Raw genomic sequence first — 70,408 nt, 5'->3', positions numbered from 1 at the left:
AGCTCCTGGCGCCCGCAGAAGGTCCGGGTGGCCTCGGCACTCAGCCCCAGGTGGTGGCGGATCTCCTGGTAGAGCCAGGCCAGTTCCTGCCGGCCCGCCTCCAGCTCCCGGAGGCGCTGGAGCACCTGGTGGTTAGCCCTGGCCACAAACTGCTCCCCCAGCTCCTGCAGGTACCGGGCGTGAGCCTTATTTTTGGGGTTCACCAGGTCGCGGCTCCACGGCAGGTGGTGGGCCTTGAGGACTCCCGGCTGCATGTCAGCGATGCGCCCCTTGAGGCTGCTGAGAAGGTTCTGGGCGTCTGTGTCCAGGCAGCCGTCTGCGAGCCGGTCCACCAGCTTCAGGGCACAGTCTTCCAGGATGTGTCTGTTCAGGTCCTGGATCTCCCTCAAGAAGACAGTGGCCCCCTGCTCCCCGTCTGTCAGGCTCAGCAGACCCCGTTCTATCTCCCACTCGATGACTGCGAGAGTAGAGGAGAAGGGAAGAGAGTGTGTGTCATCCGCTGGCCTGGGTGGGGCCACTGGGGAGACACATTTGGGAGGTGGGGATAGTGGTTCTGAAGCTCAACATGCGCCTGAGTGACATGGCATAACCTTAGACAAATGAATGCTCTCCAGTATGTCCCAATAAAACTTCACTTCAAAAAACAAACGGTGGGCTGGATTTGGTCCTCGGGCCATCCTGTGCCAGACCCTTGTCCCAGAGCAGGTAGCAGCCCTGATTCTCTCTCATCATTGATGTTTCTATCTCCCTCTCTCCTTCTCTGTTCCTCTCTGGAATCAATAAAAATATTTTAAAAAAATAGATAAATAAATGAAAAGCAGATACCCAGGCTTGCTCTTTCGCACACTCTCCCCCGACCACCTTGCTTGTGCCCCGTGGTTTGCCTCATCCACTCCAGGGCCAGAAAGTAATAAACTCCTTTTTCTTTAAAATAAAAATAATAAAAAAAGAATACATGGAACCTCTTTCTACTATTTTTTTTTTTTTTGGCAACTTCCTGTGAATTTCAAAATAAAAAGTTTTTAGAAAAGAAAGCTGAGGAAGGTACCTGGAGAGTAACATGCCCGAGACACCATTGCTGACATGCATTATGCTTTCTGCTACTTTCGAGGAGTTCCTATTTGTTCTTTCATGTGGGACTTCTTAACTGGCTACGTTTGACATTGCTGCTTAGAGCTCCAATGAGGTCATGGCTAGGACAAGACCGTTTAAACTCCACAATGACTCCATGACATACTAACTCTGACTGGTTCCATTTTACAGATGAGAAAACTGAGGCGATAAGCCTGCGAGAAGTCAATACAGCTGGAAAGGGGCCAGGCTGAGCTGTAAATCCAGCCCCATTTCAAAGCACAGATCCCAGATACTGAGCATGGCTTTGATGGCAGACGTGTCATGAAGGCAATTAGCATATTTAGCTCCATGCCATGGAGCAAACAATAGCGACATAGTAAGTGTTCAATAAACAGTAGCCATCAACATTAGTCACATCAACCGTGTATTCAAAATGGATATGTCTTTCCTATCTTAGCCAAAGGACCAAGGCTAGCATCGCCTGTGATGTCAGGTGGGCGTCAAGTACCCGATACCCCTGATATGAGGCTTGGGGAGGGAACATCACCTCTGTGATCTTTCTCCCAGAACCTATCACCCCAGTCTCATCACAAGAAAACACCAGACAAGCCCAGAGTGAGGGACATTCTACAAAACACCTACCAGTACTCCTCAAAGTGGTCAAGGTCATGAAAAAAAACAAGGGAAGACAGAAACTGTCACAGACAGAGAAGCCTAAGGACATGCCGACTAAACACAATGTGGGGCCCTGGGTGGGGTCCTGGGACATAGGGGGGATGTTAAGGGAAAACTGAGGAAATCGGAAGGACGTCTGGAGTCTAGTTAATCATCCTGTACTGACGTTAAGTATCCGTGTCCATTTTTCAGTCCCAGAAAATGTACTGCAATCACTTAAGATGTTACCTTATCTGAGCAAAGAACATACGGGAACGCTGCACTATCTTTGTAGCTTTATAACCTTGTACTTTCCTGTTAATCTAAAATGATCCTCCCTTTGCCCAGCCGGCGTGGCTCAGTGGTTGAGCATCAACCTATGAACCAGAAGGTCACAGTTTGATTCACAAGGGAGCAGCTGATCAATGATTCTCTCTCATTCTTGATGTTTCTCTCTCTCTCTCCCTTCCTCTCTAAAATCAATAAAAATACATTTTTAAAAATTTTTAAATGATCCTCTCTCCAAAAAGTTTATTTTTTAAAAGTAAATATGTCATTACTAGAATTAATATATATCTAATAGATAATAATTGATATATTTTAATAAAATTTAAATATTAATATAAATTACTATATTTAGTATCTTTAAATAAATCAATATATTAAATTTGTGCACATATTTAATGTTCATAACATAAATTCATATATTTAATGTTGATAAATACGTACATTAAATTTTAGTAATAGATTATATATAATCAATATATTTTAATAAAATTAAATTCATATATTTATGTTTATAAATAAATTTATATATTTAATATTTTAGTAAAATAATATATAATTAATATATTTAACAAAATTAAGATGCTATTAATATAAATTACTACATTCAATATCTTTAAATAAATCAATATATTTAATGTTTACATATAATATAAACCCACATATGTAATATATATATATTACATATAAACCCTACCAGGTAAATACAGTGGGGCCTTGACTTACGAGTTTAATTCGTTCTGTGACCGAGCTCGTAACTCAAATTACTCGTATGTCAAATCAAGAAGTGAATGAGTGAGACACGTGATGCTGGGCTGATGTTGTGGCGTTCACTGTGACGTTCGCTGGGCCACCTAGCTGTGGGGTATCTGAAGCTGGCTTGTAACCCGAATTTAGCTCGCAACTCAAAGCAAAAAATCGGCCGAGAGACGGCTCGTATCTCGAAAAACTCGTTAGTCGGGACACTCGTAAGTCAAGGCCCCACTGTAGACTGAGCAGCTGAACAACCAAAAAACTGAACAACTGGTCACTATTACGTGCGCTGACCACCAGGGAGCACATGCGGAATATGGCAGGCGTCGGCCGCAGTGTGATGGTGGAGCAGGTGAGCGGGAGTGCCAGACCAAGGCAGGGCACTGGCCGCTGTCATCGGGGTGAGCCTCTGGTGGTTACTGAAAATTCTTTGCTCCTGTGCACCATGGTCCCACCCCGTGCTCACACCTGCTGCCAGCGCCGGCCCCACTCACACCTGCTGCCGATGCCTGGCACCCGCCCCAATCGCTCAGCGCCGTCAGCGGGTGCAAGCGGCGGCTGCCAGCCCCAATAGCCCCCGAGGGCTTCTCCACCTCCCCCTGCTCCTGAGGGGCGAATGGGGCCAGTGCCGGGCACTCGCACCCGCTGACAGTCAGTGGGTGTGAGTGGAGCTGGGCACCGTCAGTGCATGGGAGCGGCAGCGGCGGGAGAGGGGCTGCTGGCAGACAGTGGGTGGGGCTTGGTGGAGGCGTGGAGGATGGGTCAAGATCCACCCCTGTGCCCACAGCAGCCTCTCAGCCCACAGTTCCTTTCAGGTGCACGAATTCATGCACTGGGCCCCTAGTATATTTATAATATAAATTCATATATTGAATATGTAGATAAATGAATTCATATATGTCATAGTTTTAGGAATATAAATTCATATATTTAATAGTTTCAGTAACATAAATTCCTACATGTAATGTTTGGTGATATAAGTTGACATACTAATAACCCACAAACTGATGTATCACTAACCCACAAGCGACAAGAACCTGTTTCTTGCTGGCAGCAAGTGGTAGGGAAAGGAACTGATTATGCTGCATTTGTAGAAAAGTCTTTCTGATATCTGGAGTGGAGGATGACGTGGGTTGGGGGTGGGGGGAGAGGTGAGGGGCCGGGCGGGAGCCGGCGATGGACTCAGCAGTGGCAGGGTCTGATCCCTGCTCTCACCCTGGGCCAGATGAGACTCCTCCTCCCTGGGCCCGTTTCCCCGCTGAGGCAGGCGCAGCGAGGCCAGAGCACTGAGCTCTCCGCACGGTCTAACTTGGGCGTTCAGTTTTCCCAGGATTGTCCTGGGTTTGGCCCTAACAGTCCTGCATCCCTAGAGCCTCTTGGTCCAAGGCAAACAGGGAGGATGGTTGTCTTAGAACATGTGCCCTAAAGCCAGGAGCCTCCCTGGGAGAAGAAATGGAGCCGGAGGAGGAGAGGAGGATCCTAAGAGACCAAGACTTAACTGGAACACGGCTGAACTCTCCAGGGTCATCTGTATAATGAGAACCGGGGAGCTAGGCTGGTTCGGCATTTATAGAAATGCGGACCCGTGGCGTTTGGACAACACTCAATGTGTATTCTGAACACGTGGGCATTGCCCATGGGTCCCGGGGAGTCTCACTACCTCACCTGACCGTTGGTAGCGATGCCACTGCTCCTGGGTGATGAGGCCCAGCCTCCTGGCTTCCTGGGCTCCACAGCGCAGCACAGAGGTCAGGGTGGCCTCCTCCGGCGCACGGGTGTCCCCGGTGCCCAGGGCCTGCAGCACGTAGCTGGGGGGCACAGTGTTCTCGTCCCTCCGGAAGTGGTGAGCCACCAGCTCCAGGTCACCTGGCCTGGCGGTCAGCTGGGCCTTCAGTGCCTCCCACTCCTTCTCCTCGATCAGCGTAGGGACCGGACAGGGGCCGTACTGGTCACCTAGGAGGGCCTGGCAGAGAGAGGGTAAGAGAGACGGGCACGGGTTCAAATCTCGCTCTGGCACTTAGCTCTATGACCCTTGGTGAGGCACGCAGAGCTCCTAAAAATGTGTCTGGCTGTGGTGCGATGGTGAAAATCACATTAAGAAATGCAGGCAAAGATAGCACCTGTGTGGGGAGGTACCTGAGAGCACGGGAGGTACATTTGGAATCTGATTGAGCATCTTTTGCTTGGGAAGCCCTCTGTGGCAGTTGAATAGCAGCCCCCTCCCCCAAAGATATCTGGTTTTAATCCCTGGGCCCTGTGAATGTACCTTTAATCAAACAAGGTTGTGATGTTGATTTTATGTGTCAGTTTGACTGAGTGAAGGGATGCCCAGATAGCTGGTCAAACATGGTTTCCGGGTGTGCCTGTGAGGGTGTCTCTGGAAGAGTAAGCATTGGAAGTGGTGGACTGAGTAAAGTAGATGGTCCCCAGTGCTGGTGGGCCCCATCCAATCCACGAAGGGCCCCACAGAACAAAAAGGAGAAAGGGCAAACTTCCTCTCTGCTTGAGCTGAGATATCTGTCTGCTGTCGTTGGACATCGGTTCTCAGGCATTCAGACTCAGATGGGGATTTACACCATCAGCCCCTCAACTCTCAGGCCTCAACACAGGCTGAATTACACCACCGGCTTTCCTGGGTCTCCTGCTTGCAGGTGACATATGTAGAACTCCTCGGCCTCCATAATCATATGAACCAAATCCTATAACAAATCTCCTCTTATCTATCTATCTATCTATCTATCTATCTATCTATCATCTATCTATCTATCCCATTGGTTCTGTTTCTCTGGAGATCCCTCACTAATACCAGAGTCTTTGCTGATGCAATTAAGTTAGATGGGCCCTAAATGCAATCCTGAGACTCTATCTATACTAATAAAAGGGTAATATGCTAATTAGACCGGGAGACCTTTCGGACATCCTTCCGGACAAAGCCATGGTGGCGGGGCTGAGGTAGAGGCGGTTAGGGGGCGATCAGGCCAGGAGGGCGGGGGGAGTTGGGGGCGAGCAGGCCAGCAGTGGGGGACAGTTGGGGGCAAGCAGGCCAGCAAGGGGAAGCAGTTTGGGGCAATCAGGTCTGCAAGGGGGGGGCAGTTGGAGGCAAGAAGGCCGATTTGGGGGGCAGTTGGGGGCAAGCAGGCTGGCAAGCAGAGTGGTTAGGGGCAATCAGGCAGGCAGGCAGGTGACTGGTTAGGAGCCAGCGGTCCCAGATTGTTAGAGGGATGTCCGACTGCCGGTTTAGGCCCGATCCCATCTTGGGCCTAAACTGGCAGTCAGACATCCCCTGAGGGGTCCCAGATGGGAGAGGGTGCAGGCCGGGCTGAGGGACACACCCCCCCCCCCCGCACAAATTTTGTGCACCGGGCCACTAGTATATACATACAAGCCTAAGCAACTGCCCGACAGTCTGACCATCCATCCGGTAGCTATGACACACAATGACCACCAGGGGGCAGACACTCTGACCAGTAGCTATGATGCACCCTGACCACCAGGGGGCAGGTGCTCAATGCAGGAGCTGCCAAGCTGTGGTGACTTGGCAGCCACAGTTCTCGGGTGACTCACCCAGAACCAGAGAGGAGGGAGCCCGATTCCAGGATGCATCACCCGAGAACCACCCTCTCGAAATCTGGGACCCCTCGGGGGATGTCGGAGAGCAGGTTTCAGCCCGATCCCCGCAGGCCAGGCCGAGGGACCCCACCGGTGCATGAATCCATGCACCAGGCCTCTAGTCCAGCGGTCACCAACCTTTCGGACCATCAGTGAGGTTGGTGACTGCTGCTCTAGTCTTTAATAAGAGACAGGCAGAGGGAGATTTAACACAAACAAAAGTGGAAAAGATGGTATGACAACAAAGCTAGAGATTGGAGTGATGCAACCACAAGCCAAGGATGCCTGGAGCCCCCAGGAGCTGGCAAAAATAAGAAAAAAATTCTCCCTGAGAAATGTACGCAGGCGCACAGCCCTGCTGACACCTTGGTTCCAGACTTCTGGCCTCCAGGCCACAAAAGAATAAATGCGGTTGTTTTAAGCCAACTGGTTTGTGGCCATTTGTTGCAGCAGCCTCAGGACATTCGTGTTCCCTTCTTTGTACATGAGAGAAAATGGCAGCTCCTCATATGTAGGCACTGGGTTGCCCCAGGAATAGGCACTGGGACAAGAGCTACAGGCTCCGTGGGTTCTGCCCAAATCTCATGCCCTGAGGTGGCCCTGGCAGCAGGACTGTCTCCAACAGCAGCCGGGAGCCGGGCCCAGTGAGGATTCACAAGGGCAGGAAGGATCCTGTCTTTATGCAGAATTTTGATATTTTGTTCCTTGGGGATTTTTTTGGATCAATTTTGATTTTTTTAAAAAAGATTGCACTAAATTATTTATCTCAATAGCTACGATTTTGGGCACCCCCTTAAATTTTGCGCTGAAGGCAAGTGCCTCACTCCTCCCAGCTCTAATGCTCCCTGGAAAACCCGAAGTCCTGCTTCCTCCTTGTTAGATGTGGAAACTCGGGCCCCAGAGAAGGTGCCAAATTGGAACTGGTCTGAGGTCATGGGGTTGGGGGGTTGGGGGGGGAGGAACCAAGTCCCAACGTGGAACCTCTGAGTTCTGAACACAGGCATTCCCCAAATATTTGTTGAGCCAAGCCCATGACAGCTGCTCAAGAGACAGCAGTGACCAGAACAGGCTGGGTCGTTGCCTTCCTGGACCTGGGAGTCCTAACAGGTGAGTCAGGCACCAACGTCAAAGTGCAGCTGATGCTAGGAAGAAAAGATAAACATGTGGGCTGTAGAGTCAGGAAAATTCCCCTGAGGAAATGAGGCTTGAGCTGCAGAATAAGATCTGAGAAGGATGCACTGGACAGAAAGCCTGGCAAACAGCGAAAACAGCATGTGCAAAGGCCCTGTGGCAGGAAGTGCAGGCATGTACAAGCAGAGGAAACAGCATGTTCCAGTGCAGGAAAGCACCAATAAGAAGGGAGCAGTGGAGGGAGAAAAGGCCATGCTAAGGGCAAGATTTTGTAGGGTGTGGGGAGGACCAAATATTTTAGTTCTGGTGCTGAGAACACTAGGAAACCCTCTCTCTGCCCCAACAGATTCCGAGAAAGTGCAGACTGGAATGCAAGAGAATTAGGTCTGGGACATAGGGCCCAGAGTCTTGAGTTTCCTCGTGAAATAGAAGCAAGCACCCCTCCCCCTTCATTGGATTGTTCCAGAATATCCCAGGGGTGTGCACCCCGGAAACCTGGATATGGAATCTGAGATGACAGGATGTTGAAGAGGACACGGTTCTCCCAGGGCCTTCCCAATAGCCACAGCCTTGGAGGGACAAAGACACTTGAGAAAGGAGTCACCAGCAAACCACAGACCAGAGATCTTAGGAAGAAGACAGATGGTTAACATATTTTTTAAAATTAAATACTGCTCAGGTCTGTGGGACGGAAGCAAGGGGAGTGGGAAGAGCTGCAAAGAATGAGATCAAGGAGCTATCAGAAGCAACTGTCAGGAGACGCTGGAGCTTCTGGGGCCCCGAGAGACGCAGGGCCTTGAGGAGAAGCGCCCGGGGCGAGGTCCCCTGCCATGCCGCCTAATGACTTATTTACCAGAGAGAAGCCTCTCCAAGGGCCCCCAGCACAGCCCAGCTTTCCATGGAGAGCCCCCCAAACCAGAGCCACTACAGGAGAACGAAGCTGTGACTCTGGGGCGACAGCGGGGAGGTGCCTGTGCAGCAGAAAAGCAGGACGTGGGGAGAGGTGCTCCATCCGGTCGGCCCTCAGAGCTCTTCTGGAAGGATTCGAGAGGTCCCTGGGCCAGTGGGGCCTGGGAGAAGCTCAGAGATCAGCCTCCGGTTCCCCGTGTCACCTGGAAACTGTGTTGTGCTTTTCACTGCCTTCCATTTGGGTTGCAAAATCGGATTCCCCCTGGGGTTCTTTTTCTTCCCACCTCCCCCCCTTTAATAATTTTCCCTTTAATAATTTATTTTTCTTTTTTCTTTGAAACGTAACAAAATGATCAATCATCAGGCTCATTTGGAAAGCTAAATGAGAAGATTGGGAAAATATTATTTATGAAGGAGATACGCAAGCAAGCCTATAGAGCTCTCCAGATGTTAGGTTGTATTTTAAAGCAACAATAACGAAAACAGAGTGGTTCAAAAGGTAACAACATCCAGTCACAAGACACGTAAGTCCTGGGGATGTAAGGAACAGTGTGACGACTGGGGTGAACACTGCCGTATGGGACATCTGAAAGCTGATCCTGAGAGTTCTCATTACAAGGGGAAAAAATCCTTCTCTTTTGCTTTCTTTATTTGCATCTATATGAAATGATGGATGTTAACGAAACTTATTGTAGTAATCACTTCGCTGTATATGTAAGTCAAGTCATTATGCTGTATACCTTAAACATATACAATGCTGTATATCAGTTACCCTACACGATCCTCTATAATAAAGAGCTAATATGCAAATGGTCGTCACGACCTCACACCCTTGCGCCCTTGGGCGGGGGCCGGGGTACCTGAGGCCGGGCTGGGGGACCTGAGGCCACGCCCTCCGCCCTGCAGGGCTTGACGGGGGTGGGGCCAGCTGGGTCTGGGTCTCGCATGATTTTCAGGCACCGCGGGTGGGTGGAGACTTAACGCTGAGTCCCGTGGCGCGCCCCAGACTCCTACCAGAGGGAGATTTTTGTATACATTTTACTAATTTTCTTTCATCTCTGACACTTTTATTATAGAGAAAGGGCAAATAGCAATATTAAAATATTTCCTCTAATTAATTCCCTTTTAATATGCACAGATTTTGCGCACTGGGCCACTAGTATCTCAATAAAGCTTGGCGGGGCGGGGGGGGGGAGAAAAGGGGACAAAAGGTGGTGCCAACACACCCACAAAAGTATAGAGCAAAAGAGTGAACCCAAGTGCCATCCTATACAACGAAAGCGTAGTATGCAATTGTCCCCTGGACCGGGAGTTCGTCCGGGAGCTGACCAGGGGAAGGGCCCGCTGGGGGATGGCAGGGAGGCCCCGGTCCGCAGCCGGCAGCCGCAAGGGACCCCACCAGTGCACGAATTTCATGCACTGGGCCTCTAGTTGTATAGACAAAACAATATATAACAAAGAAAGCTTCTCACACACCTTGTGTCTTGTAGGCAGGCCTGCTCTCTCAGGCAGCACTTCCTGCACCACGGGAAGCGTTCTCATCTGTGCTCTCCAATTACAGTGGCTCCTGCCATCCCAGTGTGGGTAAAAAATTATGAAATTTTACTTCTGCCTGATTTTAAATAATTTAAGTTTAAATCACCACATGTGGTTCATGTCTACCGCACTGGGCAGGCAATTCTAAGGCCAAACACACCTCACCTAGTTCTCTTTATTTCCCTGGAAAAGAGCTTTTAAAATGGGGCCATCCTCTCCTACATTCTGCAATCTTCTCTCCGGGAGCGGTTCAGAGTATTTTTATTTTTGTTGGTAGCTGCTCGAAGCTTCTTTGTGATTAAAGTGTGTTGGGCAAAGATACTTTCTTGGCTTTTCCCCCTTTGCTATTCTTCTTCTTTAATCCTCACTGGAGAACCTTACAGATTCTTTGGGGTTTTTAGTTGGAGTTTATAAATGTTAAGGCATTTGTTTAGAAAAAATATTTTGGTTTTTTGTGGGGTTTTTTTTTTGTCTCTTTTATTCTCTACATTTATAAGATATTTTTTAACTTATTTATTTTTTTAAACTGGTAAGGCGTTTTCAGAGTTGGGATACTTTTCAATAATTATTTTAGTTTTTAGTTTTCTTTTTTAAAAATCCTCACCCTAGGATATGTTTATTAATTTTAGAGCGAGAGAGAGAGAGAGAGAGAGAGAGATTACTGCCTCCCAAATGTGCGCCAACCGGGGAGCAAACCCACAACCTTTTGGTCCATGGGATGATTTTCCAACCCACTGAACCACCCAGACAGGGCAGTTTTGGGCACTTTTTTCAACTAAAGGATGATTATAAGAAGTAGTGTACACTGTTAGTGGGAATGCAGACTGGTGTAGCCACTGTGTAAAACAGGAGTTTCCTCAAAAATTAAAAAACGGAATTCCCTTTTGACCCAGTGATCCCACTTCTAGGAATCTATCCTTAGCCACCAGAAACACCAATCAGAAAGAATGTGTGCACCCCTGTGTTCATAGCAGCACAATGTACAATAGCTAAGACTTGGAAACAGCCTACGTGATCATCAGCAGGTGAGTGGATAAAAAAAGCTGCGGTATATCTACACAATGGAATACTACTCAGCTGTTAAAAAAGAAAGAGCTCTTACCATTTGCAACAGCACGGATGGACCTGGAGAGTATTATGGGAAGTGAAATAAGCCAGGCAGAGAAAGGTAAGTATCATAGGGCCTCACTCATATGTGGAATCTAATGAACAAAATAAACGGATGAACAAAACAGATCCAGAGACACGGAAGCATGGGACAGACTGTGGAATCTCAGAGGGAAGGCGGGGGGCGTGTGGGTGGGTGGGAAGAGATCAACCAAAGAACTTGTATGCATGTATGCATCACCCATGGTCACAGACAATAGGGTGGTGAAGGCCCTGGGTGGGGGAGTGGAGGCGGGTTAGAAGAGGTCAGTGGGGGAGGAAAAGGGGACATGTGGAATACTTTCAACAATAAAGACTTAAAATATAAATAAATAAAGTAGATGGAGTGGGAAAGCTCAAGGAAAATCCAGAGCCAATCCCAAGATCCCTTTGGACTTCAACACTCTGCTCTCTAACTTACGTGCTGCTCCCACTTGACTGTTAGTGTCTGGATCTCAGCTAGCGCTGCAGAAAAAGTGCTGCGAACGATTAGCAATGTCTGCCACAGACAGGCTATGGAGAGAGGGTGTGAGAGCAGAAGTGACGCCTGGATTTGGCTGGGAAGCAGGGCCCACATCCTGGTGCTAGAAGAGCCCTAAGGGTGACCCCATCTCTCCCAAGAGACTCACAACAAAAGCCGGCCCTAGGGATGTCTTCCGACACCGGTCCAGCTCCTCCAAGCAGAGTTCCGTGGTCATGTGGTCAGCGGCCTGTGCGTGCTGTATCCCCCACCTCAGATCGACGACCTGGAGGTGACGAGAGTGGGTGGGTCAGGGACTCGGCAGGCTGGGTGACTTTTCAGTTACCTTTGGCAAAGGCATAAAGTTTCTTTCAATAATTTTTGACAGAAAGGGGGGGTGTCTGGATGAAAAGAACTTGACTGAATTCCCAGAGTAATCGCGAGAAAAGTATCAGGCAGATGCAGGTTGGGGGCATCCTCCCCGAGACTGCCAAGGTCATGAGCAACACGGGAAGGCCAAGGAGTCATCCCAAACTGGAGGAGACTGGGGAGACCTGACAACTAAATGCACCTGGGGTTCCCTGGGTGGGATCTGGGGCTCGGGACCAGAGAGGACGGGTGACATCCGGGTAACATCAGGAGGCTGGTTAATAACAATGAGCCAGCGTCCACTTCTTCGTTGTACAAATGCACCTGATAATGTGACATGTTCACATTCAGGGAAAAACTGGGTGCAAGAAATATGGGAACTCTGTATCATAGACAAGCTTCCTGTAAATCTCAATTCCAAAATACAAGTTTACTTAAAAACATTAAAAAAAAAAAAGTAAGACCCTGAGCATTTTCAAACTGTTTCTTTTAAAGCAAGGACGTGTCCACACTTGTTCGCAGAGCCTTCTCTGCGAAGGAGGGTGTTTCGTTTGGCCAAAATCAGATGCCACCAAGTCGCCTTGGCAACCGCACGCTTGCGGGTCATTTTTGCCTGCTAGCCAGAGGAAGGCCTCCGGCAGAAGGAAGGGCTCCATTCAAGGAGCGAGGCTGACGCCGTGAAAGGCTGGGATGAGGAAGCGGGGAGGATGGGACGCAGAATAGTCCCTACCTCCTTAAATTATTTAGCCCCGAGGGAATAAATATTCCTAATGAACTACAGCACAGGGTGAAAGGACCACAGTACTGACTGTGACTGGAGGAAGGAAGGGAGAAAGAAAAAGCATCAGCCATCAGCCTTGGGGAGAACCTTCCCCCTCTGGGCCACTGTCCCCCGTCTCTGATTGAGGATGTCCGCAGTGCGTGTTGCATAGCTAGCACCCATGTAGACATTAAGGGATGCACATTGGCGTTTCATCAGTTCTCAGCGTGTAGGTTTTCCTTTCCAGAGCCTCTGCCATGGAGCTGTGTCTCGTGCTCAATGGCAGGCAGTGAATTTCCGGCACTGCTTCTTTCTTACTAATGTATCAATGAGCCCTGGCTGGCTTGGCTCAGTGGGTAGAGCATCAGCCTGTGGACTGAAGGGTTCCGAGTTTGATTCCCGTCAAGGGCACGTGCCTGGATTGTGGGCTCGGTCCCCAGTAGGGGGGCGTGCAGGAGGCAGCCGATTGATGATTCTCTCTCATCATTGATGTTTCCATCTCTTTCTCCCTCTCCCTTCCTCTCTGAAATCAATATATATATATATATATATATATATATATATATATATATGACAGTTCATCTTATAATCCAGGGACTGAGGTGCTGAATTGCTGTCATAAATGGCAAGGAGGCAGCGCCCATTAGAGCGGAGACCCCAAAGATGGTTTGTCGGTTTCCACATCAAACAAGCAGGCAGTGACACCCCTTTCCTCCCCCCACCCCCGCAGGTTGGTGTGAGCTGTGGGAGACTCTGTTTGGGGCCAGTAGCGACCGTGTCCAGCACTCCGGAAAAAGGCACATCCCACTCAACATCCACCCTGCATATTCCACAGCCCTCAAGCCGCCCAGTGCGAATAGGGCCAGGAGGGCAGGGAAAACAACACACAAATGACACGTCCGAGGAGCGGGGTCTCATGGCTTCCGCTCCGAGCACTGTCACCCCGCCTGTGCCAACCGCAGTGCCCACAGCACAGCCATCATCCTTCCACCTGCCTTTTCAAAAGACTTTCATCTCCCTGGCCCGTTGCCAGAACCAGCGACAGAATTTTCAGGGTCTGCTGCAAAAAGAAATTGTGAGTCTCTTGTTCAAAAATCATGATGACTTTCAAGACGCAACAGGAAAGCATTCAACGGAGCACAGAGCCCCGCTGGGACTGCCCAGGTGGCACACCCTTGCTGCCTCTTTCCAGGCAGAGGAAACGGAGGCAGGCGGCGTGGGCAGGTGATGATTACCTCAAACATCAGGCCGTGCTTTTGGCAGAAGGTCTGCACTTCGGGGTACGCGGTCGTCTGCAGAGCTTCTCTCTCCGCATCCATATCTGCAGGGAACGACATGGAAGGTGTTCGATGGAAGACCCCAGAACTCTCCCCTGGTCCATGGCTCTGATTTTAGCTTCATTCCCTCCCACCCAGGCTGAGGCCCTTGAGGGGAAATCAAAAGATACAAATACATGAGGTAGACCTAAGAAGACAAACCTCCTGGACTGCCCGGGACTTCCCAGGTATTAGCACGAAAAATCCCACATCCCAGGAAGCCCTTCGCTCCCAGCTAACCAGGGTGGGTAGTTGCCCTGGGTTAGGGCTGCCAGATAAAATTCAGGATGCTCATTAGAATTTGCATTTCAGATAAACAATGCATAACTTGGTAGCATAACTATAGCCCATTCCACACACCATTTGGGTAAATTTGCATTTCTAATAAACCCTGTTCAACTCCCACTTCAGCTAAGCAACAAATAACCTGTCCCTGTAAGTGTGTCCTGTTCCAGGCAATATGTGGATACCTTTGCATAGCTAATAACCCAGTTCAATTTGCATGTGAAATAAACAACAAATCATCTGTTACCATAAGGGATAGACTTATAGAAAACGATTATTCATTGTTTATCTGAGATGAAATTTAATTGAATACCCTGGTTTTGTTGTTGCTTGTTTATTTGTTTGTTTTTGCTAAATCTGGCAGCTCTACCCAGCGTAAACCTGGATCCTAAGACCTTCTCCACCCTGACTTCACCGTGTGGCCTGATGCCAAGTGTCAGGCTAGCCTCAGTTTCCCCCTCCGCTCTTCAGGGCTGCAAGCTCCCAAAGTAGAAAAACCTCTTCTGGTCGCAGCCATTACTGATTTTTCAGCACTCACCCCGGGTACTCAATGAATGCTGGTAGAACCACCGAGTCTACAAGTAAAAGTACCCAGTGCAACATAGGTTTTGAAGAAGCATTTGTCTTTTCCACAGGGCCAGGAGGAGGTCACATTAGTGTCTTTAAAAGGCCTCCCAGCTCTAGCCGGTTTGGCTCAGTGGATAGAGCCTGCGGGCCAAAGGGTCCTGGGTTCGATTCCGGTCAAGGGCATGTACCTTGGTTGCAGGCACCTCCCTGGCCCAGGACCCTGGTTGGCGTGTATGCAAGAGGCAACCAATCAATGTGGTTCTCTCACATCGATGTTTCTCTCTGTTTTCCCTCTCTCTTCCACTCTCTCTAAAACAGTGGTTCTCAACCTTCCTAATGCCGCGACCCTTTCATACAGTTCCTCATGTTGTGGTGACCCCCAACCATAAAATTATTTTCGTTGCTACTTCATAACTGTAATTTTCCTACTGTTATGAATCGTCATGTAAATATCTGATATGCAGGATGTATTTTCATTGTTACAAATTGAACATAATTAAAGCGTAGTTATTAATCACAAAAACAATATGTAATTATATATGTGTTTTCCGATGGTCTTAGGCGACCCCTGTGAAAGGGTCGTTCGACCTCCAAAGGGGTCGCGACCCACAGGTTGAGAACCGCTGCTCTAAAAGATCAATGGAAAAATATCCTCCTGTGAGGATTAACAAAAACTAACAAACTAACTAACTAACCAAATAAATAAATAAATAAAATAAAAGGCTTCTCAAAGCCACTGGTACAAAGAAACTGCCCAGATCCTGCCACAGGAGCTGACCTCAATTCCAATCTGTGGCACCCCCTCCCCTTCCCATGCCTGTTTCATAAATCCCACAGGTTATTTACATTTGTCCATAAAATATCAACTGGGAAGTTTCTTTAGACCTAGACACGGCTTAGGTCAAGGGCACAACAGTAAATGAGACCCATATAAATGATGCCGTGTGCCACAGCTGGCCCCCACTGGCTTGGGAGAGCGGATGGCTAAATCCCCAGCAATTAGTCTGTGAGCCAGTTGTTGGCACAGCCATTATGAAAAATTAAATGATCTGACCGTGCAATGGAATACATTATAGCAAAGGCTATAAGAGATCACAAGGACTCAGAAGTCACCACTTCCGATCCTCTGACCACATTTGGCTGCGAGCTCGGCTCGTGAGTTTGTTTGCGGCTATTGCCTTTGTAACAGGAAAATAGAGGATGGGGGCCACTGCCCAGTTCTTCCCCGCTCCGTGGTTCTGCAGTCACACTGGCAGCTTTGAGACTGACCGTGGCGGAGGACTTACACCACAGAAATTGCAGACAGTGCAAATCAGATGCTTTATGCGGTTGTTGTTGTTTTACTTTAAAATTTTTGAAGAACAGGTTATTAAACTTTTGCCAGAACACCTCTCTCTGCAGTTTTTGCCCTGGTGGAACTCATAGCCTAGTGGGGGAAGCCAGGCATTAAACAAACACATAAATTAAATAACTATAGCTTTGGGGGCCCAGGGCTTCATGGGTTCCAGGATCTGCTGGGAGCCAGTGTGACTACAACGCACGGGTGAGGAGAGGATCCTATGAGATACGGTTGGGGAGGTGAGCAGTGGTGTCACCCAGGGCCGAGGGAAGACCCTGGCACTCAGCCTAGTGCATCGTGCATCCACCACAAATGTAAGTTGCGATATCGGTTGCCACTCATAGCAACTCTATGAAGTCAGGCTCTCAGCCTGGATAATCAAAGCAGAAACAGAGGGTCTGGGATGCTCCCCTTTCCCGGTTCCCACATGGGTCACTGGCAGGGCTGCATTCACATCCGGGTCTCTTAGGGGACACTGTGAGCCATGCCCATTGCCTGGCACCCCCACGAGTGCCCCTGGCTTCTAAAACCCAAGGCCTGCCCTGCCCCTTACCTGAGACCGTGGAGCTGATGAAGATGGCCACACTGTTGGATGGAGGCTCTGGGAGGGGGCCTGCCTGACCCTGGAGAAGCCGCCGGCGGGTGCCTGGGCTGAGGGGGCCTGAGTTCATGCTGTCCACCCACCTGGACGATCTTTCCCCGGGACGGGGACAGGATCTCAGACACCTCACACCAGTGGCCGAGTGGCCTTCCTGGGAGGCCAGCCAGGCAGGGCCATCGGGAGTGGGGTGTGTCTCTCTCACCCTCCAAGGCCCCCTCAGTGACCTGCAGCCCTGTCCCCTGCTCCCCGCTGCTCTGCTTGGTCTGCTAACGCTAATGGCTGGACATTGGATTGTGACCTCTCAGCCAAGGTCCCTGGATGTCGGCTCCTCCAGGCACCAGAGCCTTTTGCCCCTCAACCAACCGGCTTCTCGCCCTAAGAGCTCAGCAGTCGCCACAGCAACTGTGGTTTCTTGGCACTGGGGCCCAGGGACCAGCCAGCCTCTCGAACACCTGGGTCCCCCGGGGCTCCATGAAAGTTGAGCTTGGGCCCAGATGTGCAGAGGGAGGCTGTAGGATGCTGGGAGCTGTGCCAGCCCTGGCAGGGCAAGCCCAAAGGATGAACACTCAGAGGGACTCCCCACCCACCCGGCCCTGCACTCACCATTCCCCCCAACAAACGTCCAAGCACCTCGTGTACTATTTAAACCAGCAGTTCTCAACCGGGGACCATTCTTCTCCCCAGGAGACACTGGCAATGCCTGCAGACACTTTGGTTGTCATGACCGGGGAGGGGAGCTATTGGCATCTAGTGGGCGGAGCCCAGTGATGTTGCTGTGCCTCCTGCAGGGCACAGGGCACAGACAGCACCACCGCAGAGAATCCTCTGTCCCCTAATGTGAGCAGTGCGAGGTGGGAGGGCTGGGGGGAGGAATGAGAAAGCAGCTTTAAATAAACTCATCAGATTTCCTTGCCTGCAGGAGGCCTGGGGCTGAGGTCAGCTGTCTTTAATAAGAAGTAAGATTAGCCCTAGCTGGTTTGTCTCAGTGGATAGAGCATCAGCCTGTGGACTGAAGGGTCCAGGGTTCAATTCTAGTCAAGGACACATGCCCGGGTTGCGGGCTCAATCCCTAATAGAGAGTGTGCAGGAAAAACATCATTGATGTTTCTCTCTTTCTCTCTCCCTCTCCCTTCCTCTCTGAAATAAATAAAAAATATATTTAGTAAAAAAGAAGAAAGGGCCGAAACCGGTTTGGCTCAGTGGATAGAGTGTCAGCCTGCGGACTGAAAGGTCCCAGGTTCAATTCTGGTCAAGGGCATGTACCTGGGTTGCGGGCACATCCCCAGTAGGAGATGTGCAGGAGGCAGCTGATCAATGTTTCTCTCTCATTGATGTTTCTAACTCTCTCTCTCCCTTCCTCTCTGTAAAAAATCAATAAAATATATTTTTAAAAAAAGAAGAAGAAGAAAGGAAATTAGCAAGTCTCCTGGGGCAGTTAGGACCCTGCCCACATCAAACTGATGAGCTCTTAGAAATAAGCAGAAAATTCCACTCCCAGCAACATGGATAGACCCTGAGGGCATTGTGCTAAGTGAAATAAGTCAGACAGAGAAAGACAAATAACTGTGTGATCTCGCTTACATGTAAACGCTAAAAGGGCCGAACTCAGAGACACAGAGTGTAGGGGAGGTGAAGGAAATGGACAGATGTTGGTCGAAGGTTACAAATTTCCAATTATGAGATGAATAAGTTCTATAAAAAAATAAATAAATAAAAAAACACACACACACAAAAAAAGATGAATAAGTTCTGGAGATCTGACGCACAGGATGGCGATCATGATATACTTGAAACTTGCTAAGAAAGTAGATCTTAAATCTCGCCACAAAAAAAAAAAAGAAATAGTAACTATGTGATAAAGGCGTTAGATAACCTACGCTGGTAATCATTTTGTGACATATAAGTGCATCAAGTCCACACGCCGTACACTGCAAACTTAAACATTATATGTTGATTACATCACAATGAATCGAGGAAAAAAATAATAAAAAACACAGGCCTTATGGCCAGGAAGAGACCTTCTCACGATCAGACCTTATTGAAAATGCCCTGATGATCTAAGTCCTGCCCACTCGCCTGTCAACATTAATAAACCGCAGACAGAAGGGAGCTGTACCTCGACGTCCATGGGCCCGGCGGGAATGCCGTCTCCTCCACCGCCTTCCTGGAGGATTCAAGCAAGTGGCCTCTCTCCCAGGACATCAGCCGCATGGTCTGTGGAACGGGAGTGAGGGCCACTCGGGGGCGGGCGAGGTGAGGGCAGTGAGGCGCCCCCTCCGGCCAGCACAGGAGGAACACGATGTGCCTGGAAATCAAGATGAATGCCAAATGCCCGTGATCAACAGGCTGTGCACGGGCCCTTGGGAGACGGTATGTCAAGTCCCCACTTTACCTGCGGGCACTCAAGAAACAGGAGCATCAGTTCAACCGAGTAGTTTGAGCTTTTTCATACCTCTTCCTTCTCTGCCTCAACTTCCCTTCCCTGCCTGGTCCATTCAGGAAAGACCCTGCTGTTCTGGGCCCCCAAGTCCACCCTGGGTTTCAGGGATTCACTAAAAGGACTCACAGGATTCAGAAAAAGCTGTTTTACTCATAATCATGGTTTGTTGCAGTGAAAGGATACAGATTAAGAGAGAGTTTCAAGGCCTGGGTCAGAAGGGAAACTTACTTTTTATTATACAGATGCTCCTGGACTCAACGGTGGGGTTAAATCCCAATAAACCCATTATAAGTGGAAAATATTTTAAGTCAAAAGTGCACTTAACGCCACACTGTAGAGTATCTGTTGTCCACCCTCATGACCACATGGCTGACTGGGAGCTGGGCTCCCGGCCACCGCCCAGCACCATCAGAGAGTGTCGCCCCACATTTCGTTTTCCCAGGAAAAGATCAACATTCAGAATTCGAAGCAGGATGTCTACTGAATGCATATCACTTCCCCACCATCGCAAAGCCAACAATTTCTAAGTCAAACCATCGCAAGTCAGGGACCATCTGCACAAGTTTTTACACAACTTAATGTTGGCCATTTAGAATATCTTGTTTTCATTTAAATGTTAGTAAATAACAGAAAGAATGCGTTCTTGGTCGTCTTTCAGGGCTCCAAAATGCCTCTTCTAAATAAGACAGCTTCACCTGTCTCTGTGATGTCCCCTTTCTTTTTGTGAATGTATGTTTTTTTATTATTATTTGGGTTTTGGGGGGTTTTTTTGTCGCCTTTCTTTTGTAAATGTCTCATTGCTAAAACAAAGTGAGCTGAAAGGAGACCTTACGTGTAAGATTCCGCCAACACTGGTTTCGTGAAAAGATGAGCAGGCAGCTCCTGCCTGGCTCTGGGTGGGGATGAGGGCCTCTTGGAGGAAGCCGCGCACACGCTCAAGGGTACAGAGTGAAATGAGCCGAGGGAAGAGGCGTGTGGGCGGCCTCCGGGGAGGACCGAGCGTGAGCTTCTAATTGTCCCCTCCCAGTGGAGTCGTGTGGACAGGGTTTAATTCTCGTAGCGACGAGTGTGACACCATGCACGGTGAACTGCAAACGGGGGAGCTCACCCAAGCCTCGGTGTCCCGGGTGTTTACTGGGTGTTGGTCATACAGACATGGCGGACCTCGGTCTTCAGCCCCTCCAGAGTCTCTCTCTCTCTCTCTCTCTCTCTCTCTCTCCCCCCCTTCTTTTCTCTAAAATCAATAAAAACATAACCTACAGTAAGATTAAAAAACAGCTGAAACCGGTTTGGCTCAGTGGATAGAGCGTCGGCCTGCGGACTGAAGGGTCCCGGGTTCGATTCCGGTCAAGGGCATGTACCTAGGTTGCGGGCACATCCCTAGTAGGAGATGTGCAGGAGGCAGCTGATCGATGTTTCTAACTCTCTATCTCTCTCCCTTCCTCTCTGTAAAAAATCAATAAAATATATTTAAAAAAAAAAAAAGATTAAAAAACAACAACTATCTCCAGACATTCCTAATGTTACGAGGCTCACTGTAATAACGCCTGGTTAAGATCCCTTGGCCTAACAGCTGATTTGTTTTAACCTCAGGGCCTTTGCACGTGCCATGAACACCCCATTCTTCATCCTTTCATGCCTTTCACATTTCAGCTTAAATGCCACCTCCTGAGAGGCCCTCCCTTACCCTCCCGTTACTCAACGACCTCCCAAGTCGCTCTGACGCCATCACCCTATTTTAATCCTCTGCATGGTACTCACCACCAGCTGGTGTTTCTTCTTTGCTTGTTTGCTGGTCGTCTCTCCTGAGAGAATGTGACTTCCGCAAGTGAAGGGCCTTGTCAGTCAAGATTGGCGTGCCTGGACATAGTAGGTGCTCAGTAAATAATGTTCACATCAGCGGGCTCATCCACAACTCCCCGTCTTTCTCAGCTCCCGTCTGCCCCCGCAGACAACGAAGCAGGACTGGCCTTTCTGGGTAGGACTTGCCACGACTGCCTTCTGGGTTCCCTCGGGGGCTCCCACCTCCCTCTCACTCCTGCTGGTGGTGGAAGGGCCAATTTGCAATCCTCCAGGGAAGGAGGTTGGAAAAGAAAGTTTTTGGGGCTCAGCACTGATTGGAAGGCAAGCCCCTGGCAATCCTAGTCACTTTTGTCTTAGGTATTTCACAGGTCTCTCGCTGCCAATTCCCCCAGCAACTGGGATAATGAAAGAAATTATGTGGTTCTCAGGCCCTGGCTTAGCTGGGCACTGAGCCAGGCTTGGCAGTTAACTGTTGTGTGCCAGGCGAATACAGCCAACACAGCAGATGCTTTTGTTGAGGGTCCATGAGGTGTCAGCCGGTTGGCCTTTGGCATCGGCAGTCCACAGACAATCCGAGAGGCAGACATTGTGGTCCTGTACCACGGACGAAGAAATGAGGTCCAGAGAGAGAGACCCCTTGTGTGGGCCACTCTGAACTCGAGGCTTCTCAGCAACCTCCTGGGTTGGTCAGAGAATGAAATGCACATGTATAGCGAGCCGAGCGCTACTCTTGGGTCATGCAAAAGGCCCAGAAAATGTTGGCCATGATTAACGACTATTATTACCAGACTCACTCAACCAGTGGCAGAGTCCGGGACCAACGCCTCCGGTGTCCACGTTCCAGCAAGTGTTAATAAACTCTAAGTGTCTAGAGCAGGGCTGCCCATCCTTGGCACTGCTGACATTTGGGGCCGGTTCATCCTCTGGGGTGGGGCCGTCCTGTGCCCAGTGGGGTGTTGAGCAGTGCCCCTGGCCTTCTCCTCCACTAGATGCCACCACTCCCAACATTGCTCCCTGTTCCCTGGGGGGCAGAGTCCCCACCTCCATCCCCTGGATGACAACCACTGCTCTGTCATGTTATATATTCATGTTACTATAATCGTGTTGCTACATGTTGGGTAACTTTTTAAGTTCAGGTGCAGCTATACATACTCTCCAATACTGCCATGACCTGGGAACTTCAGTTTGCTATCCTGGCTTACTCGTGATGGAAATCAGCTTCAGAGAAATTCAATAATTTTCCCAGGCTGAATGAGAGTCCAACCTATTTGTCGGCCATCTTGGCATCTATGGGTGTTAAAGAATTCTATGCAAAGCTTTTAAAGTGTGATAATGGTATTGTTAGGCTATAAAAGAATCTTTATCTTTTGGAGGCACATAACAAAAATATTTATACAATAATAAGGTATATAGAACGAATGTGATTTGCTTAGAAATAATCCCAGGTGGCAAGGAGCATGGGGTGAGGTTGGCCAGGGGGTGATGGCGATCAGGGCTGGGACTAGGGGGCTTCTTATATGATTCTGCCTACTTTTGTGTATGAAATTCTCCATAGTCAAAGTGTAGAATATTCTTCCATCTGTGTTCTTAGGGAATGGTCATGATTATTTTGTGCTGAGTAGGTGCAGAGCCCAGGGGATTTCCATGCCTCTGCCACCCACAGATGCCCAAAGTTACCATCCCCACCTTACAGAGGAGAAATCCAGGCTAGGCGATGTTAATAAACGGAATCACAGTCTCAGCCTCCGAGGTGCCAGCGCGTAGCATGAGCAGGGTAGCAGCGCCCCCTGGGGGCCAGCACAGGAACTGTCACGTGAATGGGCAGAAGCTGCTGTAACCCCAGAAGGAGGTAGGAGGGAGAGGCACCTGAGACACTGTCCTGGAACACAACATTGGTGGGGGAGGGAGGGACGCCCCCCCCCCCCCCAAACCCCAGCAATAAAGATAAATAATCTCTTTTCAATTTTTAAATTGTGGTAAAAGGATACGTATTTTAATGCACTTTTTAAAAAATTCAAATCAATGAAGAAAAAATTCACAATAAATGAGATGTCACGATTTTAAATACAGCGAGGCAAGTGAGGGAATATGGAAACCAGGGCTGGAACCTGTTTTTATTTTTATTTTGCTCATCGTGGATTGTTTGGCATTGATTGGATTTTTTAAAATATTACTTTAAAATACTGTTTATCTGCGAATTAAAACCACAATGAGATACTACCACCTCATGCCCACTAGGATGGCTAGAGTAAAAAAAGTGGAAAATAACAAGTGGTGAGGATGTGGAGGAATTGGAACCCTGAACCCTGCTGCTAGAAATGTAAAATGCGACCGTCACTGTGGAAAACAGTCTGTCAGGTCCTTAAAAAGTCAAACACATGCCCGGCCAGTGTGGCTCAGTAGTTGAGCAACGACCCATGACCAGGACGTCACAGTACGATTCCAGTCAGGGCACATGCCCAGGTTTTGAGCTCCATCCCCACCCATTAGGGGGCATGCTGGAGGCCGCCAGTCAAAGATTCTCTCTCATCATTGATATTTCTATTCCTCTCTCCCTCTCCCTTCCTCTCTCTGAACTCAATGAAAACATTAAAGAAAAAAACATCATGCTGAGTGAGAGAAGCCAGATGCAAAAGGCCACATGATGTATGATTCCATCAATATGAAATGTCCAGTAAAGGCAAATCGATCACGACAAAAAGTGGATCCATGGTTGCCAGTGGCTGGGGGAAGGAGTTTGGGGAGTGACTTTAATGCGGATAGGGTCTCCTTTGGGGGTGACGAAATGTTCTGGAACTAGCTAATAGCGGTAGTTGCACAACAGTGTCAATGTACTAAGTGCCACTGTGTTACACACTGAAAATGAATTAATTTTATGCTATGTGAATTTAACCTCAATTCTTAAAAAATGTATTTAAATAGGAAAAAATTAGCTTGATCACTAGTTGTTTTTGGCACCCCTCCCCCCAAATGTCTTGCCGGAGGTGAGTGCCTCTCCCCAGTCCAGGCCCCGATCCCACCTCCCCCTGGGTGTTGCCTCTATGATCATTCACAGTTTGCAGGCGGGGACACCAGGCCCATTGTTGTCTGTATTTTGAATTAACCACTTTAGTGTGGGTTAACTGAAGCCTCGTGCCAGCCCTTGTTGGTGACCACATTTAGCCGCCTGTGTCCCATGTCAGTCTGTGCCCCATCCTGGACATCTCTGGTCCGTTTCCTCTTCCAATGCCTCGCACTGAACCGACCCTGGCAGGGTCCAGAGGACGGTCCTTTGGAAATCAACAGTTGGCCTCATTTTTGCCCGTGGTTCCTAAGGTTTTGGGGTCACAGACCACACGTTAACCTCCACAATAAAAGCTTTGGACCCTTTCCTGGAAAATGGCACGTGCACACAATATGCCTCTAATTCCTGTCCTTGGATTCGAACGGGGCCATTGAAGTCCAGGTTAAGACGCTCCAAATCAGACAAATACTTTGGGATTCAACCCTCTAAGGAACAACTGACAGCATAATTTGTATGTCTTTTTCCCCTCATTCATTTTATCATGTTATTTTATAATTTACATACAATAAAACTGACTTCAGTGTGGGTTTTAGCTGAGTTTTTGGGCATCCACAGATTCATATAACCACCACCACCACATTTAGCTCTATCCTCCCAAAAGGCTCCGTCACGCTGCCTCCTTCATACTCACACCCCTCTCCACCCCCTGGCAACCACCGATGTGTTCTCCGTCACGAAAGATCTGTGTATTGGGGAAAGTCCATGTATGGCATCCTACAGCGTGCAACCTTCTGAGAAAGGCTTATATCACTCAGAATAATGCTTTTCAGATTCCTCCAGATTGCCCCGTGTATTAAAAGTTCTCTCCAGCCCCACCAGTGTGGCTCAGTAATTGAGCATTGATCCCATGAATCAGGAAGTCACAGTTTGATTCCTGGTCAGGGCACATGCCAGAGTTTTGGGCTCAATCCCCAGTAGGGGGCATGCAGGAGGCAGCTGGTCAATGATTCCCTCTCATCATTGATGTTTCTATCTCTCTCTCCCTCCCCCTTCCTCTCTCTGAAACCAATAAAAACATACATATTTTTTAAAGTTCTCTCCATTTCATGTAGCAGTCTGTCCATTCAGGATATTTGGGTGATGGATTAGTTTCCTGGGCATTCCATAACAAAGTACCACAAACGGAGGGGCTTAAAACAACACAGATGTGTTCTGTCATGGTTCTGGAAGACGGAAGTCTGGAAAGGCTATACTTCCTCTGAAGCCTCTAGGAGAGGATCCTTCCTGGCCTCTTCTAGTTTCTGGTGATAGCTGTCAATACTTGGCATGGAAATACATCACCCAGTCTTTGCCTTCATCACCACATGGCCTTCTCCTCTTTATATATGAAGTCAATGTTCCTCTTTTCATAAGGACAGCAGTTGCATTGGATTAGGGCCCATCTCATGGCCTCAACTTAACTTGATGACATCTGCAAAGATTCTATTTCTTAAATAAGGTCACATTCATAGGTGCTGGAGGTTAGGACTTCAACATATCTTTTGGGAAGACACAATTCACCCCATAACTGGTGACTCCATGTCTTTTTTTTTTTTCTGCAGTTTTATAACTTTACTCTCCTGGTACACGAATTCGTGCACATTGAAAGGAGATTAATTAAAAGAAATATTTTAATGTCGCTACTCGCCCTTTCTCTATAATAGAAGTGTCAACCAAATTCATGATTGACAATGACAGATCGAAACACACACCTGCAATTGGCACCAGTGAGAGCTTTATATGTATCGTGCATGCATGAATCAAATTAGCCTTTTATATAGAGAGAATAAACTTGATTAATTAGACCTGCTTTCTGATGTAGCTAAACTTTTTCCAGTCCAGTGAAGCACCCCAACTTCTCTTTCAGGTAATTGTCAGCAACACAGCAGTAAATATTAACACAAAGCAGATTATTATTGTAGGTCTCACAGGGAGAACAAAGGGTGAAATATTTAACTGCAGCAGTGTTTGATTATGTTCTGCGCAGTGATAACACCTGAAGTCATTTTCAAGGTTCACCATTTCTTACTTCTTTTCAGTTGGGCCAAATTTCTATGCTTTCTAAATCTCCATTTTCTGGCTAATGAAAAGCAAATAGGATTCCACTGAGTCTCCTCTCTACCTACTTCAGGACTTCTGTGAGGATCAATTGAGATGAGGCAGGGGAAAACGCTTCACAGACATTTGGTTAAAGTGTAAAATGTTTGCACCTGGCTATAAAGCAAGTCGTGTTCCTGGGCTGAAGAAACTGCAAGCAGGCTAGTCATCGCTAGCGAGAGGAAGCCGGGTGTTGCTACATTACGTCATTACCTGGATGGACACTTAGCATATTAGCCATATATATGTATATATATATTCAACAATCAGCAGTTAGTTCTCATCCATGAACTACTTGTAGATTTTTTTTAAGTTGTGACAGGTATTTGAGTAACCAACGTATAGAGCAGCGGTTCTCAACCTGTGGGTCGTGACTCCTTTGGGGGTCGAACAACCCTTTCATAGGGGTCGCCTAAGACCATTGGAAAACACGTATATAATTACATATTGTTTTGTGATTAATCACTATGCTTTAATTATGTCCAATTTGTAACAATGAAATTGGGGGTCACCACAACATGAGAAAGTGTATTAAAGGGTTGCGGCATTAGGAAGGTTGAGAACCACTGGTATAGAGCTTGTTTGATGAATCTTCATCCTCATTATGAATTGTGGACAACCACACCATGTACCATATGGGACATTCCTTATTCCTTTGGCCCAGACAGCTTTGTTGAGCCTGGTATCAGTGTGCCCATCTTCTTTATGGCAAATGTCCGAATCTCTTTGAGTGCCTGAGGGTCACCCTTCTTGAAACCCACTCCATGAACACGTTTGTGAATGTTGATGGTGTGTTCTCCGGTCACTACCTCGTTGATGGCAAAACGGCCCTTCTTCTCCCCACCCTTCTTTGTGGGAGCCATTCTGCCGGTCCAGGTTGTAGAAAGTCCATGTCTTAATCTTTTTCAATACAAAATTGAAAGTACACATAAAGCCCCCCAACTGAGCCTTAAGCTCAATGAGCGTCTCTAGGGAAAGTACTTGAGAAACGCCGGAGTCCAGCCTGGCCTCTTTTCCAGGGAGCACCGTTTTTCTTGAAATGTCTGACAAACTATGGGTTAGACTGGGCTGTTGGGCAGAAATGTTTTCAAAAATGAATAAAATGAGCCTGTCACTCCAAAACAACTGCTGGTCATTGTTACCAAGAATAAAAGTCAAGCTTTCAAGATAAAAATCAGAATTTTGAAAAACCTATATCTACCACTGTGAGCTTGACTGCTTTCTGAGACTTAAAGGCTTGTCTGATTAGATGGGTAGTTCTACTAAAGAGTGTGACTCTCTGATACTGAATAATGAAATGTGGCAACCTCTGCATAACGCAGTGAACTAGTGACTGATGCATGATGTTACAATCATTGGAGGGGGTCCATTTAGAGTGCAAGAGAGAGCAACAGATTTTTTGTTTGTTTTCAAAGGTCACTTTTTTGCTTTCCTCTCCTTTTCATTGCTTTGTTATTGAATTTATTGGGAGGACATTGGTTAATAAAATTATTCAGGCAGACCAATAGGTTTTAACGGAACCAAGTCTAGTGGGTTGAATGGAGGCTGTTAAAATGATATGTCCATGTCCCAAGCCCCAGAACCAGTGAATGTGACCTTATTTGCAGAAAGTCTTTGCAGATAAGACTTTGTTATTACTTTAGGGTTGTCCACATGAGATCATCCTGGATGACCAAGGTGGGCCCTAAACCCAATGACAAGTGTCCTTAGAAGAGAAGAAGAGAAGTCATGGACATAGAGGAGGAGACGGCTAGGTGACAATGGAGGCAGAGCAATAGGAGTGATGCGACCACCAGCTGGGGACTCCCCTGGAGCCACGAAACCTGAAAGAGGCCCAGAAGGATCCTCCCCTAGAGAGCATGGCATGGCAAATGCCCAGGGATGAATGAGGACACGGCATGTTGTAGGGGCTGCATATTGTTTGTAGAGGCTCCATATTAGATAAAGATATAAAATCTAGATATAAGGTATAAGAAATAACAAAATGAACATCTATACACCCATCACCTAGCAAACTTTTCCCATAAAGAACCAGAAAGTAAATATTTTCAGCTTTTCAAATCAGTGTCTGGCTCAATTATTTAACTCTCTCATTATAGCTCAAAAGCAGCCGTAGAAAATGCATGAAGGAATGGGTGTGAATGTGTGCCAATAACATTATTCCCGAACACTGACATTTTAATTTCACCGAATTTTCTTTTTTAATGTTAAATCTCTCCCTCTCCCTTCCTCTCTTTCTAAAAAGTCAATAAAAACATATTTTAAAAAAGAGAAAATTGAGTTCATTGTTCTTTTAGTTTGTGTGATGCTTTTACTGCATAAATATGTGTTCCAGAACAACATATTGTTAGGTCTGTATGTTTTTGGCTTTTATATAAAGGGGAACAATGCTGTGGGAATCCTGACACAACTTGCTTTTTGTACTCAAGGTTGTCCATGCTGTAGTTTGCTCATTTTCAATGCTGTATGGTATCCTATTGTATGACTACATTCCACGTTCAAAGGCTGTTAAATCGCGTTGTCTACCCATATCTTCAGAAAAAAATCACTTTTACTGTTGTGGTAAATAACCTGCTTCCCTATTTATAATGGTCTGGCCCTCTAGCAACTTCAGCGGGAAATTATAGCTAATTTGCCTACAAACGTCAGGTGGTCATAATAATCTGGCCACTAAGTGTATAGAGCAATTTGTTCATTCTCCGTGTCAATGGGCATCATTGTTTCTAATGTTTGTTTGTTTTTTCATTATGTTAACATAAAAAACCCATTGAAACCTGTAAAGAATTTTTGTGAGTTTATTTGAGCCAAACTGTCGACATATGCCGGGAAGCAGAACCTCAACAAATTGAGATAATGCTCCGGAGAATGGCGGGGTTACATGAAATTCATTGGTGATCGATTAGGGAGGAGGGATAAAGCAAAGCAGGGAAACCCCTGGGATTGGATAAAAAGTAAAATGATGGACACATACTTAGGTGGGTGCCGGATCAATTAACATGATAATGAAGAAATTTGTGACATCTGTCCTGGCGCCCAGCACATTTGGTTGTGCCCCAGGGGCTCCAGAAAAAGGGAAGTTACAAGTTACCCAGACATTTCAAGGGTATGTTATCATAGATGCAAAAAGATAGATAGGCTCAGTTAAGGTAAAGGTTGACCTTGTCAGTGAAGATACCGGCCTAGGACGTAACTGCCCACCATAACTGCTTTAGTTAAAATTTAATTTCAGACCATCCTTTGTGGTTACTTTAGGTCTCTGAGTTTGCAAGACTGCCATGCCTGCCTCCCCTGAGCTTGCCAGGTCAGCATGTGGCCCCTTTCGCCCACAATTAGAAGATGCTGAAACATTCTGGAGGGCTTTGAAGCCAAAGTTGGAGGTGGTCAGACTGATGGATTAGAAGAGGGACCATCCCCAGCTCTTTGTTAGGTTCAGTTATGATGAGAAGCAGTGACTGTGGCTCAGATTGGAGCACAGATGGGGAAACTGAGGCTGGGGGTAGTTAGGTGACACCCACAGCCATACCATACTCATGGGTGTGGAAGGCAGATGGGCCCTAATGGTCTCTGCCTCCTGTCTTCCAAATATTCACACCTCCCAGCTTATGTCCACACTGTGGTCTTCATCTGGAATATTCTCCAAGACATCTTCTAATCCTCCCTGTGTATTTCAAGGCCCTAGACAAATCGCTCTCCTCCAAGAAGCCCTCCTTAACTCTCCACACCCCCTCTGAGCACCCCTGGCACTTCCTTCCCTCTCTCAGGCACCCCTTAACAGCCAAGGATAGGCCTTTGCATCTCTGTCTCCGTGGGGCGCAGCCCCGGGACAGACGCAGTAAGCCTCGGCAAGTGTTTGCTGAATGAATTCATGTCTACTCTGATCTCATAGACTCAATGTTTGTGTCCCCTCAAATTCCTATGTTAAAATCCTAACTCCCAACACGATAGTGTTTGGAGGTGGGCCTTTGGGAAGTGATGAGTGTTCGATTAGATCATGAGTGGGGCCCTCATGATGGGTGCTCTTATAAAATGACGAGGTGATGAAAGATCTCTCTCTGCTCTCCCCCATGTGAGGTTACAAGGAGAACACAGTGATCAGCAAACCAGGAAGAGAACTCTCACCGGATACCGGATCTGCCGGTGCCTTGACCTTGAACTCCCCAACCTCCACAACTATGAGAAATGTCTGGTGTTTCAGCCACCGACCTGTGGTCATTTGTTCCAGCGGCCTGAAGGGACGAAGACACCTGACTGGTGATGGTCTGTTTTTAGAGAGGAAACATGGACACTTGAGGGTGGTGAGATGCCCGTTTGTAACGTGGCACAGCGTCAGATGCCGCTCTCTTGGCTTTACCTAGTTATTTGTCCGGCTCCTTTCTTCTATGAATCATCCTATATTTGAAAATGTGGTAGGCAGTTAGATAAGCACAATCAGAGCAAGGACGCTGGGCCAGGTGCAGAGGCCACCAGTGTGGAAAGCCCCGGGCGCCTAGCAAACGACAATTGTAGGGTAGGGCCTCGTCCTCAGGGTGACATTTCCTCCCCTACGGTATCTCTGGTCATGCGCTTGGACCCCTGACCTTTCCTCCCTAGAAATAACATCTAGGCCTCAGTTGTATTTCAGCTCCTGGCCCAGAAAAGCAGCAAAACCAGACAAGTGACACCACAGCTGACCTCAGGACCAGCTGCACTGAATAATGATCCGATGCCCTGATGCCAACCAATCAATCAGTGGAGACTCCAACCCTAAAAGGACACACCTGGAAAACTGCTGAATAGTCTCCTGAGATCTTCCCCCTGGGACCTCTCCGAAAATCTCCACCCTTCCCCTAGGTGGTTTGGCTCAGTGGATAGAGCGTCAGCCTGTGGACTGAAGGGTCCCGGGTTCGATTCCAGTCAAGGGCACATGCCCAGGTTGTGGGCTCGATCCCCAGTGGGGGCGTGCAGGAAGCAGCCGATCAATGATTCTCATCACTGATGTTTCTATCTCTCTCTCCCTCTTCCTTCCTCTCTGAAATCAATAAACATATATATATTTTTAAAAATCTCTACCCTTAAAACCCTTAGGACCGAGGGCCCAGTACCCTCTCCCTCCTGGGAGCACGCCAGGCTTTTCCCTTCCCCCTCCCACCAGGTGCGTCACTTTACCTTCCTCACTTCTAAGCTCCAAGGGCCCTTCCTTTGACTCTATAACTTGTTTCCTCAGCCCATTTCTTCTACAAAATACTTCTTCTACCTCTGTGATTTTTCTAAATAATGTTCTCTTATAGTTTGAATTCTTTCCTGGCCAGAACTCAAGTACCGAGGCTGCTGAACCCAGGTCCGGTCTGACCCCACTGGTCTAACACCTGGTGCCATTTCCATCGCTGCCAACAAAAAGAACCTTAAAAATCATCCAGTCCGGCTCTGCGGGGCTCAGTGGTTGAGCGTCGACCTATGAACCAGGTTATGGTTCAATTCCGGTCAGGTTACATGCCCGGGTTTCGGGCTCGATCCCCATTGTGGATTGTGCAGGAGGTAGCTGATTGGTGATTCTCTGTCATCATTGATGTTTCTGTCTCTCTCTCCCTCTCCCTTCCTCTCTGAAATCAATAAATTTTTTTAAAAAATCATCCAGTCCAGGGATTGGCAAACTTTTTCTACAAAACGCCACAATTAATATTTTCAGCTGTGCAGGCCAGACAGTCTCTGTTTTGATGACTCAACTCTACTGTTGTAGGTTGAAAGAAGCCACAGACAATATGTAAACAAATGAATATGGCTGTGTGCCAATAAAACTTTATTTACAAACAGAGGTGGTGGGCTGGATTTGGCCCTCAGGCCATCGTTTACCTATCTATCATTGACCTAGTCCAAGATTTTCATTTGACAAGGAGGGGTTCACCCAGAGTCACTTAGCAAGTTAGGAGCAAAACCAGCACTCACTCTCAGGCCTGTCAACATCCTGCCTTTGTGCTTCACTTTGATCTCTCAGTTGGCTTCTATGGGCTCAAATTAGGTGTTAATTTCCTCCACTAATTGAGCTGGGATTTTTCCAGATGCCTCCAGGCAGGCACCAACCAGAAAGTGCAAGGTAAACACAGTTATAACCACCCACATCCGCAGTAACTGTTGGATGGTGGCCTCTCACCTTTGCTGATTACCTGTTCGGCAGCTGAGACTCTGTTAACCTCTGCCCACGTGTGTGTCTTTTGCTTCCCTAAAGAGACTCAGAGAAGTGAAGTGTAAAGGGAAAAACTTGAGCTTTGGAATAAGACTTTGGTTTTTAATTCTGTCCCACTATCAGCTCTCCAAGTTGCTTCTCCACTGAGCCTAATTCCCGCCCCCCCCATAAAATAACCCACCTCAAAGACATACTGTTTGTACAACACATGCTTATGTGCTTGGCATGTTGCAAGCACTTAACAGAAATTTCTATGTTCAGTTGTGGTCTGGATTTGCTTATGAGGCATGGTGGGTACCTTCTAAGGTGGTCCCTGTGAATCCCCATGCCTGGTACCACGCCTTTGTATAACCCCTACCCTTGAGTGTAGGGGACCTTGGATTTGCTCCTAAGGAATAGAATACAACAACAAAAGTGATGGGATGTGGGTCCTCAAAAATGTAAATAAAGAATGAGCATACGATTCAGAAATTTCACTTTTTGGCATATATATATCCCAAAGAACTGTACGGGTCTCAAATAGATACTTGCATACGCCGCAGCATTATTCACAACATCTGAAAGGTAGAAGCAACCCGAGTGTCCACGGACAGGTGACGGGATAAATAAAATGTGTGTATTCACACAATGGAACATTATTCCGCCTTAAACGGAAAGGAAATCTGACGCGTACTACAGCATGGGTGAACCTTGAGGACAGTATGCTGAGTGACATACTCAGCCACAAAAGGACAAATACTGTGTGAGTCCACTTGTATGAAGTTCCTAGAACAGTCAGACTCACAGAGACAGAAGTGGGAGGGTGGGTGCCCGGGCTCGGGGAGGGAACGGGGTTAGTGTGTGGAGTTTCGGTTTTGCAAGAATGAAGAGTTCTGGAGCCGCGCAGTAGGGATGGTTGTGCAACAATGTGAATGTACTTCACACCACTGAACTGTGGACCCGCAGAAACGGTTACGATGGTGAATTTTATGTTGCGTAGTTTACAGTAATAAGAAAAGAACCTTTCTCTCAGCTAATGGCCAAAGAAGCTGCTGAGCGCGCCTCCTGCAGCTAAAATTAGGCTGCACTTGAGAGGCAGCCTTCAGAGTTCTCACACCTGCACGGACCCGCAGGGCCAGCCTGCCCCACCAATCATCCCCAACCAGCCTGCCAGTCGCTTGCCCACCCTCTTCCCAAAATAGGTGGGGAGGCTATTTTGGTACAGCCTGTCCTCTCATAAAATGAGATCTCAGAACATTTGTGCTGGAAGGAAGGAGCTGGCTGGCTGGTCGTCAACACCCACCAGGTGCTAGATGAGGCCAAGCAGAAGCGTCTGGACGCACAGAGCTGGTTTTTGTAATCCGATCCGGACCTCCCTCCGGGCCAAAGGCTTCCCAGCCACTCCTGCTAGTCATCCTCAGAGGAGACTGAGGTGCGGAGAGGGGAGTCACCTGCCCCTGGCCACACACCTCGCAGGTGAAAAGCTAGGAGGATGTGAAGCAGTCTGGGAAGCTTCAAGTGCCTATTCTTCTTTCTTTCTTTCTTTCTTTCTTTCTTTCTTTCTTTCTTTCTTTCTTTCTTTCTTTCTTTCTTTCTTTCTTTCTTTCTTTCCTTCCTTCCTTCCTTCCTTCCTTCCTTCCTTCCTTCCTTCCTTCCTTCCTTCTTCCTCCCTCCCTCCCTCCCTCCTTCCCTCCCTCCCTCCCTCCCTCCTTTCTTTTCTTTCTTTCTTTCTTTCTTTCTTTCTTTCTTTCTTTCTTTCTTTCTTTCTTTCTTTCTTTCTTTCTTTCTTTTTTCCTTCCTTCCTTCCTTCCTTCCTTCCTTCCTTCCTTCCTTCCTTCCTTCCTTCCTTCCTTTCTTTCTTTCTTTTTTATTGTTTAAGGTATTACAAATAGTAGTACATATGTCTCTTTTTTTTCCCCCCACTGACCTCCCCCTGGCCTCTCCTACCCACCGGCACTTGCCCTCATCTCCTCGCCCCCAGTGTCTTGCGTCTGTTGGTTGTGCTTATATGTGGGCATACAAGTCCCCCCAACCCTCCCCCACCTTCCCGCTGTAGTTTGACAGTCTGTTAGATGTTTCTTTGCCTCTATTTTTGTTCAACAGTTTGTAATGTTCTTTATTACTGCAGACTGGTGCAGCCACTGTGGAAAACAGTATGGCGTTTCCTCAAAAAGTTAAAAATGGAACTGCCATTTGACCCAGTAATAGAGTGGTTCTCAACCTGTGGGTTGCAACCCCTTTGGCGGTCGAATGACCCTTTCACAGGGGTCGCCTAAGACCATTCTGCATATCAGATATTTACATTACGATTCATAACAGTAGCAACATTACAGTTATGAAGTAGCAACGAAAATAATTTTATGGTTGGGTCACAAGATGAGGAACTCTATTTAAAGGGCCAGAAGGTTGAGAATCACTGCAGTAATACCACTTCTAGGAATATATTCCAAGAAACCAGAAACACCAATCAGAAAGGATATATGTACCCCTATGTTCATAGCAGCACAATTTACAATAGCTAAGTTTCAAGTGCCTATTCTGCTTTATCCTTTCTGTTTTAGATGGAAATAGAATTCTCAGCCCACGGTTCTATGAGTTTTGATAAAGATATGGTTATGGATTCCCCACCACATCAAGATTCGGAACAGTTCCGTCAGCCTTCCCAAAAGCCCCCGGCCCCTTCCCAGACCATCTCCCCTCCTACCCCTGCCCCTGGCGCCCACTGACCTGCTTTCTGTGCCTCTAACTTTGCCTTCCTCAAGTCCCTAGAATGGGAGTGCCCAGGACACAGGGAACCTGGCTTCTTTCACGTAGCAAATGCACTTGCAATTCTTCCACTTTGTGTGTATCAGACGTTTCTTTTGCATCATGGAGTAGTATTCATTGTATGATGGGGTCATTGTATAATGTCCATCCGCTCACCGGCTGATGGACACCTGGGATGCTTGCAGCTCTCGGTGATGACCATGATCAGCTTGCTTTAAACGTTTCTTGAGTGAACATGAGTTTGCGTTTCGCTTAGGAATGGGATTGCTGTGTTATATGGTAAGTGTTGTTTAATTCCATAGGAAACTGCCCAGCTGTTTTCCACCAGCACCATGTGAGTGTCCCACTGGCTCTATATCTTTAGCAGCACCTGGTATTGTGAGTTATTTTTACTATATCCATTCTGAGCACTATTGTATTCATCTGCTAGGGCTGCCAGAACAAAACCCTGAGTGGCTTAAACCACGGAAATGTGTTTTCTGACTCTTCTGGCCGCTAGAAGCCCGAGATCAAGGTGCTGGCAGGGTTGGTTTCTTCTGAGACCTCTCTCCATGGCCTGCAGACAACCCTCTTCTCTGTGTCCTCCCATGGTCTTCCCTCTGCGTGTGTCTGTGTCCTCGTCTCTTCACCTTATAAGGACACTAATCATACTGAATTAGGGTCCACCCTAAAGACCTCATTGTAACCTAATCACGTCTTTGAAGACCCTCTCTCTAAATATGGTTACAGTTCAAGGTACTAGAGCTTAGGACTTCAACATACTGTATAAATGTTGAGGGTAACATAATTCAGCCCATGATGGATATGCAGTGGCATTTCTTGTGCTTTTAATGTGTATTTCTTGTGATTACCTGCCATCCATGTATTTTCTTTGAATTATCTGTTCAAATATTTTGCCTCATTTTAAGTGTGTGTTTTTCTTACTGAAGATTTTTTTACAGCTTGATTGAGATACCATAGACATACACTAAACTGTTCATATTAATAAGTATACATTTGATAAATTGTGAGGTATATAAACCCGTGAAGCCATTACCACAATCAGGATGGTAAAGACATCTATCGCCCAGACCCCTTGTGCTTTTTTGCCATCCCTCCCACCCACATCTCCCCAAGCAGCCATTAATCAGCTTTCTATTTCTAGAATTTCATATAAAGGGACTCAGACAATATGCATTATCTTTGGGTGACTTTTATTTACCCATCACAATGCATATGAAGCTCATCCATGCTGTTGCATTTCGTTCCTTTTTATTGCTGAGCAGTATTCCATTGGATGCAATTATTTATCCATTCTATTGGGGCAATTATTTATCCATTCACCTTTTTGGGGCATTTGTTTGTCCCCAGTTTGGGGCTATTATTAACAAAACTCTGGTACACTGCTGGTGGGAATGCGGACTGGTGCAGCCACTGTGAAAAACAGTATGGCATTTCCTCAAATTAAAAATGTAACTGCCATTTGACCCAGCGATCCCACTTCTGGGAATATATCCTAAGAAACCCGAAACACCATTCAGAAAGAATATATGCACCCCTGTGTTCATAGCAGTGTTATTTGCAATAGCTAAGAGTGCCCATCAGTAGCTGAGTGGATAAAAAAGCTGTGGTACATTTCCACAAAAGAATACTATGTGGCTATAAAAAAGAAGGATCTTTCACCCTTTGCGACAGCATGGAGGGACCTGGAGAGTATTATGCTAAGTGAAATAAGCCAGTCATAGAAAGGCAAATATCACATGATCTCACTTATATGTGGAATCTAGTGAACAAAATAAACTGATGAACAAGATAGGTCCAGAGACATGGATGCATGGGACAGACTGACAGCTCTCAGAGGGATTGGGGTGGGAGGGATGGGAAGAGATTAACCAAAGAACACACTGGTATGTGCATATATGCATAGCCCATGGACATAAACAATAGTGTGAGGAAGGCCTTGGGTGGGGCAGGGGTTGGGTGGGGGGGGGCAAAGGGAAAAATGGGGGACATCTGTAATACTGTCAACAATTTTTTTAAAAGCTGCTATGAACTTTCATGTACATGTCTTTGTGTGGACACACTTTCATTTCTCTTGGGCAAATACTCAAGAGTGCGATGCTGGGTGATATGATAAGTGCACTTTTAACTTTTTAAGAAACTGCCAAACTGCCTTCCAAAGGGGCTACACCAAGCATGTCAAACTCCCGGCCTGCATGCGGCCCACAGCAAATATTTCTGCAGCCCAGCCAATATAACGGTATGTAAGAAACATTTTAATAAAAATTTCGTAACTTGATTTTTACAATATCCTGTTATACATAATTATGAATAACAAACTACAACGTTCACTGACTGATGACTATAATCGTGTTGCATTCATTTCCCTTACGCGCCTTACGCACAGGCGCACCATTTCTCTCCACTAACACCAGCAGCGAATATTTTAGCAGCCGAATGCCACATCATTAGTCTTGTACTGACTTGTTTGGTGTACGCAACAGGAAATATTTCGCTTTCGGAGAACAAGAAAAATAGGTTTATTTGCATTACGCTTATTAATCTGTGCAGTTATTCAGTGTCTGGTAAGTTAATGTTCAAGAAAACATATTAATTTTTGTTAAAATGTTCTATTTTTATGTTAACGATTACTCATTTATTTCAGCCCTTTGTATTCAGCATGTCTCTATCGAAATAAACCTACATTTCTATGAAAATTGAAGCTTTTGTTTTTTTGCAGCCCACATAAGCTTAAACCTTGTTTATTTGGCCCATGTTAGCCTCTGAGTTTGACATGCTTGGGCTACACGGTCTGCAGTGTATGAGAGTCCCAGTTGCTCCACATCCTCCCCAGCACTTAGCATGGTCGGTCTTTTTATTTGTAGCCATCCTCATGAGTGTGAAGTGGTACCTTCCCACCAATTTTTCTGATGGCCAGGGATGTTGAGTGTCTCTTCGTGTGCTTATTTCTATATTCTTTATGGCAAAATGTCCATTCAAATCTTTTGCTCATTTTAAAATTGGGCTGTTTCCCTATATTTGAGTTTCGAGAATTCTTTATATATTCCGGTTACAATTCTTTATCAGATATATAATTTTCAAAGATTTCCTCCCAGTCTGTGGCTTGTCTTTTTCTATTAACAGAATCTTGCACAGACTCTTAGCTGCAAATTCCAAACACTCCAATGAATCCCACCTACTTTGAAGGACAATGATAATTATCACCCCCTTTTCCCAAGAAGCAAACAGGCTTGAAAAAGGGGAGGCCCCATGACCTGTTGGTGGCAGAGCAAAAATTTGAACCCAGACCTCACCCACGGCCACTACTTCCCACTGGCGGTCAAGGGCTGCCATGAGCCTCCTTCCCCAGGAACCTCTGAGCATCTCTAAGAAAAAAGCAGGGCCCTAGCCGGCTTGGCTTAGTGGACAGAGCATCGGCCTGCGGACTGAAGGGTCATGGATTAGATTCTGGTCAAGGGCATATGCCTGGGTTGTGGGCTTGATCCCCAGTGGGGGGTGTGCAGGAGGCAGCCAATCAATGATTTTCTCTCATCATTGATGTTTTTATCTCTCTCTCCCTCTCCCTCTCTGAAATCAATAAAAATATATTTTTTAAATTTTAAAAAAAGAAAAAAGCAGGAATGAATCAGATAAGCCAACAGGGTTCTCTCACAACAGATTTATTTGCTGAACCTTCGTGCCGAGCCTTGATGGACATGCAAGAGGATGAATTCAGGGCCTTACAGTCTCAGGACCCACCCAGCTCCCAGGTATCACCCGATCAAGGCACTTTCCCAGCAGCTGGGCAACACCTGGGACCCCAATAACTCCAAGACAATCTCGAAGCAGCTGCAGGCTGATGCCCTGAGCACATTCTGAGCACCCATGTGCAGAGGGCAGCCTCTGCTGGCCTGGTCTGGGCCCAAACTCCCACCAGCGACTGGCCATACTCAATCTACCCACCTCTCTCAGGCATCCTGGTGACCTAGGATTAGATGAAGGCAGCTGGGAGGGGCCTTCAGCTACCATCCTCCTTATTCACCCAGAAGCAAGTTCCCAGCCTGCCCCAGAGTAGGCGGAAACATGTTTGTTGAGTGACTAAATGAGCAGCAATGAGCCGGCGTGAGGAAGGCCTGATGCTTCCAGGGCCCAACAGCAAGTGCTTGGAGCCCCCTGGACATAGCTGGACCCTGGAGCCCCCGCTCAGCCAGCTGTCTTTCTTTGGTTTAGGGGTAGCCCGAAGCCAAGGATCAGAACAAGCCTTTCCCACCCTCCCAAGTTCTCAAGTCTGGCCTAGATGTGTCTACTGAAGGCCTCCTTCCTGCCAGGTAACTTGTGGGGGTCTCCAACCCACAGACACAAACGATCTAAAGCACAAAGCAGTTCTCAAGCACAGGGAACACCTGCATGGCTCTCCTGCTGACCGCACGGTGCTTCTGAGCACACGAGGCTGGTTCACGTCCAGCCGCACATCAGCTCTTGTGCAGAGGAGGGCCAGGGGACCCCATTACACAGATGGGGAGCGCAAGGCTCAGAGAAGGAGGCCCCTAGCCCAGGGATGCCCTGGAGTCAGCAAGATTGGAAATCACAGCAGCTGTCTCGCAGGAGGTACTCAGGAATCATCCGTCAAATAAATGTCTCAATAATGCTTGAAATACAGTCAAAACATAACTTTAGAAGGAAATAATAGAGCCAAGAACATAACTGCCGTGTTTCTGGCTGGAGCCACTGCCATGATTCTGTGCCCCCTCCCCCCCAAATCTGGCTCAACAGGGGTCCCACAGAGAGAACCCCCATTCCTACAAACGCCCTGTACCCCATATCTCCTCTAACCCCTCACATCAGCCCCAGAGGGTGGGCTAAAGGCCCGTTTGCAGACAGGGAAGGTAAGGCCTGGGGAGGGGACAATTGAGCCCAAGACACCTCCCCCACCCCGACTCTGAAGGTTCTGGGTCTTCTCCCCAGCACCCCACAAGCCCCGTGGGCCACTCCCTAATCTGCCTTCTTGGTTTTCTTCTTCCTGGAGCCCTCACTCAGCTCCTCCTTGGACTTGGTGGCCATGGCGGAGTGCGGGGAGCCGGGCCCACTGCCACCGTGGGACCCTCCATGGGCCCCACCGTGGTTGTCGTGGTGATGGTCACCCACCAAGGCCGTCCCAAACAGCACGGGACAGACATAGCTCTCCAGAACATCGAAAGGGGAGCTGTGGGAGTGAGTGGCTGTCAGGAACACCTGAGGAGGGGTGACAGGGGGACAGGGGGACAGCAGAGCGACAGAGAGAGATGGAGAGAGAAAGCCAAGGGGGTGGGGGGGAGAGAAGATCAGCCAGATCAAGGTCAGAGGTAGGCCACACCCAGCCCTCTGGCTGCACAACCCCTCACCCCCCAGGAGGGTGACCTACTGTCCCAAGATGTGGAACTTTTGGTGCTAAAATCAAGACCAGTGGGACAGCAGGACAGCGGGTCACTCTCCCCAGAAGTACTCCCACACCTGGGCTCAGGGAGGAGCACTGCTTGGCCTGGAGTCGCTAATTCTCTTTTGACGGCTCGGGCCTTTGTACCTCTGGACCAGCTCCACAGGGAGGGAGGAGGATGTGGCCCCTCAAGACTCCTCCTGGGGGGGGGGGGAGACCCCAACTCAAGGCCTGACGATCAGACCAGCCCCATTCTTGGTCTAGCCCAGCGTCCTGAGGGCACCTTCCCTGCATCTTGTCCCTCTACTCTCCACATCCCAGGCACGCAGACCCTGCACACTCCTGGCCCCTCTCAGCTTTTCCTAGGCTGGGCCTTCTGCTGGGAAAGACTTGTTCCCTCACTCCCGAGCCCACCTGCCGGACACTGCTCTTCTCAGACCCCCCTCCATGCACAGGCCTACAGGCAAGGTCCCGGCCTCCATCCCCACTTGGGGGTCTCCTTTCTTGGACAGGAAAGTGCAGGTGGGCGTGGGTCAGGACAGGGAGGCTTACCTTACAGGACACCATGAACATGGTGAAGATGAAGATGAGACTGGCTTTGGACACCGGGAGCCAGCGGGTCTGCTGGAGGGTGAAGAGGATAGCTCCGTACAGACTGGCCTTGGTGGGGCTGGAGGGGACAGCCGTGGTTACTGGGAGGCACAGCACGCTCAGGCCTTTGTACCTCTGTCCCAGACCCCCTCCTCTGCCTGCCCCCAGCCGGCCCCAGGCCCCATTGGCTGAGTGTGAAAGGGGAAAAGACCCACATGGCGTGGAGGAGGTGATGTCTCTGTGCAGTCAAGGGTTAACTGGACTCAAAGAGAGATCTGGCCTTTGTCTCTGGAGCCTGGGAGGTGTGCTCTAAGCGCTGGGAGTGTCCTGTGTGACAGGAGCCTTTGTTTACTTGGGGACTTTGGGTCACACCAGAGAGTCAGAGTGTGATTTACGTGGGGATCTTGGGCCTTGTGGTATCAGTTCAACTTCTAGGAGAGCTGGAGGCTGAGGTCAGTCACGCAGGTGGTCAGCTATGTCAGTGTCACTGAGCCCCAATAAATCCCTGGGCACCAGAGTTTGGAAGTTTGCTGTGACCATTCAGTGCACATAGTCGCACGTGGATGCTGGGAGAAACAGGCGCCGTCCACACGGCTCCACGGAGAGGGGACAGCCAGAAGCTCAGCCCGGTCTCCCCTGAATGCTGCCCCAAGTGTCTCTTACCTTTGCTCATTTTAGTCTGTATCCTGTAATAAAGTGTAACCCCAAGCAAAAGGGCTTTGCCGAGTTCTGTGAGTCCCAGTGAATCATCAAACCCAAGTGTGGTCTAAGGGACCCCCAAACAGCACACTCCCCAGGATGTGAGATTACAACAAACCATTTTCTTAGTTTTCCTTTTCTTCCTTGCAGGCTGGGTTTCTATGATTTTAACTTGTTTCAAGAGACAGACCCATGACTTCTGCTCCTGATGTCTGCCACTCACTGCATGTACCTAACGATGATATTCCCAAAGCCCTCACCGGGTACCAGGGCCAGGGGGTTATGTCTGTGATTCCACTGAAGCCTCCCCCTCAGCTGATGAGGCAGAAATAAAATCCGAGAGGGGAAGCCACTTGCCTGCTTAGTAGCAGACGATGCAGCCATCTGGGCCCTATTTCTCTGTCAGTGAATTAAAGGTGGGAACAGACTTCTCGTGGAGATGAAATGAGATCAAGCTACATTTTCCAAAGTGTAAAACAACAGGCACTTGTCATTGGTCTATGGGTAAGCCTTTTAATTTTGTCATATTTTAATAGCTATAGTCTTACTTATTGTAGATTGGGAGAACATTGAACTAGTCTGACTCTGTGAGGTCTTTTAAAAATGCATTAGGCTAAATGCAGTGCGGGGTTCTGGGTTAGGTCCTCGATGCTGCAGTCTGGCCCTGCCCACCGTTCTCCACTTACCTGGTAGCTCCAGCCGCATTCCCCCCCTCCTCCCCCTGCCATGCCCCATGCTCCCCACCCACCTGTGCACGCCTACCCTGCAGAACCAGGCAGAATTGTTGTTGCTTTTCTGACTTGGCAGAAGTGATGGCCTTCTGAATCAGAGGCTCCTTTTTTGCCAGAAAACTCCTATTCACTCTTCAAAACCCAAATCAAGTATCTGACTTCCCCGAATCTCTGCCTGCCCCAGTCCCCTAGGCAGAGTCATGGTTCCCTCTCTGGGTTCCCCCAGACATGTCCTCTGGGAGCTGCTGGAAGGCAGAATCAGGGGCTGGACCTCCAAGTTACCAGAAGTATCCAATCCAGGGTCAGGTCCAGGGGGCACAGGAGGAACAGACGGGGAGGACGGGGTACTCACAAGGACATGTGCATGATCTCGTTGGCCTCTGGCTTCCAGACCCCTCGGAGCAGCTGCTCAAAGTTGGACATGAGGGCAACACCAGAGCCTACGAAACAGGGTGCTTCTGAACGAACCCGCCACCCCCAAGGAAGCAGACTCGCCGCTCCTGGAGTCCTCCCAGGGGGACCATGAGCCGGGTGTATGAGGATCAGTGGCAGGTGAGGAAACATGCTCAGAGCAGGCAGAGTCGGGCCGAAGGTCACACAGCAGCACATTTGGAGCAAAACAAGCGTGAAGGAATCAGCTAACACCCCACCTGCAAGGCTTGGACCAACCTGGGCTGTGTGCCCTGAGGCTTCCAGGGGGCCCCCCACATATAGCCTCTCTCCTCAGGACTCGGAGCTCTCAATCTTTCTCAAGCCACTTGCCCTCAGGGAGGCATGCTACCTCCCCGGGGAATCGGTACAGGCTTCCTGGAGACACAATGGTTACATTTCCAGGAAGAATACCCTTTCCAGGAGCGGCTGCCAGCTGGGGTTCCTGACTTGCACCAGGGGTTCACAACTGAGGTGATTTTGTCTCCCGAGGAGGCATTTGGCAACGTCTAGAGACATTTTTGGTTGTCACAACTGGGGAGGGGGGTGTGCTCTTGGTGGGTGGGGGCCAGGGATGCTGCTCAACCCCTGGCCATTCATAGGATGGCCCCCACCACAGAGAATGACCCAGCACCAAATGTCAGTAGTGCCGCAACTGAGAAACCCTGCTCTGGGTATCAGCTGTCATTGTTTCATCATTGTCCTATTTGCCTGTGACGGTTAAACTCCTGGAAGAATCTTCTCATTTGCTCTAAAGTTGTGGGCTAATGGGCAGCCTGGACCCCTGCAGCAGTCCTGGTACCCCTCAGCCTGGCTGCCCAATATGGACCACTGGACCAGGGTTCTTTCTCAACTGGGTGATTCTCGGTTGTCATCATTATGGTCCTGTTTACCTTTGACCCAGCCAGTGGCAATCATGACGAACCACCCGTGGTGGTAGTGGTGATGCGCGTGGTGGATGCCCACGGCGATCTTTCGGACTCTCACCACCTCCTTCATGGCCACAAAGATGAGTTTCACAGGCAGGAAGCAGACACACTTGTAAAAGAGGTCCAGGGGACAGAAGAAAATCAGGTACCTTCGGGAGAGAATGCCAAGCATCAGGGGGAGAGATTCTGGGGGCCCCTGGGAGGCGAGGTTGAATCCTTCCTGCGTGCCTGGCTCAGGACAGAGCTGAGCAACAGAGCAGTGCCCTCAGGGCCACTGCGGAGGTTGTGCAGTTGGATCCCAGTCCCTCCCGCCTCCCACCTCTCTGGTGAATGGGTCACCCCTGCCCTCTGGCGCTGCTCTCCCACGCCTGGCCAGCCTGGCAATGCTTACCAGACAGCAGAGGCCAGCAGGACGCTGGAGTTGTTGCTGAAGTAGTCGATCAGGGGCTCCCCGAGGAGCAGATCAGCCAGGATGTAACTCCCGAAGCAGTGCAGCATGGCACACAGCCAGGATGCCATGGGGTGGCGCCGGGCCAGCTCCACTGCTCCTGGGAGGCAGGGGGATAAGGGGGTGGGATCGTAAAGTATTTGGTAGCACGTGTCGGAATTTCCTTTCTTTTTTTTTTTTTTTTTAATATATTTATTGGTGTGTTGTTTTTTTTTACAGAGAGGAAGGGAGAGGGAATAGAGAGTTAGAAACATCGATGAGAGAGAAACATCGATCAGCTGCCTCCTGCACACTCCTTACTGGGGATGTGCCCACAACCAAGGTACATGCCCTTGACCGGAATCGAACCCGGGACCCTTGAGTCCACAGGCCGATGCTCTATCCATTGAGCCAAACCGGTTTTGGCAGAATTTCCTTTCTTTTTAAGGCTGAATAATATTCCAGACAGACACAGAGAAGGTGTGTGAATTGAACTGTGGACCTCAGAAAGATAAATTGTCCAGTCAGTGTGGCTCAGTTGGTTGAGTATTGTCCCAGGCACCAAAAAGTCGCCAGTTCGATTCCTGGTTAGGGCACAAGCCCAGGTTATGGCCTTGATCCTCAGTAGAGGACGTGCAGGAGGCAGCCGATCAATGTTTCTCACATTGATATTTCTCTCCCTCTCTCTCCCTCTCCCTTCCTCTCTCTCTAAACACCAATAAAAACATTTTTTTAAGAAGTCCATGTTCATAGCAGCATAATCATCAAAAGGTGGAAACATCCTCAGTGTCCATCAAATGATATCCTATATAATAAAAGGGTAATATGTAAACTGACCCTAATGGCAGAACAACCAGAACAACTGCTGGACCAGTCACTATGAGGCTCACTGACCACCTCTTGGTGCCTTTCCCTGGCCGTCAGGCACCTATTACCTGATGGCGGACGGGGAACTAGAGGTGGGTGGCGGCAGGGGGCAGGGCCAGCTTTGGGCAGGTGGGGAAGATGGCCCTGATAGCAGGCCAGGCCTAGGGACCATACCCATGCACGAATTTCGTGCACCAGGCCTCTAGTATAGATACAAAATGTGACCTATCCATACAATGGAACATTATTCAGCCTTAAAAAGGAATGAAGTCCTTATTGGTGTGTTTACTTTGTAAGGTAGATAAGTGTCTAATCACTATATTGTACACATGAAAGTAATATAATATCGTATGTCAACTGTAATTGGAAAATAAATTAATTTTAAAAAAGGAATAAAGTCTTTTGGGGAGGTGGGAGGGAGAGAGAGAGAGACACTGATGTGAGACACAGTGATTGGTTGCCTCCCACACTCATCCTGACTGGCTGGTGATTGAACCTACAATGCAGGTATGTGCCCTTTGACTGGGAATCAAACTTTCAACCCTTCAGTGTGCAGGCCAATGCTCTAGCCACTGGGAACACTGGCCACGTCAGGAATGAAGTCTTGATAGATACTACAACATAGATGAGTCTTGAAAACATGCTAAGTGAAAGCAGCCAGACACAAAAAGCCATAAGACCATACATTGTAGGATACCATTTATATGAAAATGTCAGAGCAGGCAAATCCATAGAAACAGAAAGCAAATTAGTGATTGGCAGGGGCTGGGGGAGGGGCAATGGGGAGTGACAGTTAATAGCAATGGGATTTTCTTTTGGGGTGATGAAAATGTCCTAAAACTTATATAGCCCTGACCGGTTTGGCTCAGCGGATAGAGCGTCGGCCTGAGGACTGAAGGGTCCCAGGTTCGATTCCGGTCAAGGGCATGTACCTGGGTTTCGGGCACATCCCCAGTAGGGGGCGTGCAAGAGGCAGCTGATCAATGTTTCTCTCTCATTGATGTTTCTAACTTTGTATCCCTCTCCCTCTCCCTTCCTCTCTGTAAAAAAAACAATAAAATATATTTAAAAAAAAAACTTACATAGTACATGTAGATGGAAATATAGAGGTGGGCAAAGTAGGTTTACAGGTGTGAGTACACAAAACAGAGTTTATTCTTGTATTGTTATTAATCATTGTATTGTTTATTTGTATTACAAATGTAAATCTGCTTTTTCCCACCCCTGTATATAACATGGCCTTTTGCATTCATCTCTTTCACTGAGCACAGTATTTTTTAAAATAATATTCATTTTTTACTGTTGTATAATGTTCCATCATAGAACTAGATCACAAGTTATTTCACCATTCTCTTGGATATACTACATTTTATAATGAGCAAGCATGCCTAATAAAAGCTGTTTTAGAGTAAGTCATCAACACACTCCCCTTCCTCTTCACCATCCCCACCAACTAACCATGTGATCTTGGACAAACTATTTTTTTCTGTGTGTCCCTTTCCTTCTGTCAGGTGCAAACCCTTAATCCCTTCTTTGCTCAACTCCTAACGATGATTGGAGCCAAATTTTCCCTCCTCAATCTCCCCATGCAGTTACTTGCACCATTCGCATCCTTTCCCTGCCAAATTATCGGAAGGCGGTGGTTCTCAACCTTCTGGCCCTTTAAATACAGTTCCTCATGTTGTGACCCAACCATAAAATTATTTTCATTGCTACTTCATAACTGTAATGTTGCTACTGTTATGAATCGTAATATAAATATCTGATATGCAGGATGGTCTTAGGCGACCCCTGTGAAAGGGTCGTTCGACCGCCAAAGGGGTCGCGACCCACAGGTTGAAAAACCGCTGTCCTAAAGCCTCAGCATTGAAGGATTTAATTACAGGATTTAAGAAAGCAGCGTTCTCTTCTCTGGAGTGTCTATTTAAAACTCTGCCAGCTGAGCGGTAATCCTTCAGAGCAGCTGGTGGGGCCTGCAGGGACCAGGTCAGGTGAGGCACCCATGTTTTGCAGAAATGGATACCTCTGCGTTTAAAAATAGCCCCCAGAGGTTGAATTCTTTCCATGGTCTTTTAGGTGTCCTCTGGGGCTATCCCAGGGACTGAGACTGGGGAGTGGGGGTGAGGACCTGGGTTTCTCAGGAGTAAAGCAGGTTCCATGTTTGTATCATGGTGAGTCCTAATTAAAATAAAGTCACACGCCTGGGTTTTGGCTCTGCTGCTCATTCAGGCATGGCCTTGGGCAAATGACTGCTCCCTCCCCAGTCTCTGTTTCCTCTGCTGTCAAAAGAGAATGAGGCTCATTTGATTGAGCCTTCGTTCTGTGCACCGATAGGTTGCAGGTTTGATTCCCAGTCAGTGCACATACCTGGTTTGGGGGTTTGATCCCTAGTCGGGGAATGTATGGAAGACAACCAATAGATGTTTCTCTCTATTGATTCTCTCTCTCTCTCTCTCTCTCTCTCTCTCTCTCTCGGCATATTCTCGGGTGAGGATTAACAAAAAGAGAGAATGAGAGTACCTCATTCATGGAGTTGTATTGATGAATCAATGCAGTGTGCATTATAATCATCATGTTTCTTATCATTATCAATACCCTCCTGGCAATCCTGGAAGGACAGGAACAGTCTCCCCATTGCCACAGATGGGAAGACTGAGGCTGATGGAGACAACCTGCCCTGTAAACCCATAGCAAAGCAGGGGCTGAAAAACAGTCCCCCTAGATCAGTGATGGCGAACCTATGACACGCGTGTCAGAGGTGACACGCAAACTCATTTTTTTGGTTGATTTTTCTTTGTTAAATGGCATTTAAATATATAAAATAAATATCAAAAATATAAATCTTTGTTTTACTATTGTTGCAAATATCAAAAAATTTCTATATGTGACACAGCACCAGAGTTAAGTTAGGGTTTTTCAAAATGCTGACACGCTGAGCTCAAAAGGTTCGCCATCACTGACCTAAATCCATCCCTTTGCCACACTCCTTGGGTTGGGGATAGCACCCAGAAGCAGCAAATATAGGTTTCAGCCCCACGTTTGCCACTAAAGTTCTCCCCTCTCCTGGCTTCAATCTGCTTAGGTGCTATCCCAGTTTGCCTGGGACCTAAGAGTTCCAGGGACATGGGACTTTGGATTCTTGTCTTGGGCAAACCTGGCTGAGTTGGTCACCCCAGTGCACCCGAGGAGGGAAAGAATTGCTTAGTGCCTAGTAATTGTGTGAGAGTTATTCCTGGAACTGAACTGAAATGGAAAGTACCTGTGGGTGGAAATTCTAGTGGATGGATTTATACAAATCAGCTCTGCCTTCGAGGGAGGAGGAGGCCCCGGTCAGGTCTCCTAGATGGAATCCATGACATTCCCATGGCAGGAAAGTGCTAGAAGGTTCCCCAGGGCATTTTCAGCACTGCCCCTCGTTTGGTGCTATTTAGTCTGAGGTCTAAAAGCATATGAGGTGTACTGACAGATTCTCTCAGCAATTCTAAATCCTCTTTTCTTAAGCCTTTGAGCAAAGCTCTCTGCCTCAGTTTCCTTCCTTGTAGGAGTTGGTAGTCCCTGCCTTGCAAGGTTGGAGATGAGCAGCCCTCTGACCTCAAAAAGCTTACAGTTCAAGCCAGAGATCAAGAAAGTGTTCTCTTAGCTCACACAGAATTGTTTTTTAAATGTGCTTTTATTGATTTCAGAGAGAGGAAGGGAGAGGGAGAGAGAGAGAGAAACATCAATGATGAGAGAGAATCACTGCTCGGCTGCCTCCTGCATGCCCCCTACTGGGGGTCGAGCCTGCAACCTGAGCATGTGCCCTGATGGGGAATCGAACCTCAATCTCCTGGTTCATGGGTCGATGCTCAGCCACTGAGCCACACTGGCCTGGTACCCACACAGAATTTTTTAAATGTTCAAACTGTAGCCAAGATGTCCTTCAATAGTTTAAAAATTAAACTGTAGTACATCCATACCATGGAATATTATTTAACAGTAAGAAGAAATGACCTATCAAGCCACGAAAAGATGTGGAGGAACCCTAAATGCATATTACCGAGTGAAAGAAGCCAGTCTGAAAAGAATACAGGTTGCATGAGTCTAACTCTATAACAATCTGGGGAAGGTAGAACTATGGAGACAGTAAAAAGATCAGAGGTTGCCTGCCTGGTGTGGCTCAGTGACTGAGCATCAACCCATGAACCAGAAGATCACTGTTCGATTCCCAGTCAGGGCACATGCCCGAGTTTTGGCTCCATCCCCAGTAGGGGGCATGCAAGAGGCAGCCAAGCAATAATTCTCTCTCATCATTGATGTTTCTCTCTCTCCCTCACCCTTCCTGTCTCTGAAATCAATAAAAACATATTTAAAAAAGAAAAAAGATGAGAGATTGGTGGGGGTTCCAGGTGGAGGGTAGGGGAGAGTAATGAATAGGTGGAGCTCAGGAGATTTTTAAGGCAGTAAAACTATTCTGTATGATTCTAGAATGGTGAATACATGTCATTATACATTTGTCAAAATTCATAAATGTACACCACCAAAGATTCCTAATGTAAACTATAGACTGGTTGATAATGATGTCAATCTATGATAATAATTACATGATAACAATGTTGATATTTATGTTGGTTCATTAATTGTAACAAATGTACCACTCTGGCAGAGAATGTTGATGGTGGGAAAGACTATGTGTATGTGATGGGGGTGGTCAGTAATATACAGAAACTGTCGTTTCAGATTAATTTTGATCTAGCTCTAAAACGGCTCTAGAAATAAAGTCTATTAATTTAAATAAAAGAAAATGAAAAGAAAAAAAAGAAGAGTTCCAATAGCCAAATCACATTTCCAGCTTCCCTTGAAAAACCAGTTCTGATGGTTCCAGCCCCAACCAGGTGGAGATGAGCCTGGCTGGATCTCACCTGGGCACGGTCCTTGCAAGCTGGTTTATTGCTTCCCATCTGTCACCTGCCTGGTCCTTGATAGCACTGGAGGTTGAGATTCAGTCTAGATCAGCGGTTCTCAACCTGTGGGTCGCGACCCCTTTGGGGGTCGAACGACCCTTTCACAGGGGTCGCCTAAGACCATCAGAAAACACATATATAATTACATATTGTTTTTGTGGTTAATCACTATGCTTTAATTATATTCAATTTGTAACAATGAAATTGGGGGTCACCACAACATGAAGAACTGTATTAAAGGGTCGCAGCATTGGAAGGTTGAGAACCACTGGTCTAGATCAATGGTTCTCAATTGGGAGCAAATATCTGGGACATTGGCAATGTATGGGGACAGTGTTGGTTGTCACAATGGGTAGAGCTATGGAGACGGTAAAAAGATCAGCAGCTAGTGGGTAGAGGCCAGGGATGCTGCAAAACACCCTGAAATGCACAGAGCTGCCCCCACCGCAGAGAATGGCCTGGTTCTAACCACCAACAGTGCCGAGGTTGGGAACCAGTGGTGGAGAGACCCGGGTCTCATGTGGGGAACTTTAAAACACCTGAAAACAATATAACTGAAAATATATTATAACTGAAAAGTATATTTTAGAAAATATTTAAATGGTGTGATAAGATAAAGGCATTTTATAAGACATATTGTATTGGCAAAACTTCTAGTTCAGAGGACTTTGTGACTCCAGTGGGAATGTGCTGACCCCTCCTGCCTCCCCCCAGCCGGCCTGGAGACCCCTTGCCTCCAGATGCCTGTGTCCCATATTCCTGGGAGGCTCCTGCTCCACGGTTGGAAAAAAAAAAGAGAGAGATTTCCTAGGTGTGCTGGGTTCTGTACTCACCTGGGGACTGGCCTGAGCCACCAGGAATTCATCCCCACACAGGAAATACAGACCAGTGGTCATGCTACGGACAATACAAAACTTATTTTGCTTTGCAAAGTAACTGCTCTATAGAAAATAAAATACTGGTGCTGGTGCTACCCTCAGAGATTCTGATTTAAATGATGGAGGGATGCTGCTTAGATGATTTTTAAAAGCTCTTCAAGTGGGTCTAATCTGAGGACCACTGGTCTGAAAAGTTCTTTGGATAGGTGAGGCCTAAGGTAACCAGAATTATAATTCCTTCCCTCCCTCCCTCTTTCCCTCCTTCCCTCCCTTCCTTCCTTCCTCCCCTCCCTCCCTTCCTTCCTTCCTTCCTTCCTTCCTTCCTTCCTTCCTTCCTTCCTTCCTTCCTTCCTTCCTTCCTTCCTTCCTTTAATAACGCAGGCAACAGCCAGCACCCACTGCTTCCTCCTGTCTTCTTGCATAGAACTGGGAGCCCTGGAAGTGAGTCAGACCCAAACCCCCTGCCCCAGGAAGCAACTCTCGGTTTAATAAGGAGCCCCAGACCAGCCAGTGTTGCTCAGTGGTTGAGTGTTGGCCTATGAACCAGGAGGTCACGGTTCAATTCCCAGTCAGGGCACATGCCCTTATCCCCAGTGGGGGCATGCAGGAGGCAGCTGATCAATGATTCTCTCTCATCATTAATGCTTCTATCTCTTTCTCCCTCTCCCTTCCTCTCTTTGAAGTCAATAAAAAATATTTTTTAAAAAAGGAGCTCCAGCCTGTTCATCACTTCTCAAACGTTAGTGTGCTTATGGAGATCTTATTCAAATGCACGTCTGGGCCTGGCATTGTGCATTTCTTAACCAGCTCCCAGGGTACACAGATGCTGTTCACTTGCGGACCACACTCCCAGCTTCATCTTCATTCTCAGGAAAGCCTGACCCAGAAAATGCCTGCGTCCCAGGAAACACCTTCCCTCACTGCCTTAAAAATAATTGTAAGTACCTTTCTCAAGTGCCTTAGACCCTACCATTGACAAAGTTCTCAACAGATCGTCACACCAGCTAGGAAAGGGAGTCCAGGATGATTTTACCTATGAGCCCATTTCACAGATGAGCAAACTGAAGCTCATGGAGACTCAGTAAGCAGCCTTCGCTAGAGGCAGAAACACTCCCAATTTGGAGATTTTTCCTTAAAGGTGGCCTGACTCTCATCTCTGAGAGTGCGACCTGTGCAGTTGCCCAGGATCGGTGCTCAGAGGGCCATCACTGTCTGGAAATACTTAATTTCTGAAGGGATTCTGCAAATTCTGAACCTGCTCCTGCAAACTGTACATGGATTCTGAGTAGAGATCTTTACAAAGGTTCAGCAGAACCACCAAGGGGGTGGGGGTGGGGGTGGGAGGGCTAACAGCGAAGTCCAACACCTTGCTTGGACCCCAGAGTAATCCTAGTGATTCTTGGGGTCAAACAGACCTGAGTTGGAACCCCAGCACCAGCATCTACCAGCCACAGGACAAGAGGCTAACAGCCTATGTAAATTAGCTTCGCCTGTTTCCCATTTCCCCAGTTACAAAAGGAGGAAGTTGTACTGGGCTGGGGTTTCTCAACCTTGACAGTAGACAGCAATCACTGGGGGAGGAGAACTTCAAACGAGAGGATACCAGAGCCCCTCCCCAGATATTCTGAGTCAATTGGAGGGTTTGAGAGTCCCCAGGAGGCTCAAACGTGCAGCTAGGGTTGAGGACCATTGAACCCTCTCAACCTTCAGGAACCTTCAAACTTCTAGTTCAGAGGACTTACTCTGTGACTCCAGTGGGAATGTGCTGACCCCTCCGGCCTCCTCCCAGCCGACCTGGAGACCCCTTGCCTCCAGACGCCTGTGTCCTACATCCCTGGGAGGCTCCTGCTCCAGGGTTGGAGATTTCCTAGGTGTGCTGGGTTCTGTACTCACCTGGGGACTGGCCTGAACCACCAGGAATTCATCCCCATACAGAAAATACCGACCCATAGTCATGCTACGGACAATACAAGGCTTATTTTGCTTTGCAAAGTAACTGCTCTATAGAAAAGCTTTTTAAAAAAAATAGGCTCTGGACTGTGGACTGGCAAAAATAAAACGGAACAAAAACACTTGGCAAGCAGAGTACGATACTCTTTGCATAAGATCGTGGGTTTACATTCATAACTCTGGGGGTTATAAGTGCAGAGAAGAGAGGTCTGGAAGGGTGGCCACCACATCAACTGTAATTCTCTCTCTTTTCCTTTGTGCTTTTCGGCTTGATTTTAAAGTAAACAGGAGCATCTATTTTTTTTCTTTTTTTTTCCATCTCCCCATTAACCCCCAACCTCCCCCCCCCCCCCACCCCGAACACTCATGCTCCCATCCCCCTGTTGTCCATGTCCATTGGTTTGGCTTATATACGTGTATACAAGTCCTTCGGTTGATCTCTTCCCCTAGGAGCACCTATTTTTTATCACTAAAAAAAACTATTCCATTCTGAGAAGAGACTATGGGGTAATTTACATCTAAGTGGGAGAAAGGGTCACAAAGTTTTGGGTGATTAATCTTTTTTCTAAAGCTAAATTCTGTCCATGTAGTTTGCCGGTGTAACTAGCATAATTAAAACACTGGGAGAACAATCACTAGTCCCTGAGCCTTGTATAAAAATAGAACACATTCTGTGGAGGCCATTTATCCTCATTTTTAAAATGGTGTGTGTGTGTGTGTGTGTGTGTGTGTGTGTTTAAATCCGAGAAGCCGGGTCCTCCCCTCTGCGATTCTCCATGGGGGTCTGGAGCTGGTGGGAGAAGGCTGACCCCAAATTACCCTACCCCGGGGCGGTTGGGCTCAGGACGTGGAGAGGATGGGGGCCAGAGCTGGAAGAATTCCGGCGGGAGCAGAGGTCCAGCGCAGCCGCCTCCCTGAGCGACAGCGGGAGGGGGCACCGGTGTCACTTTCTCTGAAACTGACCCCAGCGCGACCGGCCCTAATATAGACACTCAGCTGCCGCCCCGTCTCCCCGGCCAAGGGCAAGGAGGGAGGTCACCGCTGCGGGCGGCCAAGACATCTGGCCGAGCCCGCGGCGCCCACCCGACAGCCCCTCACCACGACCTACGCCCCTGACCCAGCTTCATGCGACCCTACCTACTAGGACCCCCGACCTTCTCTCCCTGCAAACTCCCCAACACCTGTTCCCCTGAAGGATCAGCGTCCTCTCCTGCCCTCCAGGCCCCAGCTGCCTCCCCTCCCCCAGCCCTCACATCTCCTCGCCTTCCCTCACGTTTCCCCACGGTTCTCCCATCGCGGCACGGGAGAACCCCAAGATCCCAGCACCTGCCTGCTCCTCGAACCCGTCTCCCGTCACCCGCCACGATCCAGGACTTCCCCCTCCTCGCCCCCGCCCCGCGATGCCAGCCCCTCCGACCCTGCGGCCGCCCGCGCTCACCTGGCTCATACTTGAGGTAGAGGATGGAGACGATGAAGTAGCTGAGGTCGAAGACGGGGAAGAGCGGCACCCGAGAGAAGCTGAGCGCCAGCTCGCCCAGGCTCAGCGCGGACAGCAGCTCCATGGCGCCCGCCGGGTCCCACCCCAGCCCCCAGCCGGGTGCGTCCCGCAGCCCACGAACCCGCGACTGCGCCCCCCCACCCCCCGCTGCGGGGCCCGCCCATCCCCGCCAGGCACCGCCCCCAAGCCGGGCCGGGAGAAAGGAGGGCCGACAGCTGTCCCGCGGCCGTCCTGTCCCATGCAGCCCGGCCGGTCAGGTGTCCCCAATTTGTCCCTCCTCTGAGCCTTCACGACTCCATTCAGCCCAGCGAGGCGGGTGCCGATCTCGGTGGAGTGAGCTGGGCAGGGGAGCTGTCCACTGGGGAGGAGTCCCTCACGCTCGGAGCCCGCCTAGGGGGGACGGATCAGTCAGAACCGCGCCCAGGTGGTGCTCGATGAGGACCCACGTCCTCTGTGGAGCCCTCGGGTCGGGACCTCCATCCCTCGTGGGGCCTGATCAGTGGAGAACCCCATTCTCCGGTGCCTCAGGGGGTCCCTTTAGTCAGGACCTCGTCCTCTAGGCAGCTGTCGCGACCCCAGTCTTCCATGTGACTCCGTACATTATGACCTCCATCCCCCACAGGGACCTCCGTCCTCCAAAGGGACCGCTCAGTAGGGTCCCCCGCCACAGGCAGTGGGGATCCGCGTCTCTCGTGGGGCCCCGGAGGACCCTCCCCAATCAGTCGGGGCGTCCGTGCCCCGGACAGCCCACTGCGTCAGGACCCACTCCTCTGTGCTGCTCCGTGGTCTTGGGCGCCGTTTTCTCAGAAGCCCCATCTGAGATTCCATTCCAGAAGATAAAGCCGGGAGCCAATTCTCCAGCGAGCGGGTCCCTGACCCCCTGTGCGGCACGCCTCCCAAGAGTGACCTAATCCATCCCCGGATGGCCCCGCCCACAGATGACGTCACACGATCGCCCGGCCCTTCTCCGCTACGCTCCTGGCCTCTGCAGCTAGTAAAGGCGCTTCCTCTTCCCTAAGAGGCTCCGGCCTGCAGAGGGCGGGACCCTGCCTGCCTTGGCCTTCGATTGGCTCAGCCCTCGCCAGCGCTGCTCCACAATTGGTCGTCTCGTGTTCCTCTCCCCGCCTTCCCTAGACTTCCGCTTCCGGTTCTGTCGGACGCTTCGGCTGTAAAGATGATCGGAGACATCCTGCTCTTCGGGTAATTAAGGGGACTGGAGGCCGGGGAAGTAGGGCCCCACAGGGTTGGGGGCGGCCTAGGTAACTGCATTCTTCCTCCGCAGAACGCTGCTGATGAACGCCGGAGCGGTGCTTAACTTTAAGCTGTGAGTAGGCCGCAAAGGACCGCTGCTCCACCCGGGCACCCGTAGCCCGCCCCCGCGAGCGTGAGCCAGCCCCACGTCGCAGGCCCTGCACCCAAGTCCCAGCCAACCCTCTGAACCGGTTTGCAGCCTAGTCCTTGCCCCCGAGACTCTTCGCGCCACTGCGGCTTGAAATCTTGGCTCTCCGTTCCCCGGGCCTCCCTCTGCTCGCACCCCGGAGGCCCCCAAGCCCATCCCCCAAGAAACTCTTAGTCCTAACCTGTACCCACGGGTTACCTTCTCCACTTTGTCGATGGCTGTAATTGGTGGGGCAGGTGGGTGCCTAGGGAGGGTTATTGAACCGCCGAGGTCACACTGCAAGTCAGCGATCGAGCTGAATGGCCCTTTGATGCCAGGGACTGAGCTGTCCTTGCATCCTATCGAAAGTGGACACTGACTGCTTCTCTTTGTAGGAAAAAGAAGGACTCGCATGGCTTTGGGGAGGAGTCCAGGGAGCCTAGCACAGGTAAAGCCTCCTTTCTGGACTCGGGAATTGGTCCAGAGAGTGTGTGTGTGTGTGTATGAGAGAGAGAGAGGCACAAGGATGTGATGTTCCTCTTGCCCACCTGTCACCCACTTCTTTTACCTGCCAGATCTCCGTGCATAAGTCAGCACTCTTATTACTTCCTACAGTTATTATTTTTCTTTATATGTATTTTGTCATCTGGCTAATTTCTACCCCTCACACTTGACCTTAAGCTCCAGAGAAGAGACTCCAGCTTATTTAGCTCTTTCCTGCAGTGTGCTTGTTTAGTATTTCCTACCACCTCCCCTGTGAGCTCCTTAGGGCAGGGACACCTGTCTGTTCTTCCCTGTGTCTCCCACACCAGGCTCCTACCTGGAGCCAGTGGCCTTAATCAGCATCTGTTGTCAGAAGAGCCCATTTACATGATCCTCAGTTTAGAGAAGGGCCTTGCCAAGCGGTGCCTCTCAGACATCCTTTGGACAGACCCGTCTCTGTTAGTTGAAGCCCATGCTAGGTCACTTAGGCTGTGCCACACATGGCATGACCAACTACATGTGGTGGATGATACTGGCTAACAAGACCGTGTGCTGATCCTGCACTAGGATGGCACAGCAGTACCAGTAACAGGTGACGGTCGTGCTGGGTTGCTGGGAAAAGAGCTCCTACCCAGTATTTTGTACTTACCAGAGAGCTGTGATCTCCAGATGACACTTTGGGTTGCACCCTTGTAGGTCGCCTAACCTGGACCAGTTAAGTTCATTCTGGAGGCTGGGGTTGGGGGTGGGTGAGGAAAAATGACTCAAAACCCAAGAGGAAGGTTCTGGAACACAGGTCTCTGGAGTCTTAATGTACCAAATGGCCTCCTCTTGGAGTGGTTTCTGTTCCTTGGCGGCAGAGGGAACTAGAGTAAGTCGTCACCAAAGCAGAACTGCTGTTATACTTGCCCAAATTAGTATGCTTTTCGTTGCAAATACTAAAATTCCATCTCAGAGTGGTTAAAGCAAATTGAAACACCCAAGGATAGAATTGTCTTCAGGCACACCTGATTTAGCCCTCCAGCATGTGGCTGTCTCTAGCTCTCCTTTCCCTTCTAGGTTGGTTTTACTATCAGGCTGGCTTGTGTTGGCAAAGATGACCCTAGAGCAGGGCTTGGCACACTTTTCTGTAAAGGGCCAGATTATAAATACTTTTGGCTTTGCAGGCCATGCCTTCTCTGGTGCAACAGTTCAACTCTGCCATTGAAACAGGAAAGCAGCCATGGGCAATATGTAAACGAATGGTCATAGCTTTGTTCAATAAAACTTTATTTGTTGACACTGAAATTTGAATTTCATGTAAGTTTTATATCTCACCAAATACTCTATTACTTTTTTTTTAACTATTAAGAAATAGGGAATGCCGAAACCGGTTTGGCTCAGTGGATAGAGCATCAACCTGCGGACTCAAAGGTCCCAGGTTCGATTCCGGTCAAGTAGCTCCAGTAGGAGATGTGCAGGAGGTGGCTGATTGATGTTTCTCTCTCATTGATGTTTCTAACTCTCTATCTCTCTCCCTTCCTCTCTGTAAAAAATCAATAAAAATATATTTTAAAAAAATAGGAGAAACATTCTTAGCTCCTGGGTCACACAGAAACAAGTAGCAGGGGCTGGTTTCAGTTCCTGAGCCTAAGTTGCCGATGGCCTGTCCTAGAGGACACTGCTTATATCTTTCCAACCCAGCCCAGGGAGCCTGGCAGAAAACAGTAGTTGGGGCAAAAGTCCCAGGGCTGACTCTCATTGGGCATACATACCTAGATCACTTACTCTTTCCTCACCAATCAGACTGGGAGATTGGTCAGTGGCAGCCTGAGTGCTGAGGGTTGGGGAGGAGAAGAGACCCAAAGGAAAAATGGAGCTGCCACTGTGGAACATGAGGGCAGTGGGCTTAGGGTGGGCAGAAACTGCAGAAGCACCGGCAGCTGTGACAGCAGAAAGTTAGCAGTACTTGTAAACATGCTTTCTGACCTTCCAGGTGACAACATCCGGGAATTCCTACTGAGCCTCAGGTACTTCCGAATCTTCATCGCCCTGTGGAACGTTTTCATGATGTTCTGCATGATCGTGTAAGTCGGGCTGCCCATCTCTTTCATTGTCATCCTCTGCAACATTCTCCAGAATGACCCACCTGATGGTCATTCTCTGTCATCTCAGTCTACACTTGTTTTTTAAAAATATATTTTTATTGATATCAGAGAAGAAGGGAGAGGGAGAGAGAGATAGAAACATCAGTGGTGAGAGAGAATCATTGCTTGGCTGCCTACTGCATGCCCTACACTGGGATCGAGCTGGCAACCTGGGCATGTGCCCTGACCGGGAATCAAACCTCAACCTCCTGGTTCATAGGTCAATGCTCAATCACTGAGCCACGCTGGCTGGGCTCAGTCTACATTTTGGGTCATGCTTTCTGCTATCAAAATAAGAACTCTCCAAGCTAGAGAGAAAACAGGTTTAAGCTATGCCACCATGGTCCAAGCTGGAGAGTGGATTGAAATGTGGCATTCTCCAAGTCCTGGCTGTGCCCGGTGTGTCACTGGGAGCTGCCAAGAGATGCTTTCCCTGAGCCTGAGGCCTGGTCACCTCTTGCCAGCTCTTCTGTGCTTAGTGTATATCTGGCATCTGTCAAGGTGAAAAATGTGGTTGGACAGCCAGTGTGCTCCTGGGTCCTGCTCCCGCCTGCTGGAACCCAGCAGAAGTGTATATTCAGACTTTGTTTCTGTTTTTGTACACTTAAAGAAGTTTTTGTTTGTTTTTATGCCCTTTTTTGGTTTTCCTTCCAGCCTCAGGCTGTAATTCCAATACTGCTATTAATGAATTGTGAGACTCGGAGTAAACAGACTCGGGTTTCAAACAGAAGAATCTGTAGTTAGGCCATGCTGGGCCCATCTTGTATATTTCCTCCAAAGAGGAAGAGAATGACTGGTTGAAATGCTGAATTTGAAATTGCTGGGTGGTCCTTGTCGCTGATGACTGTTTAAGGAGATATTTCTAGAACTTAGGCAGGGTTGGGGACGTCTGACCCGTGGGCCGGATAAGGCCCCCAAAATCATTTGGTCTGGCCCTGCCAAGGCATTAGCGATGAGTTAATTAAATGTTTGACAAAATATAGCAGACTAATTTTTAAGTTGATGATTTTGTATGGCCCTCGAATTATGTTATAAATATCCAAATGGCCCTTGGCAGGAAAAAGTTTCCCCACCCCTGACTTAGGGGATCGGAGGATGAGAGGGGGTTCACTGTGCCACTAGGAAAGGTTTTAGAGCCCAGAATGAGGACCTTGATAGATATACAGAGAGGCCCTTTTTGGGAGCTTGGATGAGGCCTGCTCGGGTACAAAGAGGCTCACGAAGCTATAAGGAATTTGCCGAAGAGTACAGGTGGTGTAACTAGGACTCATGGGAAAAAAGCACTGGGGGTGGCAAAGTGCCCCTCTAGCCTTTGTCTCTCTAGGTTCCTACCTATCCATCCATCCATCCATCCATTCATTTATTCATTCACAACTATACATTGTGGGCTGTGCTCTGGGGTAACAACTAAGACAGCCACAGTCCCTGCCTTTAGTGAATGCACCAGTATGACAGGTGGAAAACAGACAAAACAAACAAATGGGGAAAAAAGTCAATTGTGAGGTAGCAAAAGGAGGGAGTCTCCCAGTTTAGAAGGCAGCCAGGAAGAGGCTCTTTGATAGCATGCCGTTTAAATCAAGAACACCAGGGCCTGGCCGGGGAGCTCAGCTGGTTATAGCATCATCCCCATATGCCAAGGTTGCATGTTTGATCCCTAGTCAGGGCATGTATAGGAGTCAACCAATGAATGCACAGATGGGTGGAACAAGTCATTGTTTCTCTCTCCCTTATTTTCTCTCTAAAATCAATAAAAATGAAAATAAAATTGGTAAAAAAAAAAAAAAATGAACAACAGGAAGTCCAATTTGCAGAGCTAGAGAGAGAGGCATGTTAGCACTGGAAGCAGCATGTACAAAGGGCTTGGGGCAGGGAAGAACTTGGTGTGTTTTTATCATTCTGTTCTTTTCTGTCCATTGGCTCTATTGTCCTCTCTAGTCTAACTAGAATCCTTCACTGTCATCTTCTGGCCTGTGACCAGAAGGTGTAGCCTCAGACTCCGTGATCTGGCAGCTCAGCCCAAGGCAAGCTTAGTCAGTAGCCCAGTGTCCTGATTTCATTTCCTGGGAGCAAAGTCTGATTGACCTATTTAGGTCATTCACTTCTAGTTGGATTGGAGGTTCCTGGTTCTAGCCTAACAACTGAGGTCAGGGCTTAGCAAACCACAGCCCATGGGGTCATATCTGCTCCCTGCCTGTTTTCATGAATGAAGTTTTATTGCCACACAGCCATGCCGCGTTTGTGACTGCTTTTGCGCTAAAGCGGTTGGGGCATGTGACAGACTGCCTGGGCCCACACAGCCTGAACTGCTTATGTGTGGCCTTTATAGAGAGAGGGTGCTGAACCCTGACCTAGGCCAGCTCTTCCTGTGGGGGTCATGGGTGAGGGAAGATTCCCTCCAGAATGAGGTGTCAGGGAGACAGTGACTGGCTTTTCCAGGATGTTAAAACACTGGAAATCACCTAAATGTCCAAGAACAGGGGAAGAATCAGGTAACTTAAAGGACGCCCATGCGACCAACTGTCATGATGTCATCAGTGATAACGTGCCAGAGAGTATGTCTACACTAGGGAAATGTTTTGAGAGTAAAGAAGGCTTATGTCACCTGTATGCATACTCTGGCTTCAGTTGTGATTTGCACACAGTAAACATTGAATAAATGCTGAGTGCGTGCTGAAGTCAGTGTTGGAAACACTTCCAGCAAGAGAGTTGGAAGGATCTACTCCAGACTGTCTATGATTGTGACTGTAGCAGGATCAGAGGGATGATTTGCTATTCCATGTACCCACTTCTATATTGTTTGAGCTGGGCTACTTTGGAAATTTTAAAAAGTCATGGAAAACTTTAAATGTGGAGAAACATGTCTGAATTTTTAGGGACCAAGGTACTGATATCTGCATCTTAGTTTGAAACCCATCAAAAGTAAGGTAGACAGATGAATAGATAGATGCACAATAAAGCAAAATGTTAATTGCTGAATGTAGGTGGTGTGTATTTGGCTGTTCACTGAACTGTTTTTTGAACTCTTTGTTGAAATCTTCGTAACAAAATATTGGAAGGAAGATAGGAAGAAAATGAGGGTGTCAAACCACAGAGAAAGATAAATAAGTAAAAAGTGGAAGTTGTTTTTCACAATTCAAGATTTTTTAGTACATTCACAAAGTTGTGCAACCATCACCACGGTCTAATTCTAGAATAAGTTCAGCACACCCAAAGGGAAACTCCATACCCATTAAGCAGTCGCTCCTGTTCTTTCTTCTCCCCAGCCTCTGGTAACCACTGATATACTTTATATCTCTACGGATTTGTCTTTTGTTTTTTTTTTAATCTTTATTGTTGAAAGTATCACATATGTCCCCTTTTTCCCCCGTTGTCTCCTTCCAGTCCCCCCTCCCTTAGCCCCCCACTTCAGGCCTTTACCACCCTATTGTCTGTGTCCATGGGTTATGCATATATACATACAAGGTCTTTGGTTGATTACCTTCCACCCACCCACTCTCCCCCCGCCTTCCCTCAGATTCTGCACTCTGTTCCATGCTTCCATGTCTCTGGATCCACTCTGTTCCACAGTTTATTTTGTTAATTGTCCGTTCTTGATATTTCATATAAATGAAATCATGTAATATGTGGCCTTTTGTGTCTGGCTTTTTTCACGAGCATAATGTCTTCTGGTTTCTTCAGTGTTGTACATGAATCAGGACTTCATTTCTTTCTGTGGCTGAATAATAGTTTATTGTATGGATATGCCACAGTTTGTTCATCCACTCATCAGTTGATCGATATTTGGGATGTTTCTATTTTTTGGCTCTTATGAATAATGCTGGCACAAACATTTGTTTTCAGTTCTCTGGTATATACTCATAAGTGAAATTGCTGGGCCTATCGGTAACTCTATATTTATCCTTTTGAGGAAGCGCCAGACTATTTTACAAAGTAGCTGCAGCGATTTACATTCCCACCAGCAGCGTGTGACGGTTTCAATTTCCCCACATCTTTGCCAACGCTTGTGATGGTCAGACTTTTTTATTACGACCATCCTAGTAGAGGTGAAGGTTGATTTGCATTCCCTGATGGTTAATGACGTTGAGCATCTCTTCAGGTGCTATTGGCCATCTGTTTATCTTTGGAGACATGTCTGTTGAGATCCTTTGCCCTTTGTTTTTTCCCCTGAGCAACCTGGTTTTTCCAAGGGGACAAGGAGGCCCTGCATCTAAAAGAAGGTGTTGGGTCCTGGCCAGTGGCTCAGTTGGTTGGAGCATTGTCCTGTACACCAAAAGGCCGTGAGTTCAATTCCAGGTCAGGGCACATATCTAGGTTTCAGTTTCAATCCCTGGTTGGGGCATGTAGGGGAGGCAATCAGTCAGTGTTTCTCTCTCACAGAGATGTTTCTCTTTCTTTCTTCCCCTTCTTCTCTCTCCCCCTTCTTCTCTCTATAAAGTCAATAAAATCAATTAGGTGAGGATTTTTTTTAAAGAAAAATTATATGAAGGTGTTGGGCCTCTCGGTTGTGAAGCGTGACTGTGCTGGCAAGGAAGGACCGGATGGGGCAGTGGGAACTTGATCTTGGAGCCCTTGACTCCTGGGTGGCAGCACTTGCTGGCCATGATCTCCTCCATCTTCATGATCTGGATTGAGTGGGTTTGGGCACAGTGCTGGGTTCCCATGTCTCAGTAGCACTGGGTGACAGCACCCATAGTGGTCAGGTCTTGGTACTCTGGGTACATGTTGTGGGTGCCACTGTGGGAGTTTTAGCTCAGCCAGATGCCAAAGTTTTTTGCCCCAAGAGAGGATTTTTCAAACACCTGCCCACGGTGGACAATTTCCCCTGTAGATTTCTTCATCTTCTTCAGTTGAAATAAAGTACCAGATGCGGGACTTGGCACCAACACGGTTAGATGGAAAGATGCACATGTGGTTGAGGAGCAGCGTGTGGCACTTAGGGGTGGTCAGGCAGCACCCCACCACCTTGTGCTCTCGAAATGTGCCCAAGACCTTCACAGCGTTCTTTTCGAGTTCACCACCACCCACAAGAGCTCTTTGCTCATTTTTAAATTGGGTTTTACTGAGGTGTAAGTTCTTTGTATATTCTAGATGCCAGTCCCAGACACATGATTTGCAAGTAAATAGCCCCCATTTTGGGGGGGGTTGTCTTTTCACTTTCTTGATGGTATCATTTGAAACACAAAATTTTTCATTTTGATGAAGTCCAGTATCTTTCTTTTTGTCACTAAGAATTTTATAGTTTCAATTTTAATAATTAGTCCAGTTTGAGGTAATTTTTGCATGTGGTGTGGATAGAGATCCAACTTCATTTTTTGGTATGTGGCAATCCAATTGTTCCTACACTATCTTTTTTGTTTTGTTTTTAATAATCTTTTTATTTTGGAAAAAATTTAGATTTATAGAAATGCTGCAAAGATAATACAGAGAATTCCCATATATATATATATATATATATATATATATATATACACATATATATACACACCAGTATATATATATGAAGTATATTTTTATTGATCTCAGAGAGTAAGGGGAGAGAGAGAGAGATAGAAACATCAGTTATGAGAGAGAATCATTGATTGGCTGCCTCCTTCATGGCCCACACTGGGGATTGAGCCTGCAACCCTGGCATGTGTCCTGACTGGGAATTGAACTGTGATCTCCTGATTCATAGGTTGATGCTCAACCACTGAGCCATGCCGGCCAGGGGATATATATATATATATTTTTTTTTTTAACTGATTTTTTAGTTTGCATATTTAGATTTTTTTTTTTTTTTTAATCCTTACCAAGGATATTTTCCCATTGATTTTTAAAGAGAGTGGAAGAGGGAGGGAAAGACAGAAATACCGATTTGAGAGAAACACATTGATTGGTTGCCTCCTGCATGCACCCTGACCAGGGCCCAGATTGGGGAGCCTGCAATCAAGGTATGTACCCTTGACCAGAATCAAACCCAGGACCTTTCTGTCCACAGGCTGATGTTCTATCCACTGAGCCAAACCGGCTAAGGCTGGGCTATATCTCTTTTTAACACCTCTATGGTTTTTCCCCAGTAGGCCTGTGTTGTAACCTACATACCCATTCTCAAACTTCAGAAATATTTATTACAGTTCCCAGGCCTTTCCTATTCCAGATTTTCTTCAGTGAACAAAGTTAACTGTAATCATTTGTTTATTCAAAGGTCTTTTTGATATGAAACTTACCACTGACTTGCAGTAATGGGGAATAGGTGCAAATAAAATGTTGCAAATTTGTATGAAGTGGATAATTCTTTAAAGTTACATTTTTCTTTTAAGTGTATAGTTTGGTAGTGTTCACAGTACTGTGTAACAGAAGAGTTACTTATTAGATCAGAAAATGATGAAAAATAATCTTAAAAGCAACATAAAATGTTTTCTAAAAATGCTTTCAGAGTGACAGCTTCCCATTCTCACAGACATTTCTGCCCTCTGAATTTTCCAGGCTATTTGGCTCCTGAGCTCCAGATACTGAACCAGTAACACACCTTCCCAGATGCCAAGCCTCCCTCTGTTCCTGACAACTTCAAGAATGTTTTTGACTGGAAAACTGGTGACCTTCCCAGAAAGCCCAAGCTCGTGGTGGGTGAAAAAAATGTTCACCAAGATACACTTGGTTTCCTGGCCACGTCACTGTTGTTTTTTTAAAGATATTTTCAATTGGTCTGTGTATTGAAATGTTGTCTACTTAAGGAGTTTCAGGAGGGTTTATGTAAGGGACTGTGATAACATTGCCTTCTTTATAGAAAAAAAGAACATGTCTAGATAGTTTTATTGGATTGGAATCCCTCTTCCACTAAGCTTTCATTAGAAACGTTTCTATTGGCTATGTCTTGGTTTATTTTTAATAACTATCCCTTTTGGTTCGAATTACACATTTTTAGAAATCATTTATTTCCAAGGATCTGAACCAGAAAGGTTGGCTTTTAAGTTTGATGCAGCCTTTATTAGATTTGGTGAATAACAGAGTTCATTGTTGCTGGGTCTGTGTTCAGTTCCTTCTCTGTCCCAGTAGGCGCCCTTGGATTACAGTGTAGCTGTCGTCCCTAGGACTTTAAGGGTAAAGTCTTATTGGTTCCCACGGAAGAGATGTGCAGAAGAGTTGGCAGGGGCAGGCAGATGTCTTATGAGAAATTATGCCTTGCCTTGAAAGCCCTCTGTTAAATGGGCCATTAATTGTACAATTTTTAGAGTGAGAGTGATTTATGTGGTAATATTGGGACCTAGTTCTGAAAGCTTGGGGTTTTAGGGTCTGTTTTTCAAATGGGTGATTTCAAGGTTGGAAAAAGAATGAGCTTCATTTGAGCATTTTGTACAGAAGCTGCTTTAAAAGAAAGTCCTGGTTTAATTGCCAAAATGAAACGCTGGTGGTCAGTACCTGGATCTCATAGGTGTTTGATTTGTTTGTTGTGGGTTTTGGAATCCTGACTTGTAGGTAAGCCTGGTGGGAGGAAAAAGCAAACACGCAGGCTTTTAGAACTAAATAGCATTGAAAATAAAGCTCATTTCCTAAAAGGACTTTTTGTTACACATTTCTTAAACAAGAAGTTGCTTTTCTAACTTGAATCGTTTAGAATTAGGCTGTGGAAAAACACTTAGGGTTTATTTTGGAGCCTGTTAAATGAAATGATGTTCCCTTTTTTAAAAAAAAATGTATTTATTGGTTTCAGAGAGGAAGGGAGAGAGATAGAGGGGATCAAGTCCACAACCCGGGCATGTGTCCTTGGCTGGAATCGAACCTGAGACCCTTTAGTCCACAGGCCAACGCTCTGTCCACTGAGCCAAACCAGCCGGGGCTGATGTTCCCTTTTGGATTTTGCTCAATAAGTGTTGGTCAGGAATTGGGCAAATACGATTTTGACCTGGCTGCTCCTAGAAGAATTAAAGTGATTGCAGTGGGGTTTCACTAGACCAGGGTCAAATCCACTTGTACTGCTACTCAGCTAATGTCATTCTATTTCATTGCTTCTATAGTTTATTCCCTTGTCAAATCCAGCTAAGCATCTCCCCATGGTTTGCAAGTAGCAGGGAACATAGCTTCTGAATCGAGTTTCAACCAGGCCTGTGTTATGGCAGCAAGAACAGACACGTCAAGATCTTGACTGGTCAGTCTTCATCAAGCTGTGTGAATGGTGTGAGGAAATCTCTGCCTTTTCAGACCCACACTGAGGTTTCAATGAGGCAAGGCGTTTGTGTTGCGGGGGTGAATCGTTCTCTGAGAAGAGAATGGTGTCATTGAGATTTTGTTTCAATAATTGCATTTTTCTCCAGAGAACTATTATCTCATTGTTAAGTTGTTATAAGTCAGGGTAGCTTTGAGGGATACATATTAGAGTCTGCTGTACATTTTTTTTTTGATGTAATGACTTTTAAAAAATATATATATATTTTAAGTGATTTCAAAGAGGAAAGGAGAGGGAGAGATAGAAACATCAATGATGAGAGAATCACCGATTGGCTGCCTCCTGCACGCCCCCTACTGGGAACTGAGCCCGCTACCCAGACATGTGCCCTTGACCGAATTGAACCTGAGACCTTCAGTCCACAGGCCAATGCTCTTATCCACTGAGCCAAACCGGCTAGGGCTGCTGTATGTGGTTTGTTTGTTTTTTAATCGCATATCATGGATCTTTAGGAAACTTTTCAAGAACCCTCACTGGTGCTCTAGCAGGTTTGGCTCACTGGATAGAGTGTCAGCCTGTGGACTGAAGGGTCCCAGGTTCGCATTCCTGGTCAAGGGCACACGCTTAGGTTGAGGGCTCATCCCCACTAGGGGGACGTGCAGGAGGCAGCCAATCCGTGATTCTTTCTCTCATCATTGATGTTTCTATCTCTCCCCCTTCCTTCCTCTCTGAAATCAATAAAAATATGTTGTTGTTTTTAAAAGAACCCTCACTGGCACCAAAGCTTATCAGAGTTTGAATTTTGGGTTCATAGGATCCCACAGCATTTAAGTGCTCATGTTCAGCGTCATTTAGGTATGGATTCAAATCCCATCTCCATTCCTTGCTGGGGGGACCTTGGCTGATTGCTTCCCCTCCCTAAGCCTCAGTTTCCATATCTCTAAAATGGGCTTAAAAGTCATACCTACCTGGATTTGTTGGAAGGTTTGGTGCACTTGAATTTGACCTGGGTGCTTGACTGAACGCCTGACACCTGGTAAGCCTTCGATATCGTGAGTGTCCTCACTGCCACATTTTACCTCTTGCCTGGATTCATTCGTTCAGTCTAGACCCTCACCATGAGAGGGCGATCACAATAATTTTAAAATTTGGAAACAATTTCCAGTGTGGAAAATCTTTTCCTGTCTTCCCATTCCCTTTCCAGTGCTTTCCTATGCCTGTCGGTATACTAGTATTCCACATAGTTTTGATAGTGGGTAAGGCAGTTCCGTTCTGCTTTTCGTTTCTGCATCACTTCCTTCATATTTTCTGGACTGACAGAAAGGAAACCTTTTGCTTCCTCCACCCTTACCATCTTAAGAATGGAACAAGTCCCTCTGTGTGAGTTTCTCATTGCACTTCAGTTACAGCTGCTCTAGAGTACAAACTGGAAATCACCGAGTCCTGCTGCTGCTTTTTATAAATAAAGTTTTATTGGCATTCAGCCACCCCTCTTTGAGAATGTGTTGTCTATGGCTCCTTTGTCTGTTTTCCTGCTACAGTGGGAGAGTTGCTGACAGAGACCATCTGGCCCACAGAGCTGAAAATGCTGGGTATCTGGCCCATTTACAGCATAAATTTGCCAGCCCCTGAGCATGGGGATGATGGAGAATCTCAAGGTGCCCCTTTCCCCCAAAGCCACTCAGGTGGAATCATTTGTGTGCCTTCTGGTCTAGACTTTAATAAAGACATTTGCAAACATGTCTTTCAGACTTGCTGAAAATCGAGCCAGCCATTTTCAGGTGATGTGGTTAATAGACCAAAACCCGATTTCATGTCTCTCATTAGCTCGGCTCGAGGTCCCTCCTGGGCTCCTGTGATTCTTCTGAATAGCAGCTCAATGTGATAATGAGATTGGCTCTCCTCTGACGTGCTTAGATCTGAAAACCCAGAGACTCATTAGTGAAGCATTTTCTTTTCATTTCAACCGTTGCATTATTTCCTTCTTAACCAACTTTAAGTTTATGAAATATTGACAAACCTCCTGATGTTTTCCTGTGTTGATGAAAGACGTAAGCTGCTTGTGCATAAACCAGAAGCATGTTATTTTTTTTTAATGTAAATTGGATTTGGGGGTTTGTTTTCACCATTCCCTTGACTTACTTTCATTATTATGCAGAGGAAAGCACTGATCCCACTTTCAGCCCCCTCTGGCACGTGAGCATCCCTGAAGTAAGAGTTTGGTACTGGCAAGTGTTCCTGGATGAGAAATCAAGCAAAAGGGTCTGTAGCAAATCAGAAATTCAAAGTCTATGTTTTTCAACAAAAGAATGGCAAGAATCAGTTCAGTGTGTGGCTCATGGCTTGCTTTATTTTTATTTTATTTCTTCCATCACCATTTTCCACTCCTGTGCCCTCTTCCACCTCCACCTACGTGGCTTTCTTTTTGTTTTGACTTATACCAGATGCTAGCAAACTGCTGCCCAGGTCTGGCCCGCTACCTACCTTTTCACGGCCCACAAGAGAGGATGGTTTTTACTTTTGTAAATGGTTGGAGGGGAAATTAAAATGAAAGGAAATTCAAGTTTCTTTGTTCATAAATAAAGTTTTATTGGAATGCTGTCACGCCCAATCATTAATGTATCATCAATGGCTGCTTTGGAGCTGCAAGGGCATAATTGAGCCCTTGCGACTGTCAGCATAAGAAATGTCCAGACCTGTAAGAATTTTTTTATGAGTCTGTTTGAACCAAACTGACGACAACTGCTGGGAAACAAAATCTCAGTGGATTGAGGAAATGTTCCAGAGAATGGCTCTTTTGCACCTTATTTTATACATTAGAATCAAAGGAGAAGATGTAAGGGGATCACATGAAATTCATTGGTGATAGATGAGGGAAGTGAGAGAAAGCAAAGCTGGGTGTGGGGGTTGGGAGGTGAATCTCTGGGATTGGCTACAAAGTGAAAGGATTAGACACACTTTTACATAGATGGGTATAGGATAGTTTTATCGGTAACTAACAATAATAATGAGAGGCTCCCGTTATTTCCTGCTCTGGTGGGAGATTGTGTCCTGAGGGGTCTGGAAAAAGAAAATTCCAAAGGTATGTTTATCTTAGCTGCAAAAAGACTATAAAAGACAGGCTCAGTTAACCTAAAGATTGACCTTACATTTCAGACCATCCTATGTGGTTAATTTCGGTCTCTGAGCTTGTAAGGCCCGCCATGCAGGCCCCCCTTGAGTTTGCAGGTTTAGTATGTGGGCCCTTTTTCATCCACAGGACAGAGACTGTCTAGCCCAGTGGTCGGCAAACTCATTAGTCAACAGAGCCAAATACCAACAGTACAACGATTGAAATTTCTTTTGAGAGCCAAATTTTTTAAACTTAAACTATATAGGTAGGTACATTGTTATTAACTTAATTAGGGTACTCCTAAGGCTTAGAAAGAGCCATACTCAAGGGGCCAAAGAGCCACATGTGGCTCGCAAGCCGCAGTTTGCCGACCATGGGTCTAGCCTGCCAAACTGAACATTTACTGTTGACCCTTTACAGATAGGTTTGCCAACCCCTGGAATAGACAATTTAAAAGGCCCGGCCGGTGTGCTCAGTGGTTGGGCATTGATCTATAAACCAAGAGGTCGAGGTTCGATTCCTGGTCAGGACACATGCCCGGATTGTAGGCACCATCCCCAGTAAGTGGTGTGCAGGAGGCAGCTGATCAATGATTTTCTCTCATCATTGATGTTTCTATCTCTCCCTCTCCCTTTATGAAATCAATAAAAATATATTTTTTAAAAAGACGTGGGAGGATCCCGTTCATCTGTGTTTACTTCACATCATTGTCATGGCAGGTAGTGGTAAATGTGGGCCACCAGAGTATATAGA

General features: G+C 47.5%; 3 protein-coding genes and 1 pseudogene across 4 annotated transcripts in view; 1 reads left to right on the top strand and 3 right to left on the bottom strand.

Annotated features, from left to right (window-relative positions):
• The window catches only part of NWD1 (NACHT and WD repeat domain containing 1), a 72,204-nt gene extending 50,940 nt beyond the window's left edge, over positions 1 to 21,264 (bottom strand). For both annotated transcript variants that reach the window (XM_070416331.1, XM_070416332.1), the window contains exons 1-6: positions 20,996 to 21,264; positions 18,911 to 19,099; positions 13,922 to 14,007; positions 11,727 to 11,843; positions 4,432 to 4,729; positions 1 to 457 (exon numbers count right to left, since the gene is read on the bottom strand). The exon at positions 1 to 457 is cut by the window's left edge and continues 816 nt beyond it. In XM_070416331.1, the coding sequence (XP_070272432.1) occupies positions 1 to 457; positions 4,432 to 4,729; positions 11,727 to 11,843; positions 13,922 to 14,005 (956 nt within the window). In that variant the 5' untranslated portion in view covers positions 14,006 to 14,007; positions 18,911 to 19,099; positions 20,996 to 21,264. The remainder of the gene's footprint in view (positions 458 to 4,431; positions 4,730 to 11,726; positions 11,844 to 13,921; positions 14,008 to 18,910; positions 19,100 to 20,995) is intronic.
• Positions 21,265 to 38,725: 17,461 nt separating this feature from the next.
• TMEM38A (transmembrane protein 38A) lies at positions 38,726 to 54,507 on the bottom strand. The gene is made up of 6 exons (XM_070416330.1): positions 54,354 to 54,507; positions 44,245 to 44,401; positions 43,818 to 44,002; positions 42,848 to 42,935; positions 41,027 to 41,144; positions 38,726 to 40,293 (listed from the first exon to the last, which is right to left on the bottom strand). The coding sequence occupies exons 1-6, from the start codon at positions 54,475 to 54,477 to the stop codon at positions 40,054 to 40,056; spliced, it is 912 nt and encodes a 303-aa protein (XP_070272431.1). The 5' UTR covers positions 54,478 to 54,507; the 3' UTR covers positions 38,726 to 40,053.
• A 1,040-nt stretch (positions 54,508 to 55,547) lies between these two features.
• SMIM7 (small integral membrane protein 7) lies at positions 55,548 to 65,938 on the top strand. Its single transcript, XM_070416329.1, has 5 exons — positions 55,548 to 55,613; positions 55,696 to 55,737; positions 56,187 to 56,239; positions 58,250 to 58,340; positions 64,866 to 65,938. Exons 1-5 carry the CDS (start codon positions 55,588 to 55,590, stop codon positions 64,879 to 64,881), a joined length of 228 nt encoding a protein of 75 aa, XP_070272430.1. The 5' UTR covers positions 55,548 to 55,587; the 3' UTR covers positions 64,882 to 65,938.
• Positions 62,877 to 64,485, bottom strand: LOC139010071 (large ribosomal subunit protein eL20 pseudogene; annotated as a pseudogene).
• Positions 65,939 to 70,408: the final 4,470 nt, after the last annotated feature.

This window comes from Myotis yumanensis, unplaced genomic scaffold (assembly GCF_028538775.1).
Source record: "Myotis yumanensis isolate MYYU_CA2020_CCGP unplaced genomic scaffold, mMyoYum1.0.hap1 SCAF_5, whole genome shotgun sequence".
In the NCBI taxonomy this organism is placed as follows: domain Eukaryota; kingdom Metazoa; phylum Chordata; class Mammalia; order Chiroptera; family Vespertilionidae; genus Myotis; species Myotis yumanensis.
The sequence above is the reverse complement of the archived record's forward strand: the minus strand, read 5'-3'. Positions and strand labels throughout refer to the sequence as shown.

Bases quoted from the DNA above. Each gene is read 5' to 3' on its own strand.
- TMEM38A (XM_070416330.1), bottom strand. From the start codon at position 54,477: ATGGAGCTGCTGTCCGCGCTGAGCCTGGGCGAGCTGGCGCTCAGCTTC. The intron at 44,402-54,353 runs GTGAGCGCGGGC...CCTGCCTCCCAG, and splicing joins CTACCTCAAGTATGAGCCAG to GAGCAGTGGAGCTGGCCCGG. The intron at 44,003-44,244 runs GTAAGCATTGCC...TCTCTCCCGAAG, and splicing joins CTGCTGGCCTCTGCTGTCTG to GTACCTGATTTTCTTCTGTC.
- SMIM7 (XM_070416329.1), top strand. From the start codon at position 55,588: ATGATCGGAGACATCCTGCTCTTCGG. The intron at 55,738-56,186 runs GTGAGTAGGCCG...TTCTCTTTGTAG, and splicing joins GCGGTGCTTAACTTTAAGCT to GAAAAAGAAGGACTCGCATG. The intron at 56,240-58,249 runs GTAAAGCCTCCT...CTGACCTTCCAG, and splicing joins GTCCAGGGAGCCTAGCACAG to GTGACAACATCCGGGAATTC.